Here is a 61,323-nt window from a genome sequence, read left to right as displayed (position 1 = left end):
GAATCCACCTCTGAGCTCACTCGCTGGTTGCTGGCAGGCCTTAGTCCTCAACAGCTGTGGGCCAGAGGCTTCAGTTTCCTGCCACACAGGCCTTGCTATGGGGTTGCTCACAAAATGGCAGCCTGCTTCTCCCAAACAAATGATACAAGAGAAAGGGTGTGTGTGTGTGTGTGTGTGTGGTGTTTCAGACAGAGAGAGCTCCAGCAAGAGAGGGCCCAATACAGAAGACACAGTCTTTTATAATCTAGTCTCGGAAGTGTCATCCCATCACTTCTGTCATATGCTGTTGGTCACACAGACCAACCCTGGTACACAAGGGTAGAAACACCAGAAGGCAGTGGCCACTGATGGCCAGCTTGGAGGCTCACTCCCACCAGTGCTCAAGAGTAACAAAATTTCCCATTAAACTTCCCTGTGAGGACAGGAAGGCTCTCAGATGAGACAGCTGAAAGTCTAAAAGAACTTTCCAGGAATAAATTGTAAGAGGGGCAACACTGGAAATCCCAATTGTCCAAAACAATTTTTTTAAGAAGCCAACTTAGTGCTGCTCAGAAGTAAAGCTGGAGAGCCAGTGTAACTTTAGACAAATGAATTCCTCTCTCTGAACCTGTTTTCTCACTTGTTAATGAGGGGATTGGGCCATACTCCGTGGCCTAATAACCAATACTTACATACCACTGATATTACTGACAGCGTGCTGCCCTCTACCCACTTTACTTGTATTAACGCATTTTACCTTCACAGCAAGGGGAGAAGCTACTGTGGAGAGTCCTTGGCCCCATTCCAAACGGGCTGGGCTCTCCCACACCAGCGTCACCTCAGCCTGAGCCGGAGCACTGAAGATCTGATTAATGTGTTTAGCAACTGAGTGACTGGCTCTTTTTCTGGCCTCTTGTGAAATATGCCTTCCTGTGTTGTCATCACCATGCTTTGTGAGTTGGAACAAAATAAGAGACTGAACAAGTTAGCTTCATTTCTTTTTCTTAAATATAAAAGTGTCTAGTCCTTTCCTGGATGTTTTTATTTTGACCTCAGGGAGAAGAAATAGTCTTGGTAATTTCTGAGGAAATAAACCCCCAGTGGCTGAATTTGGTCAAACTGAGAAACAAACTGTCCCCTGGCCCAACCAGGGCCTCCCTGTTGCCTAACTTCAAGCCATCCCCTCCCACATGGCAGTCTATGGGCATGAGGAAATCCCATAGGCTCTATCTTCAAAATACAGCCAGAATCCGTGCTCTATGGCACTATCTTCTTTTGCTTGGATCACCATTGGAATTTGCTAACTGAGCCCTGATTCTATCCTTGTCTCTCTACAGTCCATTTCCAAAACGATGTCAGGAATGACCCTTGTAAAATGTGGGTTAGATCACGTCACTGCTCTGCTTGAAATCCTGCAATGGTTCCACATTCCCTTCAGAGAAAAATTCAACATCCTTTAAATGCCCTTTGAGATCCTACATGAGTGCACCCCCAGCCCCCATTAACTCTGGGACATCATCCCCCAAACCCCTCCCCCGTGCTCACTCCCTAACAATGACAAACCCGTCCCCCGTGCTCACTCCCTAACAATGACACAGGTCTTGCTGCTCCTCACATACGCCTTAGAGACCTTGTTTAGCTCCTTCTGGAAGGCTCTTTCCCCAGATATCCACTGGGCTCTCGCTCTACCTCCTTCAAATCTTTGCTCAAACCTTACCTTTTCAGGAGGGTTACCCTGACCACACAATCCAGAATTGCAATCCTCCCCTCTCCCCCTATTTCTTGTTCTGCCTTCCAAAAGGAGCAACTGCTTAAAGGTGAAAAAGAAAAAAAAAATTTTTTTTAGTTGCCAGCTTCCATATGGCAGCAAGTTCCAGATGGTTTAAAATAGTGTTCATCCACTCGACAAATACTAACCGAGGGCTTGCTCTGTGCCAGGCACTGAGTTAGGCAGGAATTCAGTCTTTAATTCCACTTTGCTCAATTCAGTGAGCAATACACTGGTGCTCTCCTAGAAGCAAGCCTCGGGGTTGGGTGGTGAATTGTGCAAGAGGGAGGGTGAGAAACAGTCTTTGTTTGGCCAAATTTTAGTCAGGCTTCTGAATCTTCTGTAGGCCCATCTGTGCACTTCTCATAAAAAGTGGTTTTAGTGGGCCAGGCGTGGTGGCTCATGCCTATAATCCCAGCACTTTGGGGGGCTGAGGAGGGCAGATCATGAGGTCAGGAGATCCAGACCATCTTGGCTAACACGGTGAAAACCCATCTCTACTAAAAATACAAAAAAATTAGCCGGCCGTGGTGGCGGGCACCTGTAGTCCCAGCTACTTGGGAGGCTGAGGCAGGAGAATGGCATGAACCCAGGAGGCGGAGCTTGCAGTGAGCTGAGATCGTGCCACTGCACTCCAGCCTGGGCGATAGAGTGAGACTCCGTCTCAAAAAAAAAAAAAAAAAAAAAAAAAAAAAAAAAAAATTCAAAGTTCAGTTCAATTCAAAAGCAAAAACAATTCAAAAGATTTCCCAGAATAAAGGCAGGCCAGCAGTCTTTTGCCATGTTTACACTTGGGAAATTAGCTTTAGCCCTGCCACCACCACATTTCCTGGGCAGTAAGGGCCCCCACAGGGGCTAGCATGGATATTGATGAAACAGGGACTTCTTTTTTCTTCCTCCTCTATTTACTTACTATGACTTTTAGATTAGCCTGTAAATAGATTCAACACAGGAAACCCTGTAATTAATATAGTTTTCAAGTAGGAAAGCAAAAGTGGGGAAGGCAGCCAGGGCAGGTGGCCAGCATTGGTGAGAGCAGTTCCCCAGATTCCTAAGCTGTAGAAAACCCTAAGTCTTTGAGGTCAGAGCCCAGATTCGGTCCCCTTCACAAGACCTCATTTGACCAAAGTCTGACTAACTTCCAGTTTTTTCCATTATTATTGTGGATTTACTCTGAAGGACTCTTTATAAAAATGAAAACCACTTTGGGTTTTTCATACTTGGGATATTTAGGGAGCATTTCTTCCATGTGCTTAGTACTTCATACCTTACTAAATGCTTTCACAGCCTGGATGATTTTTTATTTTCACCAAGGCAGGGATTATTCTTCTCATTCTATGTGTCTTGAAACAAGACTCTGAGGTGTAAATGTCTTTTTCAAGATCACATAGCTAGAAAGTGCCAAAAGTATCCACTCAAATTTGATAATATGCCAGGTGGGCAAAACAGTGGGAAATGGATAGCTCCTACACTTATAGTGAGAGTGTAAATTGGCCGAGAATTTCACAAGGGCTTATTGCCAGTATTTATTAAATGTGGATATCCTTTGATCTGCCAGTTCAACTTTAGGGTCTCTGTATTAGCCTGAGTTCCCCCTAGAAAGCAGAGCTCAAAATGAGATTCTGCAGGCAGGAAGCCAGAATTGAGAAGTGAATGAGGGTGAGTCCAGGGCTGGGTAGAGTGAAAAAGCAACACAAGGCTACATTATCAAGCTGGTCACCATTGTGCATAACTAGGACTCGATCCTGCTAGAACCCTGAGCCTTTGAGGATGGAAAGTATCTCATTTATCGCTAGTTCCCTCCCCAGTACCTGGCATGCAGCAGGGACAAGATAATTGGCCACTTAATTATTTAAAATCAGTGCTCTAAAAAGTGTCTGTTTTATGTGGATTCAGCTCAAGTCTCCAGCCTTTCTGTACCTGCAGGCTCTGGGACTTCATTTTAACAGCATAGTCCAGAAAAGGGAATTTAAACTCAGTAGAGACTAGTTTATAAACCAGAAAACCAACGAATTCATTAACCTAAAGAAATAACTGCAAATGAGTTGGCTAGTAATATATTCTCTCCTAGGAGCAGATGTCACCTATGAAACTAAATTAGTGCCAGGTTATTGCTTGGTGAACAAGTAATGACTTTTAGGCTGAATTGGTAAAGCGTGACATAAATTGTGAGATTAGCACTGTATAAGCTGAAAAGGTCTATATAAATGTAAGGTATTATTAACATCACCATATTAGAAAATATGCTGGAGGGAGTATACATAGGGGTTATACCTGCAAGCACTAGAGTCAGAGAGAAAAGGGTTCTACCTCCATCTATGAAACCTTATAGAGGAGTCACTGCACTTCCCTGTGCCTCAGTTTCCTGCTCTGTAAAATAGAAATAATGATAGCCACATGCTTTTTGGAGCTGTTGTAAGAATTAAATTAGACAATGTATGTAAAGTTTTGACACAGTGTGCTGCACTTAATAAGTGCTCAATAAATGTTTGCTAATAGTATTCAGTTCCCTTTCTTCTCAATCACCAACTCTAATGTCAGACAGGTAATAATACAACACTACTACAATTATAAAAATGTAGACCTGGTGGCAGGCAACAGAGGCTCCAGTTTCTGCTAGGCAGTTCTAGGTGGTCATTTTACATACTGGGGAGTCCCAGTTAGAGAAAGGGAGTCAGGCTAGTGGAACCAAGGGATAGCAAGAAGAGCAGATGCACTCTAAGTCTGCCTTTCTTCATGGTGCAGGACACATAGCCCTCCTGTGCAAATAACTCACAATCTTCCTGCACTCAGCTATCACGAGACACATGCAAGTTAGCTCCCTGTAACCTTGGAGTTCTCGGTACTGCACAGCACTCTGCAGCCCAAGAACCACCGGATAAAATCTCCAGCAAGCCTTTGTTTCCTTGAAGTCAGCTCCTCTCTGGCTGGTCTGCCCATTGCAACCTTTCAACGTATTTTCATACCTTCTCTAATAAATCTGCATTTCTTTACCTAAAACTGTTGATAAATTATTTTCCCATCCATGTAATACCAGTCTCACGTAGTCGCTGCTCACCCAAGAGGCAGACCTGAGCCTTAGTTTACACATTAGAAAAACGTAGACGCCTACCAACACTGTTCATTCATTGATTTCATTCCCTCCTTTTCATACTTATTGAAGGTCCACAATACAGACTTAGACCTAATGCTAACTATGTACTCAAAAACCTGCGTTTCAAATGAGATAATGTATGTGAAAGTTCCCAAAGGCCATTGGCAAGACTCAGAAGACAGTGCTGGTGTGACTCCTGTCTTTCAGTCCCCACGGAGCCCTGTCCCTTTGAGACTTTCCATTTGTCTCCTGGATGCTCGCCTGTTAAGTGGGGCAGAGGAGGCCGTCGTAAATAAGACAAAAGATCAGGCTTCCATTCTGGAAGAAAAGAATAAAAGGAGCTCACTGAGTCCAGACCTAATGGCAGTAAGGGCAGTGGACGCTCACAAAAGCGCTGGGGGACGGGCCCACAGTTGGGGAGAAAACAGGGATCCCAGCTGCGCACGCGCGCTCTGGTTTTCGACGGGCGCAGAGCCGGAGGAGGTGGGAAACCTAACGTCAAAGTCTACGTAGGAAGACGTAGGGAAGGCAGCGAGGAAGACGCTGGCTCTCGGGTCACGTGATGCGCCGGGAGCGTCATCGCCTCCTCTCTCCCCAAGATGGCGTCCTTGCTGCAGTCGGACCGGGTTCTCTATCTAGTCCAGGGAGAAAAGAAGGTTCGGGCCCCGCTCTCGCAACTCTACTTCTGCCGCTATTGTAGCGAACTGCGGTCGCTGGAATGTGTGTCTCACGAGGTAACGGAGTCGCCCTATAGCGAGTATGTGGGGTGGGGTGGGGTGGGGTGGGGGGGGCGCGGCGTTCATGCTAGTCACTGCCACCGGAAGGCTGGAGCTGTTTTCCTTCCTTACTGATTGGTTATGTCTTCCGTCACTCGGGTTTGCCTGCGATTTAATTTGCTTCTAATCTGTCACTTGGAAAGGAGGAGCAGCCTCGGGTGGGACTGAGCGGATCTTCTGGTTCTAGAGCGGCCTCTGATTGGACAAACTTGACTTAGGGACCGTGTCTGTCTCCGATGGGGCTTGGTAATTGGGTGGACTACGGAGAAAGGTCTGGGGGTGCTTAGTTCAGGCCACTTAAGGGGCGAAAAACTGCCTTTCCAGGATTTATTGCGAGGATGGAGGGAGGCGCAGGCATTCTCATTTATAGTTCTCCCATCCTGAAAGTTCTGCTCCTCTTTTGTCCAGAAACTGGGCCCTCGTCAGACTGCCTTGCCCTGTTCCTGACTCAGGCCAAGGCCTGCAGCCGGGAAGAGGTTGGGGCGGCGTGAGTTATGTGAAAAGCGCTCAGAATACAGTATGTCATGTAAGAAGCTGAAAGTGTATTTATGGAGCTAGAGGACAATGCTGTCCTTCCCTGGCACAAGTGGGCGTCCGAAGTTGCATTTTTCAAAAAGAAGACCCCGGCCAGTAAAAAGTCACCAAATAACAAAACCCCAAAACTTCTGCAGCGCTTGGCACATCTTGTTTATTCAGTAAGCTTTAGGGATTAAAAGGCGAGTAAGACATAAAATGCGCTGTTTAATAAGCCATAGTCTAGTGAAGAAAAAGCTGATAGTAGTAATAGTTGCTGCTTATTCGATACTTGCTATATGTCATGTGCTTTATGTAATCTTAAAACCAATTTAAGTGGATACCTTTTTAAAAATTTTTTTTTTACAGGTAAAGAAACAGATACAGAGTGTTTGCTGTAAATCACACAGCCAGTAATTTGGGGGTGGGAGGGTGGATTTGAATCTAAACAGCCTAACTCATAGTGTTTTTTACTGAAGATCCCGGGACTGTTAAAATAAATGCATATGAAAACACATACTATAAGCCATTTTATGTGTTATTAATAACTTATTGAAGATACTTTTCATAATAGGAATAGTCAAGAAAAGCAATTAAATAATACAAGAAAAATCGTATATATTAAAAATATGGCATCGATTTTTCTTCTCATCTCCATTAGCACTTTCCTTATGTGTATCTCCTTGATGATTCCCTATTCCAGCTCCACCTCCAGAATTTATTGGATCATATTCTCCTGTGGTGAATAGAGTGCTCAGTCTCCATGATCTGTCTCTAAGACTCTCTTCAATTAGGACATCCAGTGTGTGACAGCATCTTTTACAGCCTGATGTGTACCTGTGATATGGAGGCCATTAGAGTTTAGGGAAAGATGAAGCTCTGAGGGCTGGGGCAGGCAGTGAAGTTCTAATGGAGAATCTGGGTCTGGAGCTGCACAGGAACGGACAAGCAGAATTTGGAAAGGGGGCAAAAAGGAATGACTTGTATTTTGCCTTTTTTGATGAGTCAGTGCGGAGGTTAGTTAGCAATATTGTATTTTATGTTCCTGGAGATTATTTGAGCAACAACTTTATTAATCTTTTCAAATTGACCTGTTTATAGCAGATGATGAAAAAAGCCAGTTTCTATCATAGTATTTATGTTCCAGTGATTGTCTTTTCATTTGCAGGTGACTAGAGTTCTATAATTGTCAAATAGGACCTACATTAAAGAAAATAATTATTCAGACTTTTAAAAATAAAATGAACTTAAATTTTAGACTCCAGTTTTTTAAGTACAATAAGACTGTCCCATTAATTTGTTTAAAAATCTCTAATTGGTTGGCCATAGCTGACTATGTAAATATTTATGCTTGCCTTCAGTCAACCTGTATTACTTCAATAATGAGAAATCTTTAAAAAAATTTCCTTCAAAACTTAAAGTATGGTCAAGTTTTATAGTCATATAAAGCTAGCCTAGACAGGAGGCTATTTTATCACAATGTTACAAATTGGATTATTTTATTAATCTCTTTATTAATCATAGAATTCTATGGAGTTCAACTGGAAATTGTAGATTGTTAAATAAACAACTTTTAACACATAAAACCCTGATGATGGACTAGGAAAGATCAGAAAAATAGAAGGATTTTTTAAATCCGGAAGAAGAAAAAAAAACAGGTGACTGAAGAAGAATAAACCCTAAGCAGAAAACAGTCTACCTTCTGCTACAGTATAACATATTTTAAAATTCACTATTTGACAAGACACATACACTAGTTAAACTGAGTTCTCCTCTGGTTTTTTTTTCTTTCTTGTTTCCTCCTAGGTGGACTCCCATTATTGTCCCAGTTGTTTAGAAAATATGCCATCGGCTGAAGCCAAACTAAAAAAGAATAGGTAAGACCTGGACTGATTTTTTTTTTCTTCCTGTTTTCCTTGACTGTTCTCTAAAATAGCTAGTTAAAAAGACACATGGGCCAGGCATGGTGGCTCACGCCTGTAATCCCAGCACTTTGGGAGGCGGAGGCAGGGATCACGAGGTCAAGAGGTTGATACCATCCTGGCTAACACGGTGAAACCCCATCTCTACTAAAAATACAAAAAATTAGCTAGGTGTGGTGGCACGCACCTGTAGTCCCAGCTACTTGGGAGGCTGAGGCAGGAGAATTGCTTGAACCTGGGAGGCAGACATTGTAGTGAGCCAAGATTGTGCCACTGCACTCCAGCCTGGGCAACAGAGCAAGTCTTTGTCTCAAAAAAAAAAAAAAAAAAAAAAAAGACACATGAAATTAACTTTTTCAACCAGCTCTTTTTCATTTTTAAGCATCACCATTGCCAAAGATGAAATCCCCTTTGATTTTTGAAATAGATTTTCTACTTTAGAACAGTTTTATACTTCAGAATTATGGTGAAGATAGTATGGAGAGTTCCCATTTACCTCACATCCAGTCTCCCCTATTGTTAACATTTTACATTAGTGTGGTATATTTGTTACAATTAATGAACCAATACACTACATTTTATTCAGATTTCCTTAGTTTTTCCGTGGTCTCCTTTTTTTGCAGGATTCTTTTCAGGATATCACATTATATTTATAGTTATGTCTCTAGACTCCTGTTGGGTGTGGTGTGATAGTTTCTTAAAATTTCCTTGGTTTTGATGACCTCAAAAGTATTGAGGAGTACTGGTGAGGTATTTTATAGAATGTCATTTCATTAGGATTTGCATGATTTTTTTTCTCATCAGACTAGGGGAATGTATTTTGCGGAGGAGAACCACAGAGGTAAAGTGCCATCTTTGATTACATCATATCAAGGGTAAATACTTATGACTTGTCACTGTTGGTGTTAACCTTGATTATCTGGCTTGAGCTAGTGTTTGTCAGGTTTCTCCACTGTAAAGTTACTGCTTTTCCTTCTTTTTTTGTACTCTACTTTTTGGAAGGAAAATTACTGTCACAGCCCATAAAGACTAGAGAATTATGCTCCCCTGTCCTTGAGGACTATCTGCATAAATTATTTGGATTTGGAATTCTTTTGCATGGAAGATCTGTCTCTTCTCCTCTTGTTTATTTGTTTTTTAAATCACTTACTTATAGGACAGTGGGATTATGAATATTTATTTTATATTTTGGCTTGTAATCCAATACTACTTTATTTATTTTGCTCAAATTATTTCAGCTTTGGCCATTGGGAGCTCTTTCAGTTGACTCCTAGATCCCTTTGACATACCCCCATCATTAGGAGCAGGAGAGAGTTCTCTGTTCATTACTTTGATCATTTTCTTACCAGTACTACAAGATACTCCAGACTCATCTTGTGTGTATGTTTTGTGTGTTTTTTTTTTTTGAGACAGGGTCTCACTTTGGCGCCTAGGTTGAAGTGCAGTGGTGCAATCTTGGCTCACTGCAACCTCAACCTCCCAGGCTCAAGCAGTCCTTCCACCTCAGCCTCCTGAGTAGCTGAGACTAGGCACATGCTACCACACCTGGATAATTTTTGTATTTTTTTGGAGAGATAGGCTTTTGCCATGTTGCCCAGGCTGGTCTTGAACTCCTGGCTCAAGCACTTCACCTGCCTTGGCCCAAAGTGCTGGGATTACAAGCGTGAGCTGCTGTGCCCAGCCTCATCTTGTATATTTTCTGTCTCAGTCTTACAGTTGTTTCTCCAAGGAGCCTTGGTTCACTTTATTGGAGAATAGTCTTAGAAACCAAGATATGGCTGCTAGGCTTGCTCATTGCTACTGGATGGTGTTTAGTTTTTAGCTTGAAGTGAAAGTCCTTTTGCTGTTAGTCATACCCCCATACCTTGATGGATGTGAACCACTATTATTTGTCTTTCCTGCCCTGAGAAGTAACCCCTGATAACCAGATACTGTTTTGTATACTTTCCACAAATTAATTTTTATCATTTAATCCTCAAAGCTTCCTTGTAAGGTGAGTACTATTATTATCTTCTTTTGATAGTATCCAGATGGCAGACTATAACAGATAATGCAAGTTATATTATAGAACAGAACTTCAAGCAGGTACAGGACTGCAGGTGAAATCTTGATAATCTGTGCTGGTGGGAGAGTTAAAAGCAAGAAGACATAGGGACCTCCTAAAGGAGAAATGTTGGCTGAGCACTAGGAAAAGTAGCATGTAAGGAGAGAACAGAAAGCCCTGAAAATATGCTGCTTCTGAACCATTCCAGTTTGATAGCATTGTTTGCTTTCTGTTGAAGCTCTCTGGCACAGCAGTCGGTTATTTTCCAAATCCAGTTTCACAGCTTCTTGTATTGTTGACTCTAAGTTTTCTATGGCACAATTGGTCTGTCCTCTCTAAAGGCGTAAGCTGTGACATTTCTCTTCCTCAGAAATCTTTGTGATCAATATAAGCATAAAAAGAGTCTGGAATCATAAACTCCATCTGTTAACAATGGTTCTCTCTGTGGAGTAGGATTGGGTTGGGCTCTAATTCTTACTTTGGCGATAACTGCATATTTTTTAAACTAATGAACATATAGTACTCTTGAACTGTTAAAGCAAAGTTGGTAAGAGGCCTGCAGAATGTTACTGTTTTTTCTTGAGAGACACTTGTCCTTATATTTGTTCTCTCTTGAATTCCTAACTCCTGGAACAATGTCTGGCACATAGTAGGTGCTTGATAAATATTTGTTGAATGAATGGTTGTGTTTGTCATGTCACAGATGTGCCAATTGTTTTGACTGTCCTGGCTGCATGCACACCCTCTCTACTCGGGCCACGAGCATCTCCACACAGCTTCCAGATGACCCAGCCAAGACCACCATGAAGAAAGCCTATTACCTGGCATGTGGATTTTGTCGCTGGACGTCTAGAGATGTGGGCATGGCAGACAAATCTGTAGGTGAGTGAGATGGACTTCAACATGAAATTTTGTACAATTGACGGTGCTATAATTGCCCATAGATTATTATTTCTGTAACCCGTTGGGGCGATAGGAGCTAAATTCAGAATATTTTGTCATTAACTCTTCTGTGTTCCCATATGTTCACATTTGTAGACCTTAGTGTTTTATCTGAGATGGGATAATATTTAGTTTTCTTAGACTTGATAAAATAGCTTTTATAAATCTGGTACTTTCTTGGAATCAAAATATTAATGCTCTTCATGAAAAATAAACATTCATGTTAAGACATCATGGATAAAACTAAAAGATAAGGCCGGGCACGGTGGCTCACGCCTGTAATCCCAGCACTTTGGGAGGTTGAGGCGGGCAGATCACAAGGTCAGGAGATCGAGACCATCCTGGCTAACACAGTGAAACCCCGTCTCTACTAAAAAATACAAAAATTAGCTGGGCGTGGTGGGGGCGCCTGTAGTCCCAGCTACTCGGGAGGCTGAGGCAGGAGAATGGCGTGAACCTGGGAGGCAGAGCTTGCGGTGAGCCGAGATCGGGCCTCTGCACTCCAGCCTGGGTGACAGAGCAAGACTCTGTCTCAAAAAAAAAAAATCTTTAAAGATAAAAATGACAAACTAAGAAAAATAGTTGGGTCTTATATAACAGGCTAAAGATGAATACTCAGAAATGAGGAACCCTTATAAGTCAATAAGAAAAAGACTTAGTAGAAAAACAGGCAAAGGATATGAGCAGCAATTCTCATAGTAGAAATAAAAATGGTCAATGAATATGCAAAAAGATGTATTCAACTTCCCTAGTAATCATGTAAATGCAAATTAAAGCTTCCTTCTATTTGGTACAACATGTTTAATCTGGTTGTATCAAGTGTTGGCTAGAACATAGGAGAATAGTTCTCTCATACACTATGGTAGTCTATCTTGGAGACCAATTTTAAAACATTTATTAAAATTTTAAATTGCTTATATCCTTCTGCCCAGTAATTCAATGTCCAAATATCTGTCCTGGAGCATTCAAACATGTGCTCAAAAACTTTTACATATATATATAAAATGTTTATCAGTGAAAGAGAAAAATTGGTATGTTTGGATTTAAGACCACCTAAGGCATTATATACCTCCATCATTTGAGTGTTTGAGTGTTTTAGGACAGATTACACTTAATTTTATCAGGAAACTTTATTTTTGCAAATTCTGTATTTCATGGTTAACATCATAGAGTGGAAACATTCTCTGTACAGTCAGTTCAAAATCTTGAGTTGCTTTTGATTTAAGTGATCCAAAGTTTAAAAAAAATTAATAAAATCTTGAGTTGCTATTTATGCTTTATATAAGTAGTAGCATCACTAACTCCGTATTTTTTTTCTGAGGTTTCATTGTTTAATTTTCTAAAAACATTTTAAACTTGTAAAAATTCTCATTTTGGGATTTTCATAAAAAGTACAGCTTATTGACTAATAAATGAGGAAGCTCATAACAAACTCATTATATGTCATTTGACATAACTAAAATGAAGCAGACTGGCTAAAACCTTTCTACAGATTCTTACACAATTCGGAAGTAAATATGGGTGAAGTTCTTTAGATTCAACTATGTTCTTAAAAATTTAATCCTTGATTCTATTGAATTTGCTCTTTGGTTTAGAATGCTTTGAGCTGTTGATGGTTTTTCTGACTTTGTACATTGAGTTGATAAAATACATACTCTTTTCAAAAACAGAAAGTTAAATAAGTATATCTTAGTTCCTTAAAAATGCTCATTGGTGGGTAGCTATTTACCTGAAGTGTGACTGAAAATAGAAAGATTCTGTAACATCTTTGAAAATTGCCAGTAAGTATTTATGTGTATATGTTTTAGTGTCAGTATAGGAGATAAGTTAAAGAAAGTAAGTTAAATGTTAAAAAGCAACCTCAAAGTGGCATAATGTAGGCCTCAGTGAACTAAAGTATTGTTTTTTCATGTTTGTATTTTGTGTCTTTTTATCAAGTAAAAGAAACAGCCTGGAAATCCAAGTAGATTTCTCAGTTTGTTACTCTGTTAGTGAGTGTTTTATGCTTTTTGGTTTATGAGTCATGAAGATTGGAGAATTTATATTTCAGAACTATAAACTTATGCTGGCTTCTAGAACTGTATCTCCTCTAGGGTATCTCAACAGGGATAATTGAATACCAGGAGCTCTTAAAGAGTACAGATAATTTCATTTCCTCCATGATGTCATTGGTATCTCAGAAGCCCTGAAACCACTTAAGTTAGAACTATTTGTTTATTTATAAGTACTTGTCTGTAATGTACAGAGAAAAACTTACAATGAGATTATTATGTCTCCCAAATTGCTACTTAGAATAAATTACCAGTTCAAAAGAAGCAATTAGGTAAAATATTCAGACGTTTAAAAATATTACAGCTGAAACATTTCTTTCACATAATTATTTTTCATGATTGCCTTAAGTGAGGCAACTTCTAAAATAATATTATACTAAAGTGTTATTTCTGCCATTTCTTGCAAGAGGATACAATGTCACCTTCAGCAAGGTAATTGAGTCCTTTTTGTTTTGAAAAAAGTGATTTTATATGAAATATGTATATTCATGTACTTATCACCCAATTTAAGAAATGAAACAGCCAAAACAGTTTAAGCCCTCCCCCTACTTTATCTATCTTCCTCTCTGCCCGCTAGAGATAATAATCACAATCCTGAATTCAGTGTTTATTAGCATCCATGCATGTCTTTATACTTCTCCACATATGTATGCAGCCACAAACAAATAACATTTTTCACTTTTAAGCAAATGGAAACATACTGTATATATCCTGCTACAACTTTACTCTATCAGCATTATGTTTCTGATACACAGTTGATTCCTGTATGACTCACCACAGTTTACTTATTCCATCTTCTCTTAATGAACATTTAGGTTGTTTTCATTTTCTTTGCTTTTGAAAAAACATAGCTGCTGGAAGCAATCTTGTATGTGTTTCCTAAGGCACAAGTGTAAGGACTTTTCTATATAACTAGAAGTAAAATTGCCAGTCATAAGTTGTGTACATCCTTAGCACTCCAAAATGATTTAGCAGTCTTTGCTCCTAGTAGTAATATGTAAGAGTAAACTACCTGTAGCTCCAGTTCCTTGTCAGCTCTTAGTACTTTTGGACTCTAAAATTTTTCCAGACTGATGGTTGTGAAATGGTATCTCATTATACTTTTATTTTTCCCTTTATTTGGCTAGCTTTACCAAGATATAATTTATATATAATAAAGCTTACCAATTTTAAGTGTAGAATTCTGTGATGTTTGACAAGTGTGTAATCACATAGCCACCACCATAATCATGATACACAACATTTCTGTCCCCCTAGAGAATCCTCATGCCCCATTGCAGTCAGTTTCTTCCCCCAACCTCCCGGCCCCTGACTAGACTGATATGCTTTCTATCACTAGAATTTTGCCTTTTCTAGAAGTGTATGTAATTGGAGTCTTACATTACAGTCTTTCCTGTCTGTCTTCTTTTATTTAGCATAATGCTATTGAGGTTCATCTGTGTTTCTTCTTTATATTATTTCTTCTTATTGTTGAGTAGTATTCTGTTGTATGAACATGTTTGTTTATTCATTCTCCACTTGATGAACATTTGGATTGTTTTTGGGTTTTGGCTTATGTGAATAAAGGTGCTATGAACATTTGCCTATAACTCTTTGTGTGAATATATGTTTTCATTTTTCTTAAGTGCCAAAGAGTGAAATTATTAGGTCATAGGATAAGTGTATGTTTAATTTGTCTAGAAGCTGCCAAACTATTTTTTTTTTTTTTATTTTTTAAAGTAGAGATGGGGTTTCTCCATGTTACCCAGGCTGGTCTCCAACTCCTGGACTCTAGCAGTTCCCCTGCCTCAGCCTCCCAAAGTGCTGGGATTAAAAGCATGAACCACTGCACCTGGCCAATGCCCAACTGTTTTCCAAAGTGACTGAACAATTTTGGATCCTCCCCAGCAAATTAGGAGAGTTCCAATCCCTTGACAACCCTTGCCATATTGTCAGTCTTACCCATTTTAGCCATTCTAGCACATGTACAGCAGTACTTCACTGTGGTTTTAATTTGCATTTTCTCATTGTGTTTGTTTACCAGCCATATATCTTTGGTGAACTGTCTGTACAAATATTTTCCCTACTTTTTAACTGGGTTTTTTTGTTGTTGGTTTGTTTTGATTTGGTTTTTTAAACTGAGTTATAAGAGTTCTATATTCTGGATACAAGTCCATTGTTGAATATATGTTTTGCAGATATTTACTCCCAGTCTGTGCCTTGCCTTTTCCTTTTCTCAGCAGTGTGTGTTGAAGAAGTCAAGTTTCTAATTTCAGTGAAGTCTAATTTACCAATTTTTTTATTTTATAGTTTGTGTTTTTTGTGTCCTATTAAAAAAACTTTAGCCTAACCCAGTGTCACTAAGATCTACCCATGTTTTCTTCTAGAAGTGCTGTAGTTTTAACACTTACATTTAAGTCTTGCTCTTTTCTTTTTTTCTTTTTTTTTTTTATTATTATACTTTAAGTTTTAGGGTACATGTGCACAATGTGCAGGTTAGTTACATATGTATACATGTGCCATGCTGGTGTGCTGCACCCATTAAGTCGTCATTTAGCATTAGGTATATCTCCTAATGCTATCCCTCCCCCATCCCCCCACACCACAACAGTCCCCAGAGTGTGATGTTCCCCTTCCTGTGTCCGTGTGTTCTCATTGTTCAATTCCCAACTATGAGTGAGAACATGCGGTGTTTGGTTTTTTGTCCTTGTGATAGTTTACTGAGAATGATGATTTCCAATATCATCCATGTCCCTACAAAGGACATGAACTCATCATTTTTTATGGCTGCATAGTATTCCATGGTGTATATGTGCCACATTTTCTTAATCCAGTCTATCATTGTTGGACATTTGGGTTGGTTCCAAGTCTTTGCTATTGTGAATAGTGCCGCAATAAACATATGTGTGCATGTGTCTTTATAGCAGCATGATTTATAGTTCTTTGGGTATATACCCAGTAATGGGATGGCTGGGTCAAATAGTATTTCTAGTTCTAGATCCCTGAGGAATCGCCACACTGACTTCCACAATGGTTGAACTAGTTTACAGTCCCACCAACAGTGTAAAAGTGTTCCTATTTCTCCACATCCTCTCCAGCACCTGTTGTTTCCTGACTTTTTAATGATTGCCATTCTAACTGGTGTGAGATGGTATCTCATTGTGGTTTTGATTTCCATTTTTCTGATGGCCAGTGATGATGAGCATTTTTTCATGTGTCTTTTGGCTGCATAAATGGCTTCTTTTGAGAAGTGTCTGTTGATATCCTTTGCCCACTTTTTGATGAGGTTGTTTGTTGTTTTCTTGTAAATTTGTTTGAGTTCATTGTAGATTCTGGATATTAGCCCTTTGTCAGATGAGTAGGTTGCGAAAATTTTCTCCCATTTTGTAGGTTGCCTGTTCACTCTGATGGTAGTTTCTTTTGCTGTGCAGAAGCTCTTTAGTTTAATTAGATCCCATTTGTCAATTTTGGCTTTTGTTGCCATTGCTTTTGGTGTTTTAGACATGAAATCCTTGCCCATGCCTGTGTCCTGAATGGTAATGCCTAGGTTTTCTTCTAGGGTTTTTATGGTTTTAGGTCTAACATTTAAGTCTTTAATCCATCTTGAATTAATTTTTGTATAAGGTGTAAGGAAGGGATCCAGTTTCAGCTTTCTACATATGGCTAGCCAGTTTTCCCAGCACCATTTATTAAATAGGGAATCCTTTCCCCATTGCTTGTTTTTCTCAGGTTTGTCAAAGATCAGATAGTTGTAGATATGTGGCATTATTTCTGAGGGCTCTGTTCTGTTCCATTGATCTACATCTCTGTTTTGGTACCAGTACCATGCTGTTTTGGTTACTGTAGCCTTGTAGTATAGTTTGAAGTCAGTTAGTGTGATGCCTCCAGCTTTGTTCTTTTGGCTTAGGATTGACTTGGCAATGCGGGCTCTTTTTTGGTTCCATATGAACTTTAAAGTAGTTTTTTCCAATTCTGTGAAGAAAGGCATTGGTAGCTTGATGGGGATGGCATTGAATCTATCAATTACCTTGGGCAGTATGGCCATTTTCATGATATTGATTCTTCCTACCCATGAGCATGGAATGTTCTTCCATTTGTTTGTCCTCTTTTATTTCCTTGAGCAGTGGTTTGTAGTTCTCCTTGAATAGGTCCTTCACATCCCTTGTAAGTTGGATTCCTAAGTATTTTATTCTCTTTGAAGCAGTTGTGAATGGGAGTTCACTCATGATTTGGCTCTCTGTTTGTCTGTTATTGGTGTATAAGAATGCTTGTGATTTTTTTTGTACATCGATTTTGTATCCTGAGACTTTGCTGAGGTTGCTTATCAGCTTAAGGAGATTTTGGGCTGAGACAATGGGGTTTCCTAGATATACAATCATGTCGTCTGCAAACAGGGACAATTTGACTTCCTCTTTTCCTAATTGAATACCCTTTATTTCCTTCTCCTGCCTAATTGCCCTGGCCAGAACTTCCAACACTATGTTGAATAGGAGTGGTGAGAGAGGGCATCCCTGTCTTGTGCCAGTTTTCAAAGGGAATGCTTCCAGTTTTTGCCCATTCAGTATGACATTGGCTGTGGGTTTGTGATAGATAGCTCTTATTATTTTGAGATACGTCCCATCAATACCGAATTTATTGAGAGTTTTTAGCATGAAGGGCTGTTGAATTTTGTCAAAGGCCTTTTCTGCATCTATTGAGATAATCATGTGGTTTTTGTCTTTGGTTCTGTTTATATGCTGGTTTACATTTATTGATTTGCGTATGTTGAACCAGCCTTGCATCCCAGGGATGAAGCCCACTTGATCATGGTGGATAAGCTTTTTGATGTGCTGCTGCATTCGGTTTGCCAGTATTTTATTGAGGATTTTTGCATCAATGGTCATCAAGGATATTGGTCTAAAATTCTCTTTTTTGGTTGTGTCTCTGCCCGGCTTTGGTATCAGGATGATGCTGGCCTCATAAAATGAGTTAGGGAGGATTCCCTCTTTTTCTATTGATTGGAATAGTTTCAGAAGGAATGGTACCAGTTCCTCCTTGTACGTCTGGTAGAATTTGGCTATGATTCCATCTGGCGTCCTGGACTTTTTTTGGTTGGTAAGCTATTAATTATTGCCTCAATTTCAGAGCCTGTTATTGGTCTATTCAGAGATTCAACTTCTTCCTGGTTTAGTCTTGGGAGAGTGTATATGTCGAGGAATGTATCCATTTCTTCCAGATTTTCTAGTTTATTTGCGTAGAGGTGTTTGTAGTATTCTCTGATGGTAGTTTGTATTTCTGTGGGATCGGTGGTGATATCCCCTTTATCATTTTTTATTGCATCTATTTGATTCTTCTCTCTTTTTTTCTTTATTAGTCTTGCTAGTGGTCTATCAATTTTGTTGATCCTTTCAAAAAACCAGCTCCCGGATTCATTAATTTTTTGAAGGGTTTTTTGTGTCTCTATTTCCTTCAGTTCTGCTCTGATTTTAGTTATTTCTTGCCTTCTGCTAGCTTTTGAATGTGTTTGCTCTTGCTTTTCTAGTTCTTTTAATTGTGATGTTAGGGTGTCAATTTTGGATCTTTCCTGGTTTCTCTTGTGGGCATTTAGTGCTATAAATTTCCCTCTACACACTGCTTTGAATGTGTCCCAGAGATTCTGGTATGTTGTGTCTTTGTTCTCGTTGGTTTCAAAGAACATCTTTATTTCTGCCTTCATTTTGTTATATACCCAGTAGTCATTCAGGAGCAGGTTGTTCAGTTTCCATGTAGTTGAGCAGTTTTGAGTGAGTTTCTTAATCCTGAGTTCTAGTTTGATTGCACTGTGGTCTGAGAGACACTTTGTTATAATTTCTGTTATTTTACATTTGCTGAGGAGAGCTTTACTTCCAACTATGTGGTCAGTTTTGGAATAGGTGTGGTGTGGTGCTGAAAAAAATGTATATTCTGTTGATTTGGGGTGGAGAGTTCTGTAGATGTCTATAAGGTCCGGTTGGTGCAGAGCTGAGTTCAATTCCTGGGTATCCTTGTCAACTTTCTGTCTCATTGATCTGTCTAATGTTGACAGTGGGGTGTTAAAGTCTCCCATTATTATTGTATGGGAGTCTAAGTCTCTTTGTAGGTCACTCAGGACTTGCTTTATGAATCTGGGTGCTCCTGTATTGGGTGCATATGTATTTAGGATAGTTAGCTCTTCTTGTTGAATTGATCCCTTTACCATTATGTAATGGCCTTCTTTGTCTCTTTTGATCTTTGTTGGTTTAAAGTCTGTTTTATCAGAGACTAGGATTGCAACCCCTGCCTTGTTTTGTTTTCCATTTGCTTGGTAGATCTTCCTCCACCCTTTTATTTTGAGCCTATGTGTGTCTCTGCATGTGAGATGGGTTTCCTGAATACAGCACACTGATGGGTCTTGACTCTTTATCCAATTTGCCAGTCTGTGTCTTTTAATTGGAGCATTTAGTCCATTAACATTTAAAGTTAATATTGTTGTGTGTGAATTTGATCCTGTCATTATGATGTTAGCTGGTTATTTTGCTCGTTAGTTAATGCAGTTTCTTCCTAGTCTCGATGGTCTTTACATTTTGGCATGATTTTGCAGCGGCTGGTACCGGTTGTGCCTTTCCATGTTTAGTGCTTCTTTCAGGAGCTCTTTTAGGGCAGGCCTGGTGGCGACAAAATCTCTCATCATTTGCTTGTCTGTAAAGTATTTTATTTCTCCTTCACTTATGAAGCTTAGTTTGGCTGGATATGAAATTCTGGGTTGAAAATTCTTTTCTTTAAGAATGTTGAATATTGGCCCCCACTCTCTTCTGGCTTGTAGAGTTTCTGCTGAGAGATCTGCTGTTAGTCTGATGGGCTTCCCTTTGTGGGTAACCCGACCTTTCTCTCTGGCTGCCCTTTAAGTTTTTTCTTTCATTTCAACTTTGGTGAATCTGACAATTATGTGTCTTGGAGTTACTCTTCTCGAGGAGTATCTTTGTGGCGTTCTCTGTATTTCCTGAATCTGAACGTTGGCCTGCCTTGCTAGATTGGGGAAGTTCTCCTGGAGATATCCTGCAGAGTGTTTTCCAACTTGGTTCCATTCTCCCCATCACTTTCAGGTACACCAATCAGACGCAGATTTGGTCTTTTCACATAGTCCCATATTTCTTGGAGGCTTTGTTCGTTTCTTTTTATTCTTTTTTCTCTAAACTTCCCTTCTCGCTTCATTTCATTCATTTCATCTTCCATCACTGATACCCTTTCTTCCAGTTGATCGCATCGGCTCCTGAGGCTTCTGCATTCTTCATGTAGTTCTCGAGCCTTGGCTTTCAGCTCCATCAGCTCCTTTAAGCACTTCTCTGTATTGGTTATTCTAGTTATACATTCGTCTAAATTTTTTTCGAAGTTTTCAACTTCTTTGCCTTTGGTTCGAATTTCCTCCTGTAGCTCGGAGTAGTTTGATTGTCTGAAGCCTTCTTCTCTCAACTCATCAAAGTCATTCTCCGTCCAGCTTTGTTCCGTTGCTGGTGAGGAGCTGCGTTCCTTTGGAGGAGGAGAGGTGCTCTGCTTTTTAGAGTTTCTAGTTTTTCTGCTCTGTTTTTTCCCCATCTTAGTGATTTTATCTACTTTTGGTCTTTGATGATTGTGATGTACAGATGGGTTTTTGGTGTGGATGTCCTTTCTGTTTGTTAGTTTTCCTCCTAACAGACAGGACCCTCAGCTGCAGGTCTGTTGGAGTTTGCTAGAGGTCCACTAAAGACCCTGTTTGCCTGGGTATCAGCAGTGGTGTCTGCAGAACCACAGATTTTCGTGAATCGCGAATGCTGCTGTCTGATCGTTCCTCTGGAAGTTTTGTCTCAGAGGAGTACCCGGCCGTGTGAGGTGTCAGTCTGCCCCTACTGGAGGGTGCCTCCCAGTTAGGCTGCTCGGGGGTCAGAGGTCAGGGACCCACTTGAGGAGGCAGTCTGCCCGTTCTCAGATCTCCAGCTGCATGCTGGGAGAACCACTGCTCTGCTCAAAGCTGTCAGACAGGGACATTTAAGTCTGCAGAGGTTACTGCTGTCTTTTTGTTTGTCTGTGCCCTGCCCCCAGAGGTGGAGCCTACAGAGGCAGGCAGGCCTCCTTGAGCTGTGGCTGCTTTTTTTTACCTAAGCGAGCCTGGGCAATGGCGGGTGCCCCTCCCCCAGCCTCACTGCCACCTTGCAGTTTTATCTCAGACTGCTGTGCTAGCAATCAGTGAGACTCCGTGGGCGTAGGACCCTCCGAGCCAGGTGCAGGATATAATCTCCTGGTGTGCCGTTTCCTAAGCCTGTCGGAAAAGCGCAGTATTCGGGTGGGAGTGGCCCGATTTTCCAGGTGCCGTCTGTCACCCCTTTTCTTGACCAGGAAAGGGAACTCCCTGATCCCTTGCGCTTCCCAAGTGAGGCAATGCCTTGCCCTGCTTCGGCTGGCGCACGGTGCGCTGCACCCACTGTCCTGCACCCACTGTCTGGCACTCCCTAGTGAGATGAACCCAGTACCTCAGATGGAAATGCAGAAATCACCCGTCTTCTGCGTCGGTCACGCTGGGAGCTGTAGACCAGAGCTGTTCCTATTCGGCCATCTTGGCTCCTCCTAAGTCTTGCTCTTTTCAAGGTAAATTTTGTAAATGTTGTTGAAGTAAGGGTCCTTTTGGTTTTTGGTTTTTGAGGTTTTTGTTTTGTTTTTGATGTGTGGATATTCCATTGTTGCAGCACCATTTGTTAAAAGTGTTTGTTATAGTTTTACTTTCAGTACTTTCAGTTTTCTTGAATAATCTTTTCCTTTGTGATTTATGCTGTGTGCTTCTTATGTAAGAAATTCTTCTCTAAGCCAAGGTCATAGAACTTAGAAAATGCACAGTGTTACAGATAAGAGCAAAGTCTCCGGAGTCAGACTGAGTTTGAATCCTGGCTTTACCACTTACTCTCCGTGTGACTTTGAGCAAGTTATTTAACATCTCTGAGCCTCAGTTTCCTCATATATAAAATGAGACTAATAAGACTCCTTACCTCAGAGGGTTGTTATGAGAATAAAAGGAAATGTAATACATTTCAAGTGCCTGGCACAGTGGCTGTGCATTGGTGATTGTTATCACCATCATTAGATGTTTTCTTAAAATTTTGTTCTGAACATTATAGTCTATAGTTATATAGACCAGAATGGTCTATATAACTTATGTTTTAAGTTTCTTTTTATGGCCTACAGAAGACTTGTTTTATGAAAATAAAATTATCACATTATGAAAGTCTTGTTTAATATTCTTTTATTTTGTAGCTAGTGGCGGTTGGCAGGAACCTGAAAATCCTCACACACAACGGGTAAGTAAAGGGTCATAAGAGAGAGAGGATGAAATCGGAAAATATTGAGTAAAAGACTGAAGATCTTGCATTTTATGGGTAGATATGAGCTGTGTTTATAAGTCCATAATATGTCTTTGCACATAGACAGTGCTTCTCATTGTAAGACATTGAAATACACTGTCACTTTTTTCCAGATGACTTAAGATAATGGAGAATCCTAGGTGTAGCTTTAGTTCTGTATTTGAATTGTGCATCAGGAAAAGGAACCAAGTTTTTGTTTTTTCTTCACACAACCCACCAGTGAGTTAAGGTTCCATTTGTTCTCAGATACTCTTAGAAATATCATAAACAGCCAGGTGTGGTGGCTCATGCCTGTAATCCCAATACTTTGGGAGGCTGAGGCAGGAGGATTGCTTGAGCCCAGAAGTTCAAGACCAGCCTGGGCAATACAGTGAAACCCCATCTCTACAAAAAAATTAAAAATTCAGCTGAGTGTGGTGGCGCATGCCTATAGTCCCAGCAACTCAGGAGGCTGAGGTGGTAGGATTGCTTTAGCCTAGGTTTTCGAGTCTGCATTGAGCTATGATCATACCACCACGCTCCATCCCAGGCAATAGAGCAAGGCTGTGTCTCAAAAAAAGAAAAAGAATGCGGTAGAGACAAACGCAGTGGCTCATGCCTGTAATCCCCATTACTCAGGAAGCTAAGGCAGGAGGATTGCTTGAGGCCAGGAATAAGTATTTATTTTTATACACATCAAAGCTATACATCTACACACAAGTATTTTAAAATATATGCAAAATATAATATATTTGTTTCTCTGAGTAAGAAAGATATCTAAACCAGTAATAGTTGATACCTCTAATGAGTAGAAAAGTCAACTTGGGCATAAGGGATAAAAGAGAAGTTTTGCTTTTTATTCTTTTCATGTGTATAGTGTTTGAACTTTTTTTTTTTTTTTTGAGACAGGATCTCACTCTGTCACCCAGGCTGGCATGCAGTTGCATGATCACAGCTCACTGCAGCCTCAACCTCCCAGGCTTAAGCAATCCTCCCACCTCAGCCATTTAAAAAAAAAAAAAAATAGGTTTTTGGGGAACACGTGGTGTTTGCTTACATGGATGAATTATTCAGTGGTGATTTCTGAGATTTTGGTGTACCTATCACCTGAGCAGTGTACACTGTACCTAATGTGTAGTATTTTATCCTCACCCCCTTCCCAGCTTTCCCCCTGAGTCCCCAAAGTCCATTGTATCATTCTTATGCCTTTGCATCCTCATAGCTTAGCTCCCTCTTATAAGTGAGAATGTATGATGTTTGGTTTTCCATTCCTGAGTTACTTCACTTAGAATAATGGTCTCCAACACTATCCAGGTTGCTGCAAATGCTATTATTTCACTAGTTTTTATGGCTGAGTAGTATTCCATGGTGTATACATACCACATATTCTTTATCCACTCGTTGATTGATGGGCATTTGGACCGGTTTCCTATTTTTGCAGTTGTGAATTGTGCTGCTATAAACGTGCGGGCAAGTGTCTTTTTCATGTAATGACTTCTTTTCCTCTGAGTAGATACCCAGTAGTAGGATTATTGGATCAAATGGTAGATCTACTTTTAGTTCTTTAAGGAATCTCCATACTGTTTTCCATAGTGGTGTACTAGTTTACATTCTCACCAACAGTGTAAAAGTGTCCCCTTTTCACCAGATCCATGCCAGCATCTATTACGTTTTTTTTTTAATTAAGGCCATTCTTGCAGGAGTGGTTTAGATCTTCATTTCCTTGATCATTAGTGATGTTGACCATTTTTTAAAATATGTTTGTTGGCCATTTGTGTATCTTTGAGAAATGTCTATTCATGTCCTCTGCCTACTTTTTGATGGGATTATTTGTTTTTTTCTTGCTGATTAGTTTGAGTGTCTTGTAGACTTGGGATATTAGTCCTTTGTTGGATGCATAGTTTGCAAAGATTTTCTCCCACTCTATGGGCTGTCTTTTTAGTCTGCTGATTATTTCATTTGCTGTGCAGAAGCTTTTTAGTTTAAGTTCCATTTATTTTTGTTTTTGTTGCATTTGCTTTTGGGTTCTTGGTAATGAAGTCTTTGCCTAAGCCAATGTCTAGAAGGATTTTTCTCATGTTATCTTCTAGAATTTTTATGGTTTCAGGTCTTAGATTTAAGTCTTTGATACATCTTGAGTTGATTTTTGTATAAGGTGAGAGATGAGGATCCAGTTTCATTCTTCTACATTTAGGTTGCCAGTTATCCCAGCACCATTTATTGAATAGGATGTCCTTTCCCCAGTTTATGTTTTTGTTTGCTATGTCAAAGATCAGTTGGCTATAAGTATTTGGTTTATTTCTGGGTTCTCTATTCTGTTTCATTGATCTGTGTGCCTATTTTTATACCAGTACCATGCTGCGTTGGTGACTATAGTCTTATATATAGTTTGAAGTCAAGTAATGTGATGCCTCCAGAGTTGTTCTTTTTGCTTAGTCTTGCTTTGGCTATGTAGGCTCTTTTTTGGTTCCATGTGAATTTTAGGATTGTTTTTACTAGTTCTGTGAAGAATGATGATGGTATTGTGGTGGGAATTGCATTGAATTTGCAGATTGCTTTGGCAGTATGGTCATTTTCACAGTATTTATTCTACCCAGCCATGAGCATGGGATATGTTTCCATTTGTTTGTGTTATCTGTGATTTCTTTCAACAGTGTTTTGTAGTTTTTCTTGTAGAGGTCTTTCACCTCCTTGGCTAGGTATATTCCTAAGCATTTTGTTTTTGTTTTTTGGGTGGGGTTTTTGCGGCTGTTGTAAACAGGGTTGAGTTCTTGATTTTATTCTCAGCTTGGTCACTATTGGTGTATAGCAGTGCTACTGATTTCTGTACATTGATTTCATATCCTGAAACTTTACTGAATTCAAAACTTTTTTTTTTTTTTTTGAGATGAAATCTCGCTCTGTCAGCCAGACTGGAGTGCAATGGTGCAAACTCAGCTCACTGCAACTTCTGCCTCTCAAGTTCCAGCGATTCTCTTACCTCAGCCTCCTGAGTAGCTGGGATTACAGGCGCCCGCTACCACGCATATTTTTAGTGCAGACGGGGTTTTACCATGTTGGCCAGGCTGGTCTCGAGCTCCTGACCTCAAGTGATCTGTCCACCTCGGCCTCCCAAAGTGTTCGGGTTACAGGCATGAGCCACTGCGCCCAACCTTTTATTGAATTCATTGATCAGATCTAGGAGCTTTTTGGATAAGTCTCTAGGGTTTTCTAGGCATACGATCATATCATTGGCAAACAGCAACAGTTTGACTTCCTCTTTACTGATTTGGATGCCCTTTATTTCTTTCCTTGTCTGATTGCTCTGGCTAAGACTTCCAGTACTGTGTTGAATAGAAGTGGTAAAAGTGGGCATCCTTGTCTTGTTCCAGTTCTCAGCTGGAATGTTTTCAACTTTTCCCTGTTCAGTATAATGTTGGCTCTGTGTTTGTCGTAGATGGCTTTTATTTAAGGCATGTTCCTTCTATGCTGATTTTGCTGAGGGTTTTGCTCATAAAGGATGCTGGATTTTGTCAAATGCTATTTCTCTGTCTATTGAGATGATCCTGTGATTTTTGTTTTTAATTCTGTTTATGTGGTGTATTAAATTTATTGACTTGGGTATGTTAAACCATCCCTGCATCCCTGGTATTAAACCCACTTGATCATGGTGTATTATCTTTATGATATGCTGTTGGATCCAGTTAACTAGTATTTCGTTAAGGATTTTTGCATCCATGTTCATCAGGGATATCTGTCTGTAGTTTTCTTGTTTTGTTGTGTCCCTTCCTGGTTTCGGTATAAGGGCGATGCTGGATTCATAGAATGATTTAGGGAGGATTCCCTCTTTATCTTTTGGAATAGTTTCAGTAGGATTCATAAAAATTATTCTTTGAATGTCTGATAGAATTCAGCTGTGAATCCATCTGGTCCTAGGCTTTTTTTTTTGTTGACAGTTTTTTTAAATTACCATTTCAATCTCACTGCTTGTTACTGGTCTGTTCAGAGTTCCTATTTCTTCCTGGTTTAATCTAGGAGGGTTGTATATTTCCAGGAATTTATCCATCTCCTCTAGGTTTTCCAGTTTGTGTGCATAAAGGTGTTCATGGTAGCCCTGAATGATCTTTTCTGTTTCTGTGGTATCAGTTGTAATATCTCCCATTTCATTTCTAATTGAGCTTATTTGGATCTTCTCTCATCTTTTCTTGGTTAATCTCACATTCTATCAATTTGGTTTATCTTTTCAAAGAACCAGCTTTTCGTTTCATTTATCTTTTTTATTGTCTCTTTTGTTTCAGTTTCATTTAGTTCTGCTCTCATCTTTGTTATTTCTTTTCTTCTGCTAGGTTTGGGTTTGGTTTGTTCTTGTTTCTCTGGTTCTTTAAGATATGACCCTAGATTGTCTGCTGTACTCTTTTAGACTTTTTGATGTAGGTATTTAATGCTATGAACTTTCTTCTTAGCACTGCTTTTGCTGTATCCCAGAGCTTTTGATAGGTTGTGTCTCACTATTATCATGCAGATCAGAGAGTTTTTAAATTTCCATCCTGATTTCATTGTTGACCCAGTGATCATTCAGAAGGAGATTATTTAATTTCCATGCAATTTGCATCGTTTCAAGAGTTCCTTTTGGAGGTGATTTTCCATTTTATTCCACTGCTGTCTGAGAGAGTACTTCATATAATTTCAGTTTTCTTAAATGTATTGAGACGTGTTTTGTGGCCTATCGTATGTTCTATCTTAGAGAATATTCTATGTGCTAATGAATAGAATGTATCTTCTGCAGTTGTTGGGTAGAATGATCTGTAAATATCTGTCAAGTCCATTTGTTCTAGGGTATAGTGTAAGTCCATTGTTTCTTTGTTGACCATCTATCTTGATGACCTGTCTAGTGCTGTTGGTGGAGCGTTGAAGTCCCCCACTATTATTGTGTTGCTTTGTATCTCATTTCTTAGGTGTAGTAGTAATTGTTTTATAAATTTTGGAGCTCCAGTGTTAGGTGCATATATATTTAGGATTGTGATATTTCCTGTTGGACTAGTCCTTTTATCATTATATAATGTCCCACTTTGTCTTTTTTAACTGTTGTTGCTTTAAAGTCTGTTTTGTCTGATATAAGCATAGCTACTCCTGCTCACTTTTGGTGTCCATTTGCATGGAATATCTTTTTTTACCCCTTTACCTTAAGTTTATGTGAGTCCTTAGGTGTTAGGTGAGTCTCTTGAAGACGGCAGATACTTGGTTGGTAAATTGTTATCCATTCTGTAATTCTGTATTTTTTAAGTGGAGCATTTAGGCCATTTACATTTAACATTAGTATTGAGATGTGAGGTACTATTCTATTCATTGTGCTAGTTGTTGCCTGAATACTTAGATTTTTTTTTCATTGTGTTATTGTTTTATAGGCCCTGTGAGACTTATGCTTTAAGGAGGTTATATTTTGGTGTGTTTCAAGGTTTTGTTTCAGGATTTAGAACTCCTTTTAGCACCTCTTGTAGTGCTGGCTTGGTACTGACAAATTCTCTCAGCATTTGTGTGTCTGAAAAAGACTTTATCCTTCATTCATTTACAAAGCTTAGTTTCGCTGGATACAGAATTCTTGGTTGATAATTGTTTTGTTTAAGGAGGCTAAAGATAGGACCCCAGTCCCTTCTAGCTTGTAGGGTTTCGCCAGGAAATCTGCTGTTAACCTGATAGGTTTTCCTTTGTAGGTTATCTGATGTTTTTGCCTCATAACTCTTAAGATTCTTTCCTTTGTCTTGACTTTAGATAACCTGATGACTGTGTGCCTAGGTGGTGATCTTTTTGCGATGAATTTCTCAGGTGTTCTTTGAGCTTCTTGTATTTGGATGTCTAGATCTCTAGCAAGGCCAGGGAAGTTTTCTTCTATTCTTTCCTCAAGTAAGTTTTCCAAACCTTTAGATTTCTCTTCTTCCTTGGGAACACCAATTCTTAGTTTTGGTAGCTTAATATAATCCCAGACTTCTTAGAGGCTTTATTTTTTATTATTATTGTTATTATTCTTTTTTCTTTGTATTTGTCAGATTGGGTTAATTCAAAAGCCTTGTCTAAGTGTGTCTGTCATTTCAAAAATTGTGATTGTTTATTATTTATGCTGTCTTTCTCTGGAGATTTTTTTTGTCCATAACCTGTATTTTTTTTTTTTAATTCCCTTAAGTTGGTTTTCACCTTTCTCTGGTGCCCCTTTGAGTAGCTTTTTGAGTAGCTTAATAGTTGGCCTTCTAAATTTTTTTTCTGACAATTCAGAGTTTTCTTCTTGGTTTGGATCCATTGCTGGTGAACTAGTGTAATCTTTTTGGGGTGTTAAAGAACCTTGCTTTGTCATATTACCAGAATTGTTTTTCTGGTTCCTTCTCATTTGGGTAGACTATGTCAGAGGAAAGATCTGGGGCTTGAGGGCTACTGTTCAGATTATTTTGTCCTACGACATTGTTCCTTGATGTGGTGCTCTCCCCCTGTGGCTTCCTGAGAGCTGGACTGCAATTGTTGTTATTGCTGCTCTGGGTCTAGCCACCCGGCCAGAGCTATCAGTCTCCGAGCTGGTACTGGGGAGTGTCTGCAAAGAGTCCAGTGATGCAGTCCGTCTTCAGGTCTCTCAGTTGTGGATACCAGCACCTGCTCTGGTGGAGATAGCAGGAGAGTGAAGTGGACTCTGTGAGGGTCCTTGGTTGTAGTTTGGTTTCGTATGCTAGTTTTCTTTAATGCTGGTTGTGCTAGCAGTGAATTGTCACGTGGACAGACTCAGGACCTCTGGTTAGCCAGGATGTCACAGGTGGTGGAATTAGCTGTTGTTTTCTCCTTTTGAGGGCAGGGTTGTTCTTTTATGAGTTGCTATAATGGCTTGAGTTGGTTGGCCTCCAGCCAGGAGGTGGCGCTTTCAAGAAAGCATCAGCTGCAGTAGTGTGGTGGGGATACAAGCTTGCCCTAAGGTTGCCTGGATAAGTATTTGGGTTTCTCAGGTGATCAGTGGGGCCATAAAGCTCCCAAGAGTTTACAGTCTTTTGTCTTGGGCTACCAGGGCAGGTAGAGAAAGACCATCAGGTGGGGGCATATCTGAGCTCAGAATCTCCTTGGGCAGGGTTTGCTGCAGCTGCTGTGAAGGATAGTTGTGTGGTTCTCAGGCCAATGGAGTTATGTTCCCAGGGGGATTATGGCTGCCTCTGCTGTGTCATACTGGTGGCCAGGGAAGTAGGGGAAAGCCAGCAGTGACAGGCTTCACCCAGCTCCCATGCAGCCAGCAAGGCCAGTCTCACTCCCACCATGCCCCACCAACAGCATGGGGTTTGCAGGGCCAAGATCTTGGCCCAGGCTACAAGCCTACTTGCTGAAAAAGCAAGCTAGCCTTTTGGACTCTGCCCCTTCCCGACTGCTGTGGCTTATGTGCTCATATCTGTACTTCCCCTTTACGCCTTCCCCATCTTGATTGTGCCCAGGAAAATTTGCTCTCTGTCAAAGTTATTACAAAGTTCACCTGGAAGTTTCTGTCTCCAAGTGGTCCTTCCTCAGTTCCACTGGCAGCACTCCCCAAGGACCCCTGTGAGATTAAAGTCAGAAATGACTTCCCTGGGCTTCACTGGGAACCGGGAGTGCCTACAGGGCTCTTCCTGCTGTTGCTTCTTCTATTTTTATATTTCACTCGGCTCTCTAAATTTTGTTTCAGCACTAGGTAAGGTTAAATTTTTCTCCCATGATCTGGATTTTTAGGTTCTCCAGTGAGGATGTGTGTTTGAAGGTGGATTTCCCCCCTCTCACACATGGGCACTCACAGATTTTCTGCTGTCTCATGGATTTTGCAGCAGCAAGCCACTTCTTTCAAAGGGTCTGTGAATTCTTTCAGTTTTCCTAGTATGTTCCTGCAGTAGTTCTTGGAATAAAAATTCACAATGTGAGTCTCCACATGTTGTTCTGTCTGTCTGAGGGGAAGCTGCAAGTTAGTCCTGCCTCCTATCCGCCATTTTTTTTTTTGCCACCTCATCCTCTTGAGTAGCTGGGACTATAGGCATACACCACCATGACCAGCTAATTTTTGCATTTTTTTATAGAGACAAGGTCTCACTCTGTTGTCCAGGCTGGTTTTGAACTCCTGGCCCCAAGTGATCTACCCACTTCAGCCTCCGAAACTGCTGGAATTGTAGGCGTGAGCCACTGTGCCCGTCCTGGTTTGAAATTTTTATGATTAATATGTATTGCTTTTATAATTAAAATGTATTTTAAAAATTAAAAAGTGTGATGGAGTTGGGGAATAAAATACAGTATAAAATGCCATGTTCTTAGAAATAAGTGGTCCTGTGGCCATGCAGAAAAAAAATAAGAGCAGTTGTGAGGGGAAATAAGTAATGAAGTTAGAGAGCAAAAAATTTCCAAGCCTCTTCATTGCCCATTTCTTCCCATCCTTGAACTTCAGTTTTCCATTTCACTTCGGAAAACAGATCACATAACAAAGAAAAATTCTCTTAGAAGAAAAAGGGCAAACTTGCCCATCTTAATAATTTGTCTTCTCTATTCATTATGTGTCTAGTCAGTGTAGTTGATTAATTTGATATGTTTTCTGTTAGCTTTTTTGTGTACTGAGTCTGTGATTTTCTTACAGATGAACAAATTGATTGAATATTACCAGCAGCTTGCTCAGAAAGAGAAGGTTGAGCGAGATCGCAAGAAACTGGCACGACGTAGAAACTATATGCCTCTGGCTTTTTCGGTGAGAATTTGGTACTAAAATGATTTGCAAGACCTCTAAGGCCTAAGAACAGTGATCATTTCAGAAAATGGCCATTGTCCTAGATTCCTGAATGGTGGATAGCAGAGAGAGGGATTCTTCAAATTATAGACGTTTAAGTCCAATAGTTAGGCTTTTGCTATATCATAAGTTCTGTTTGAGTTATTTGTGTTTTGAGGACATTTGTGTTTCTTTCTCCATCACTCCCCTTTATCTTCTGATTATTTCCCCAGAAAGGCTGTTAATTTTGTAGGCACTGCAGAGCTCTACGTACAGCTTTTGTGTATTACAGAAAGTCTGAGAAGAAGGAGGTGGGCAAATGGTAGATTTCAGTCATATTACCCCTGTAGCCCACCTTTGACATCCTGGCAGTAGTGGTTTCTCAGCTTTAGTTATAATTTTTTTAACATCCTCCCCTGTTTCTCCAAGATGAAAAACACTGACTTTTTACATAGTGCACTTGTGTGGTTAAATAGTAATATATGCAAGTAGAATTTTTGATAAGAATTATTTATGAGAGTCATTCTCTACCAGTTTATGTACTGCTAGTAAGAAGAAAGAAATTAGGATTTGGAATTTTTGTTATTTTACCCCGAGTTTTATTTGCTCTCATAGTACAGTTTGTTTTCTGTGTGCTTGCTTGGGGCCCAGCAAATTGACATTCAATAAATAACATTTATTGAATGGCAATGATGTGTCAAGCTCTGTGCTAAATAAACACTTTACATGTATTACTTTACTTAATCCTCACAAAAATCCTGTGGAGTATCATATCCCCATTTTACGCTTGAGGAAATGAGACCTAGTTAAGCAACTTGTCATACTGCATCCACATGAAAATTAGTTAAGTCATTGAAACCCTAAGGGTTGGTAAAGTCCATATAAAAATATCTAGATTAAGCTGGGTGCAGTGGCTCACGCCTGTAATCCCAACACTTTGGGAGGCTGAGGCGGGGGGATCACTTGAGGTCAGGATTTCAAGACCAGTCTGGCCAACATGGCGAAACCCTGTCTCTACTAAAAATACAAAAAATTAGCTGGGCATGGTGGCACATGCCTATAATCTCAGCTACTTGGGAGGCTGAAGCATGAGAATCGCTTGAACCCAGGAGGCGGAGGTTGCAGTGAGCCAAGATAGCGCCACTGCACTCCAGCCTGGGTGACGGAGTGAGACTCTGTCTCAAAAAAAATCTAGATTAGAATTTAAAAACATTAACACTTGCAAAGCACCTACATTTGCAAAAAGAAGTGAATTTTTCTGAATAGTCCAGTGGTATAGTCAGCATATGCACCAATGTATGTTATATTTAGAGGTAGAATTTGAATTAAATGAATTATTCTTCCAATTTTCCCATATAACCTGCCTGCTATATGCGTTTGCTTCTATCTTACGCTGCATTTTTTGTCTCTGTTGCAACCTGCTGCTATTTTGGGGCTCTACAGCAACATACTATTCATGTAGTGGTAAGTTCTCCTTTATGATTCTTGCTGACCCTGAAGAAGTTAGCAGATGACCACTGGTGTTCCAGGAAGACGTCTGTTGTGTATCTTAGACACTCCACATAGTTCTTGCCTGAGCCGTAGCTTAGATACTTTTAGATTACTAGCAGAAGCTCACATTTGGTTCATTTTTACTGTATTAATGTAGTTTCAATCTCCATGTTTAGTGCTGTTATTATTTTAAGAATAGAATAATGATGTGGGGCTACAAATTGCTTTCTTTAAAAGAAGCCTTTAGATTAGCTTTTTTTTTGCTTATTTCCCTGAGCTTCTCATGCTATCCTACCCAAAATTCTTTCTTTTGATAAATAGGGTGTGTAAAAGTGGACTTTCTAATAGGAATTTCTGAACTTTGTTTAGGACAAATATGGTCTTGGAACCAGGCTTCAGCGACCACGAGCTGGTGCATCCATCAGTACCCTTGCCGGACTTTCGTAAGTTTAGACATGAAATGACTTTGAGGAGAACAGCAGGTATCAAAATGAATATCAAATAAATGAGATTAAAACACACACACACACACAGTTGTCAATGGAAAAGAAGATTCTCATACTTAGAAAAGACCTACGCTATACAGATATTCTATGACAGAGGAATACTTCAATTATTGATATCATAGACTGAGGATAATCAGGTGGATCCGTGAGAAATTACTCTTTTGTTTTGTTTTGTTTTTTTAATTTTTCAGCCTTAAAGAAGGAGAGGACCAGAAAGAGATAAAGATTGAGCCAGCTCAGGCTGTGGATGAAGTAGAACCTCTACCTGAAGACTATTATACAAGACCAGTAAATTTAACAGAGGGTAATTTTCTGTGTTTTTCTACTTTGTTTCTAGTCTACATCTAATTCTGTTTTTGTTATTTATGTACCTAGTGATTTGAGATTTTTAATGGAATAGTTGTTAGTAGTAAAAACAATATATAGAAAATAAAACAGCTGTAATAGAGGTAATTGTTTGAAATCTAAAATGTCAACTTTCTATATTTTCATTTTTATGAACAACACTGTTCGTAAAGGCAGTAATGCTTCGTGTAATTACTGGTACATAAAAGTCTGATTTTGAAAGTCACTGTAAACTAAGCCTGTTTTCTGCCTTTCTTTCTAGTAACCACCCTTCAGCAGCGTCTGTTACAGCCTGACTTCCAGCCAGTCTGTGCTTCACAGCTCTATCCTCGCCACAAACATCTTCTGATCAAACGGTCCCTGCGCTGCCGTGTAAGTATTCCATTCTGTAGACTGACCATTTGTACAAGAGGAAAGCAAAAATAAATGTGGCTGGTGTCTGACTAATGTCAAAACCTTTGGAATGTATTAAATACAGATAATACTTGTAGAGAACATACTAATTGCCAGGCACTATTTTAAATGCTTTCAATATAAACAGCTCTTACAACTCTGTGAGGTAGGTACTACTGTTAAACCTGTTTTACAAATGTAGAAAATGAAGTATCTGAAGGTTAAGTACATAGGGTTAACCCCTAAAAGAATAGTGAAAGAGTGTGTAACTTTTAGGCTAGTGTTCAGGCTCAGGGAGGACCAATAAAAAATAATCAATTTAAAAGAAAGCAAGAAAAATCGGCAAAATCCAGGCTCTGGTAATCTACAGAACAAATGACAGAGTTTCTTCAATAAATAAATTGTAAAAACAAAATGGAAAAGAAACCTTTTAGAGGAGTACTATCCAACAGAACTTTCTATGGTGATGGAAGTATTCTGTGTCTGTACAGTCCCGCATGATAGCCACTAGGCACATGTGGCTCTTGAGCACATGAAATGTGATAGTGCAGCTGAGGTACTGAGTCAGTCTTTAATTTCATTTAAATAACCACATGTCGCTAGTGGCTAATGTTACTTAATCATTCTCTAGATTAGAAGAGACTTAAAAGTTTACCAAACACAATGTATAGATTTAACGTAGATTCGGATTCAAACAAAACAGAAAGAAAGGGCCCAGGGGAGGAGGGAAGAAGGGAAAGAGGAAAGAAGGAAAGAAAAATTTGTGAAATCTTTGAGAAAATTTAAACACTGGTAGCATTTTCAATGCTATTAAAAAACTATTGGGCAGGGCACAGTGACATGCACTTGTAGTCCCAGCTACTCTGGAAGCTGAGGCAGGAGAATCCCTTGAGCCTGAGGAGTTTGAGACTGTAGTGTGTGATGATGGTGCCTGTGAATAGCGACTGCACTCCAGCCTAGGCAACACAGAAAGACCCTGTCTCTTAAAAAAAAAAAAAAAAAAAAAAAGTATTTTTTTCTTTTTTAGGAATAATGATAGTACTTTGTTTGTTTGTTTTTTAATGTCTTTATCTTTTGGAGATACATACAGAAATATTTATGGAGGAAATGACTTGGTCTCTGATATTTGTTGCAAAATAATGAGGGATGAGGAATGGGTAAGAGTATAAATGAAACAAGATTGGCCATTGTTGCTAATTTTTGATAACAAGTTGCTGATTCTTTTTGTTTGTTTAACCTGAGAGCATAGATTCAAGTCCTGCATATATATTCCGAAGTTGATAATTGTTGAAGTTGGGTGATGGGTACCTAGAGATTTGTAATACCATTCTATATTTTTGTACACGTTAGAAAATTTCTATAATGAAAAACCTTTATAAAAAGAAAGAAAAAGAAGGGGCAAAGGAACATTGAATTGGTAGTTCAGATAGAAAGCCTGGGCTCATGCCTGTAATCACAACACTTTGAGAGGCCAAGGCAGGAAGATCACTTGAGCCCAGGAGTTTGAGATCAGCCTAGGCAACATAGTGAGACCCTGTCTCTACCAAAAAAAAAAAAAAAAAAAAAAAAAAAGGCCAGTGTGGTGGTTCACACACTTGTAGTCCCAGCAAGTCAGGAGGCTGAGGCAGGAGAATTGCTTGAGCCCAGGAAGTTGAGGCTGCTGTGAGCAGTAATCACACCACTGCACTCCATCCTGGGTGACGAAGCAAGACCCTGTCTGTTAAAAAAAAAAAAAAAAAGATTGCGTGTGGTAAGATAGTAGATTAAAATCCAGATGTATCAGTATTTACATTAAATACCAATGAACTAAATGCTTCCATTAAAAGACAAACATTGTCAGTCTAAATAATAAAGCAAATTGCAGTGATCCATCTATATGCTTATTACAAGAAGCACAAACATGAGAACTCAGAAAAGTTGAAAGTAGAGAGAAGTGGGAAAAATATTGGACAAACACTAATTTTTTTAAAAGAGGGATAATTTGTTTAAAAAAAAGATTCAATTTACAAAGAAGATATAACCGTCTAAAGTCATGTGCACTGAATAATAGACTCAAAATATATAAAGCGACATTTGAGAAAATTACATAAATGGACAAATCATTTTGGGAAATTTTGACATACTTCTCTCAGTAACCGAGAGAACAAATAGATGAAAATCAGTAAGAATATAGAACATTTGGACAATTTATCTAGCAAACTTGACCAAATGGGCATATATAGACCACTGTACCCAATGTCTGCAGAATATATGCATTCTTTTCAAGTACACACAGAACACTTATAAAGGTTGATTATATACTGGGTTATTATAAAGTAAGTCTGAACATTTTTCAGGAGATGAAATTCTTTTTCAGTTAAAAGAAAGTTTTTATTAACAAGAAAAGATTTAAGTCACACTTATACTTTATAATAATAAATAGGCTAAGATGCTCAATAACACAAGACTTTCTCTTTTGAACACTTTATTTCCATTTAGTACTCTTAAATACCTTTGCTTGTTGTGTGTTTATATTTTAATAGGTAAAAGTTATGAATTACCAGCTATTTTGCTACCTAACTGCACTGGAAAATGAAAATTTATAGAATTTTATCATTAGATCAGAGTTTTAAAAATCAAAGGATAAGGATTTGTTTAAAATCTTTTAACATTAGGGCATTATACCTTTTTCAGAACAAATCTAATTTACAGAAATTATACAAGGCAATTTTTTTATCAAATATCAATATTTTAAAATGCTTTATTTAGCTGAAATGTTATTTCAGTTGAAAAAACTATCTCCAATTACAAAAAAATCATCAGGAAGCTTATTGGGTTTAATCTGCTTTAGAAATGTCCTAAGAAGCCTAAAATTAAATATTTTAAGTAGAAAAAAATAATTTTAAAATAGTATGTTATACTATTACTGTGGTTTATATACATATATTAAATGGTCTCTTTTATAGGAAACATGACTGGAAGTTTATCACATTAAGCACTGTAAAATTAAAGGCAAGAGCTAATCACCTTTTAGCAAAAGTACTCTGTATGCAACAGTTGCAAATATGAAAGCTATTATTTAGCAGTTGATAATTGCCTGATACAAAATATAAACAAAGAACATTTACTGGATTGTTTTTAGTTTGCAGCTGCCCTCAAATATCCCAGATAAGGATGTCTCATAAATCAAAGCTGCGGTACAATTCACTTAGTGGTTAGTTAGGCCAATCCTCCCCGCCATTAGCCTTGTTCTTCCCCACCGCCCCTAACCCCTGCAGTGGCACCATATTATTAAAAACATTAAGTACCTGGGGTTTGTGCTTCAGGTCAAGACATCATTTGCATAATTTCAAATGACAGACAGCTTTTCATGTAAAAATGATGCTTTGTGGTCACAATTACTTCAAAAAGTAATTGTTTTCAAATAACCTGACATACCGTACCTTAGCAATTACAAAACCATGATTTTGACACATGGCATTTGTAAGATGTGAACAGCTGTTCTTCTGCTTAAGTTTAGAGTGCTGCAAAACTTGGGTAATGACTATTTTTTCAGTTAACATAACCCGCCCACGGTACAGCACACTATATCACAAAGTACAAATACAAGGAAGGTAATACCTTTGCTAAGTTGCGGAATTTTGGCAAATCAGTACAGGTCTCTTTAATATGATAAAACTGTATTTTTGTGGGAGTCATGTATAACTTTAGGAATAATTTTCACTCCAAAAATATTTAAGTGCCAGCTGATACTATTAAAAACATTATAATGGTTTTTAATGGTGATTTATAGCAAAGCAAGGATAATGGCGGGGAGGATTGGCCTAACCACTAAGTGAATTGTACTGCAGCTTTAATTTATGAGAAATTTATGAGAAGTTATTTTATACAAACTAATGTGTTTTAAACTACACAATATCTCTTCTTAAGTGAGCTCCCTTGTTCAAGCTGTTAGAGTATCCAGCAGCAGAGCAATGCATGTCTCGAGGAGGTGGCTCCGCTCAGTTGTGGGGTTGGTCCAAAGCCGGGGAGAGTTCCAGTGTGTTGAAAGCTTTAAAATTCTATTTTAAGGAGATTTACTGTCAATACCAATTTCCAAGGACTTCTTTAAAAATTGTTAAATTTTCACATAAATACTGGAACTCTCAAAATTAGACAGTTATTTCAAACAACATTCATTTCAGATGATCCCTTATATTTAGAAGCCCTGCATCTCGTTGGTTTGATCAAAAGTCATATAGCCTTATACCAGCTTATTTTTTTTTTAATTCTGCTTAAAATATAGGTTTGTTGGGAGGCTGAGGCAGGAGAATTGGTTGAACCCAGGAGGCGGAGGTTGCAGTGAGCCAAGATTGCCCCATTGTACTCCAGCCTGGGCAACAAGAGCAAAACTTGTCTCAAAAAATAAATAAATATAGGTTTGTTTTAAATAACAAAATATAATAAATAGCCAGCTTGGAGAGACCTGGGGCACCCATCCAATATTGTCTACCAACTTTCATGATCGTTTCTTTGCACATGCTGCTGCTGCCATTGGAGTCCCTATGCTTTCTCTTGCTGAGGCTGTCAGCTGGAAGATGAAATTATTAAAGTATATTATTTGATCACAACGTAGTTAAGTTAGGAATCAGTAATTTCTTTATAGCAAAACTTGCAGGATACAACTAAGGCTGTGCTTAGCTATACAGTATATATTAGAAAAGAAGAAATATTAAAAGATTAGCGATGTCAGCATCCATTTCAAGAAGTTAGAAAAAAAACAGCAAAGTCCAAAGAGAACAGGTGTTAATAAATTAAGAAACCAAAATAAAATACAATAAATTAATATAAAATACAGTAAATTAAGAAACCAAAATACAAAAGGGCAACAGAATCAGAAGTTGATTTCTTAAAAAAGATTAGTAATGGAAATAGTTATATATAAATTAAATTGATATAAATTTATATAAATATGGTTATATAATGCACCATTAATATAGTAATACCTACCAAAAGTAAAGTTACCTTTTGTCTCATCAACTTCACTTTTAGGAATCTACCTTGCACCTCCACAAATACAAACCAAAATATGCAGAGATTATAGTATATCCACACAATGAGTACTATAAATTTATTTAAAAGAATGTGTTAATATGGGATACTTTTTTTTTTTTTTTTTTGAGACGGAGTCTCACTCTGTTGCTCATGCTGGAGTGCAGTGGCGTGATCTCGGCTCACTGCAAGCTCCACCTCCCAGGTTCACGCCATTCTCCTGCCTCAGCCTCCCGTGTAGCTGGGACTACAGGCGCCCGCCACTATGCCTGGCTAATTTTTTTGTACTTTTAGTAGAGATGGGGTTTCACCGTGTTAGCCAGGATGGTCTCAATCTCCTGACCTCGTGGTCCGCCCGCCTCAGCCTCCCAAAGTGCTGGGATTACAGGCGTGAGCCACTGCGCCCAGCCTGGGATACATTTTTAAATGCAAAAAGCAAAGTGCATGGTAGGTATGCACTTTTTCTGTATAAAAAAGGAGGGAAAGTACAAATGTACATATAAACAAAAAAAAGTGTGTCTATATGTATGCAGACGTAGACCCACGCATATGAGAAAATTTGTTATATGCTAAATATGGCATTGTAGATCATTGGGGAAAGAATAGGCAATTACATTTTGCTAGGTCAAGTGATTATATGGAAGAAAATAAAATTGGGTTGCTACCTCACCTTACATAGAAGTTAATTTCAGGAACATTGGAAATCTGAAGAGCCAAACTTCTAGAAGGAAATAGAGGAGAATACCTTCATGACTTCTGGGTAGGGAAATGTTTCATAAGTAATACAAATAAGCACAAACTGTAATGTGAAGTTACATATTTTACTTCATTAAAAGTAAAACTTGTACCCTCATGCCAAAGAAAACCCATAAAGAAATGAAAAGATAAGCCACAGACTGAGAAGAGTAGTTTGCAAGGTATATTATTAACAAGAGATTAAAATCTATTGTTAATATCAGCAAATCAACAAGGAAATAAAAATAACCAGTAGATTCTAACATCCAAGTTACGGCAGAGGAAATCCCAATAGCCAATAAATATGAAAGATATTCAAATTTATACACTAATCAGGGAAATGTACATTAAAACTGCAATGAGAAAATGAAAAATTAAAAAAAAATTAACTGCAGTGGAATATCGTTTCATAATCATCAGATTAGTCAGTTATATTTCAGTATCCATTAAAATAGCAAATGCATACACCCTTTGATCTACTCTTAGGAAATTGTCTTATAGATACTTAGACACTTAGGAAATGATTCATGTACAAGAACACTCATTGCTGCATTACTTACAGTAGCAAAATAATGGAAACATCCTGAATGTCCATCAATTTCTATCTTATGTAAGTTATAGAAATTGTTACAGTGGGACACAGAGGCCTCTCTATATGTACTGAAATGGAATTAATTCCAAGATAGAATAAATGAAAAAAGCAAGAGAATAAATATAAAATGTTCCCTTTTGTGTTATTGTGAAAAAAACAAGGTGATGTATGCTTGTACTTTTGTGTGCATAGGCTATCTGGAGAAAACAAGGGGACAGACAGATAATGGGTAATCTTTACACTGGACACCTTTTTTGTTCTGTTAAAAAAATTTTTAACCAGGTATATGTAGTATGTATTTAAGAAAGTAGTAAATAATTGTTACTGTCCTAGTGCAGTGGCTCATGCCTGTAATCCCAGCACTTTGGGAGGCCAAGGCAGGAAGATTACTTGAGCCCAGGAGTTGGAGGCTGTAGTGAGCTTTGATTGTGCCACTGCACTCCAGCCTGGGTAACAGAGTGATACCCTATCTCAAAAGTAATCATTGTTACTGTACTTTAAAGCATAGGATCTGGAATTTTACTACCTAGATTTAAATCCCAGTGTCCATTTTTATTGGCTCTGTGAAGTTGGACAGGTTACTTACCCTTCCTGTATACCATTTTGATCATCTATAATATGGCAACCTTAATGTAATACCTATACCTAGCTCATAAAGTTGATGTGATATTTAAATCCAGTTAAACCAGTGAGCACGTTGTTTAGCAAATACAGTACGTACTCAGTATGTGTTATTTTAGTAGTTTTTAAGTACCACAGAGGTATAATAATATTGGATAGTGGGGTTGCACATATCAGGAAGTGCGAACATCTTTTATAAACTTTGGCTGCTATACACTATTCAAAAACATATGGTCTTATAGCAGAACAAAACAAAACAAAATTCTCATAAATGCTGTCCTTCTGAATTTAGCAGCTCTATGGATCAACAAAGTGTGTTGTTGTCTTCTGATACGTGTTATATTTGTTTTCTTTTTAGAAATGTGAACATAATTTGAGCAAGCCAGAATTTAACCCAACGTCAATCAAATTCAAAATCCAGCTGGTCGCTGTGTAAGTATTTTGGGATTGGTGTTTTCAGTTACTGTTTTGAGTTATTTTGGTTTATTCTTCTTCCCCAGTATGAAGTGTGTTTACTCTTGGCCTAAAAAAAAAAAAATTACATCAAAATAATCTTGACATTCTGTTCCTGTTTAGGTTTTTAATTTAGTTACATGCCATGAAGTTTAAGATAAATAGATTCAGGGGTATTGGGATCAGGGACACAGTGTCCCAGTATGATCTGGAGCAACAAGGTATGTTGATTATTTGGTGGAAAGTCACTAGTCATCATTACAAATTATAAAGTATCTGAGTTTGGGAATAATCCTTCAAAAAAAATTAAAAAATAATGAAGTATAGCTGATTGAAGAGTATCCCTGTAACAGTGTTCATTTTACTTACCTGTGTTATAACACTTCGTTGACTGGAATGAAAGTGATTAAGTTAGTGTTAACTCTCTGGGACTTGTGAGTAGAAGAGAATTTCGTGTATAAAAACTACCTATCAGGCTATCTGAATGGTCCTAATTAGAGACAAATACTGCCACTTAAAACTTACCCAGTGTTCATCTAATTAAATGTAAACTTTTCATATCTCATCATACTTTTCTAATACATAAATTTTTTAAATTACCTGGCAAACAAAAATATTTTCACAAATTAGGAAAGTATTGTCTAGCTTTGGAGTAAGAGAGCCCTTCTTTAGCAAGACAGGAAACCCAGAAGCCATTAAAAGAAAAGAAACACCTTTGACCTTAGCAAAAAGAAATAGTGGTTATAAAAGATGAAATTAAAGCCAGGTGCAGTGGCTCACACTTGTGATCCCAGCACTTCGGAAGCCTGAGTCAGGAGGATCACTTGAGCCCATGAGTTAAAGACCAGCCTGGACAACATAGTAAGACCCCATCTCTACAAAAAATTTTTAAAATCAGCCAGGTGTAGTGGCATGCACCTGTAGTCCTAGCTACTTGGGAGGCTGAGGTGAGAGGACCCCTTGAGCCCAGGAAGTCAAGGCTGCAGTAAGCTATGATTGTCCCACAGCGCTCCAGCCTAGACAGTGGAGCAGGACTCTCTCTCTAAGGAAAAAAAAAATTTTTTAAGACAAAATTAGCAACAAAGTCCTGAGACAAATAGTAAAGCAAGAAAGAATATTCAGCAGTCGTGACAAACAAAAGTTTAATATCCCAGGCATAGAGAATTCCCAGAAATTGAAAAGATAAAAATAGAGGGAGGCAGTAAAGTGGAATGTGGAACAAGGGATTTGAACAGGTAGCTTATGGAAAAGGAATTTCAAATGGCCAGAAGATACACTGTATATGGAAAGAAACTAAGATTTGATAGGAAAAGTTTTAAAAGGTAATTAGCATCTAGTGCTCATGAGAATGTGGGTAAACACATACTTGCACACATTGTTGGTGGGATCTTGAATTGCTAGTCTTTTTGGAGAGTGGTCTGGAAATATCAAAACAAATTACATAGACCTTTTAACCCAACAGTACTGTTTCAGGGATATATTCTGTAGAAACAAAGTCACCAATATATAAAGATGCATTTCCAAAGGTGTGTTTTAGAATATGTTAATGGCGAAAAGCTGCAAACAGTTTAACCAAAAGTTAATCAGTGTCAAACTGATTAACCATTAACAAGGAAATAGTTGGTTAAATTGAGATAACTTGTACTGTAGAATATTATGCAGCAATTAAAAATAAGTATTAGGAAACAAAAAGGTTGGGAAGTGCATGTCTAGTGAGTTAGGAGGAGCTAGGAGGGCCAGGAAGAGGGTGTGTCACTTACTGTTTTTGTCTAAACATATTTCCCTCGTCTCTGAAATGGGAATAATGTCTTCCTCTTGGGATTCTTGAAAAGAATCAAATGAGTAATTATGTTTGCAAATGCCTTGTAACTCACCATAAAATATGTTCATTTTCCTAACTACTCTTAATACATGATTGGTTAGAGACCTACAGAAATGGCACTTGTGAAGTCTGGGATGAACTCCTTTCTTAAGAATTATACTCATTACAGAAACCCTGAATGGCAGCCTGTACTTAGCATCAATTTCTTAAGCTTGCTTTGAGAAAAAGTGATTTTTTTCTGACATCATTTTAGAATTGCCTGGCTATCTTAATACAGATGCTCTGAGGCCAGGTGTTTGGCTCATGCCTGTAATCTCAACATTTGGGGAAGCCAAGGCAGGAGGATCGCTTGAGCCTTAGGAGTTCAAGCCCAGCCTGGGCAACACAGTGAGTCCTCATCTGTACAAAAAATCAAAAATTAGCTGAGCATGGTGGCACACACCTGTACTCCAAGCTACTTGGGAGGCTGAGGTGGGAATGTCACTTGAGCCTGGGGGGTCGAGGCTTCAGTGAGTCATGATTGTGCCGTTACACTCCAGCCTGGGTGACAGCAAGACCCTGTCTCAAAAAAAAAAAAAAATACAGAGCTCTGGTATCAAACCTCAGACCTACTGAATTCAAATTCTTAGAAGTGGGGTCTTTAAATTTCTTTTTATTGTTGTTGCTTTTGTGTGTGTGTGTGTGTTTTGAGATTCAGGAAGACAAAAGTTTCTTAAATTCCTGTTAAGTTACTTAGGTAATCCTGCTGGTCACCATGAAAAATAGCTCGTTTAAAGTTTAAATATCTGATTCTAAGATGTACTTTTCCCCCCACTTTTAGTGTTTCTGCAATAGATTTCGTATTACGTTAATGTATGCACAATAATGAACATTTATGTGAGCTTTGTTCCAAGCACTTTTCAAAAGCATTCTTGCATGTATTCTTCACAATAACCTCAAGTGAAAGATACCATTGTTTTCCTCATTTTAGAATTGGGAAAACCAAGGCACAAGGAGATAAATATCTTGCCTTAGTCATTACAAAGCAATATCTTGATATGTAAATGCTAATCTGGGGCCTGGGCAGTTTCAACTAGAAATATACGTAAGATTTCAGAAAGAACTCATACCAGTTTGGTCTTATGTCTTTTCTTAAGTTCTTACTGTGATGATATGGTTCATTAAAATTATTTTTTTCTGATATATTCTAATTAACATGAAATCCTTTATGTACTGCACTAGCTTTAAAAAATAATAATAATTTTAAGAGACTCCAATGAACATTAATGCATTTTTTATTTATGCACAGCAATTATATTCCAGAAGTGAGAATCATGTCAATTCCCAACCTTCGCTACATGAAGGTTAGTACCTTGCTCATTAACAGGAAGAAAAAGGATTGATCAGTGATGTGTGTATATGTGTATGTGGGTGGCTGTGTGTGTATTTGGCACAGGATCCAGTGAGCAAGGGATAGAAAAGAAGACAGTTTGGGATAATAAAGACTAAATTTGTTGACACTGAGATTCTTGACAACAGCATCTTTGATGAAAAGTAGGGAGAAGGAGCAGGGTGCACATTATGTTAAGGTGAAATTATAGGTGGGGAAAAGAAAGGAGAGAATGTTGGATCCCACAGGCATCTTTTCTTCTTCTCCAGCCTAGAGATTCTCTTCGATCTCCTGTTTGTTATGTTTCAGGTACTAGGATTCAGTTAGATTTATATACCACAGCCCTTCTCTTCCTTGGAGTCCTCATCTACTCCCCTTCCTTCCACACACACACCCAGTGAATTGTAGAATATTCTGCAGCAAACTCTTTAACTCTTTTCTTTCATGCTGCTCCTGAAAACACAAATATTTATTACATGGGCCTTCATTTGAAAGATTTGTTTTGCTTATCTAGAGAGGGTACCAAACAAGGACAAATTATCACAGTTCAAGAAGTCTTAAGTTTTTATAAGGTCGGGCACGGTGGCTCATACCTGTAATCCCAGCACTTTGGGAGGCCAAGATAAGTAGATTGCTTGGGTCCAGGAGGTCAAGACCAGCCTGGGCAACATGGGGAAACCCCATCTCTACAAAAAATACAAAAAATTTGCCAGGTGTGGTGGCGCACACCTGTGGTCCCAGCTACTCAGGAGGCTGAGATGGGAGGATCACCTGAGCCCAGGAGGTTGAGGCTGCAGTGAGCCATGATCATGCCACTGCACTCCAGCCTGGGCAACAGAGTGAGACCTTGTCTCGAAAATAAATAAATAATAAAAATTTAAAAAAGTTTTTGTAGTCTTGGTGTGCCATTTTTGCTCTGTTCATGCATCTGACTGGCCTGTGGCTCCCATATTTTATTTATGAGGGCCTCCTTTTCAGTCCTTAAGTGGCAGCCTGTGGGTGAGACAAGAGTTTTAACTTCACTTAGATAATGAACATTCCTCAATTTCTGGATCTAGTAACTGGCCCTTTCAGTGGAATCTGTCCCATTTCCTCAGTGAAATAGCAACTCCAGAGAGTATTTGGTCTAACATATAGATAATAGAACAGGGATCAGTAAGCACGTAGAGAATACAGTGATGTAGAGGTATAAGTAGGGCGTCATTGCCCAGGAGTAATGGCGGGGATGGTAATTTTGCGAAATATTCGGTATAGCAGCTAAGAAAGTGGCGAATGTCTGAGAGATGTGTTTCCTATTCCCCAGGAGAGCCAGGTCCTCCTGACTCTTACGAATCCAGTTGAGAACCTCACCCATGTGACTCTCTTGGAGTGTGAGGAGGGGGACCCTGATGATATCAACAGCACTGCTAAGGTAGGAGCATTTTGCCTCAGCCTGACTGACCCACACTTTCCCTGGAGTGTCCTCATTTGACCTGGCTTAAAAGACTCCACACTCTCTCCTTTCCACATCTAGTCAGCAAGTTCTTTTGATTCCACCTCCTAAATTTTTTTACTTTATCCTGAAACACACTGCCCTATTTGAAGGTCTCATCGTTTCTTACCTGGACAGTGACAATAACTTCCTAAATGACCTTGCTATTTTTATACCACCACCTCTGTTTCAACCCATTTCTTCTCTCTTGCCACCAGGGCAATACTTCTAAAATCTAACTCTGTGCATGCTGGTCATTTAGCATTGCTCTTGACTGAGATGAAGTCCAGATTTTTGGCATAGCATAAGAGCTCCTTAATGACATTACTTCTCTGTTCTTCCAGTGTGGTCTTCCTTCAGATCCTCAAATTTAGCATTCCCTGAATCGTACATATTAGTGGTTGTGATCCAGACAGATCCAATGGGTTATAAACTTTGACACCGAAGAATTGTGTATGCTATTCATTTTACTTAGCATGCCTCCTTCCTATCCTGACTCCCCTAACATACATGCCCCTTCAGTCTCTCATACATTCATTCTTCAACACTTGTGAAATATCATTTCCTTTTAGAAATGATACGTTTAAAATCATTTAGAAGCTGGTATGCCTCCTCTAGATTCCTCTACCTTACAAAGAGTATACATAACATAGCACTAACTAGTCTGGGCTTGGTGGCTCACGCCTGTAATCCTAGCACTTTGGGAGGCCGAGGTGAGTGGATCATCTAAGGTCAGGAGTTCAAGACCAGCCTGGCCAACATGGTGAAACCCGTCTCTACTAAAATACAAAAATTAGCCGGGCATGATGGCAGGTACCTATAATCTCAACTACTGGGGAGGCTGAGATGGGAGAATCGCTTGAACCCAGGAGACGGTGATTGCAGTGAGCTGAGATCGTGCCACTGCACTCCAGCCTGGGCGGCTGAGGTGAGACTCCATCTCAAAAAACAAAATAACTAAATGTTAAAGTGGGTGATTTTGACTCAGTGTGAGTTGAATGGATGTAATATGGCCTCTCTTTATATTTTGCTACTTCTAGTACTTGAAATTTTAGAACAAGAGCCTTTCTCTATAGATCATCTATTACTAATTTATAATTCAGCATGATATTTATAATAGAAATGGTTTAAAAAGATGCCTATATCTTTAGTTCTTATTCAAATAATATTAGAGAATTTCTGTCCTCTTTTTTTTTTTTTCTTCTGCTTTTTAATGATTTCACTTACTAGCATCACCTCCAAAGAGAGATAACACTTATTTCACTTATTTGGTCCTTGTTGCTTTTTTTTTTTTGAGACGGAATCTCACTCGGTCGCCAGGCTGGAGTGCAGTGGCGCAGTCTCAGCTCACTGCACTCTCCGCCTCCCAGTTTCAAGCAATTCCCCTACCTCAGCCTCCCAAGTAGCTGGGATTACAGGCGCCTGCCACCACGCCCGGCTAATTTTTGTATTTTAGTAGAGACGGGGTTTCACCCTGTTGGCCAGGATGGTCTCAATCGCTTGACCTTGTGATCCACCTTCCTCGGCCTCCCAAAGTGCTGAGATTACAGATCTGAGCCACTGTGCCCTGACGTTCCTTTTTTTATTAACACTAATAAGCAGCTCCAGTTAAGACAGACAGAAATAAGTACCTGATGCATAAGCACAGCATATCTTTATAAAGCTCTCTTTATACCTCCCCTCCCACATTTGTATCTATAATTAGAAATTTGATCAACACTGTTAACTGTTAACCTCTGATAGAGCAAAGTTGAGGCCTAATTACAACATAAGTCTGAAGAATGCTAATTGTTTTCCATGACCATAATCACCCAGTATCTCATGTAAGTTTATGTATCAGGTACCAGGAATCAGCTGGTACCATGTCAAAAAACATTGTGTTGGAACCAGTGTTTCTCCTTTGTGTTGTTCTTAATGATGGACTGTTTCAGATTTATCAAAAAAAATGAAGAATAATATGGCAAGTACCCATTTCTCCCCATCCCCTTAAGAAATTAAACATTAGGGCTAGGCGCGGTGGCTCACGCCTGTAATCCCAACAGTTTGGGAGGCCGAGGCAAGTGGATCATGAGGGCAGGAGTTCGAAACCAGCTTGGCCAATATGGTGAAACCCCATCTCTACTAAAACTGCAAAAAATTATTCAGGCATGGTGGTGGGCACCTGTAGTCCTAGCTACTCATGAGGCTGAGGCAGGAGAATCGCTTGAACCCAGGAGGCAGAGGTTGCAGTGAGCCGAGATCATGCCATTTGCACTCTAGCCTGGGCGACAGAGTGAGACTCCATCTCAAAAAAATAAATAATAAAATAAAACATTAAAGACACAATTGAAGCCCCCATGTTCTCCCCAGTTCCTCATTGCAGACCCCATGAAGTAAGTACTAACTTAGCTTTCTCTTAAAACCTTTGTTCTTATAAACTCCATAGAAGTAGTATATGTTTCCTGAAACTTGCTGTGTGCTTCCATTTGTCTAAATCAATGTCGTACTTTGCTATATTCTGTCACACTGGTCCCTTCTCAGGCAGGCCTCTCTGTGTTGCTCTCCAGGTGGTGGTGCCTCCCAAAGAGCTCGTTTTAGCTGGCAAGGATGCAGCAGCAGAGTACGATGAGTTGGCAGAACCTCAAGACTTTCAGGACGATCCTGAGTGAGTGATCTTTTTGTGATCCCCATACAACAAATGGCTGATAATAGAATGCCCACTTATATCCAGTTTTCTTGTCTGGATTTTTTAAAATAACTTTTTTCTTCCTGTTTCTAAAAATAATTATTGTAGAAAATTGGGGAAATATATATAAGACCATGAAGAAGAAAATAAAATTATCCCACCACCAGAGATAAACACCATTAGCATTTTGGCATTTGTCCTTCCAAATATTTCTCACCTCATTGGGATCATTCTATAAATACAGTTTTTTAGCCTTTTTCACTTGAATATATTTTCCCATGTTAATAAAAAATTTTTAATTATATGATTTTAATGGTTGTGGACAGGATACAATATTCTGTCCCTATAGATTGATCATTGGGTTTGTTCCCCACCCCCACCCCCTTGGAGTAATTAATAGATTTTACTCTCTCATATCTAATAACTGAAAAGAACCAAACCTTCCAGTAACTGGGGACTGTGACCATCAGAGAATTCAGTCTGTAGACTGAATGATTTCAATGATTCGAACAGAGGATTTAATATAAATAATTGTTCACTTGTGTAACTTAAAAAGTGAAAAAGAACACTGAAGTAGCAATTTTATGCTACTTCATGGGCATAAAATTTCAAAGATAGCTATTCGATGAGCCAGCTACCACCCCTTAGGTGGAGGGAACAAAGGGAAATAGAATTATTAAAATTTAGAACTTAAACAAAGAGCTCCATGTAGCTGAAACTCAGGCCTCCAGTGAGCTGAAGGGGAACACTGCTTCTGTGGTCCTGGCATCTCGTGATGGCAAAGGAGGGGTGGCATGATTATACAAGAATTGGAAAACTTCAACTGCTTATTGCCACTTCCTCCTGGGTAAAGAAGCATTGCTGGGCCGGGCATGGTGGCTTACCCCTGTATTCTCAACACTTTGGGAGGCTGAGGCAGGAGGATTGCTTCACAGGAGTTTGAAACCAGCCTAGGAATAGAGTAAGACTCCGTCTCTACAAAAAAATTTTAAAAATAGCCAGGTGTAGCAGCGCATGCTTGTAGTCCCAGCTACTCAGGATACCAGGGTGGGAGAATCAGTTGAGCCCGGGAGGCTGAGGCTGCAGTCAGCCGTGATTGTGACTGTACTCCAGCCTGGGCAACAGAGTGATACCCTGTCTCAAAAAAAAAAAGACATTTTTGGAGTGATGGCCACAGGGAACAGGGACCACAAGCAAACAGGAATCTCTAAAGGAAGAGCAAGACCCTTCCTCCTCCAGACTTCTAGTCTCCCTTTAGAGCCCGCTACTGACAGAACCTGACAAAGAGCCATCCGATCCAGCAGATACAGTCCAAGCAGAATCCTGTGTCACAAAGCAAAATTGAGAGAGGTGCGCTTGGAGCTGAAAAATAATAGCTTAGTAAACTGGCACAGGGAACATTCACAGTCTTTGTTTTGTTTTTAGAGAAGGAGTCTCTGTCGCCCAGGCTGGAGTGCAATGGCGTGATCTCCTGCTCACTGCAACCTCCACCTCCCGAGTTCAAGCAGTTCTCCTGCCTCAGCCTCTTGAGGAGCTTGTATTACAGGCAAGCGCCACCACGCCTGGCCAATTTTTGTATTTTTAGTAGAGATGGGGTTTTGCCATGTTGCCCAGGCTGGTCTTGAACTCCTGACCTAAAGTGATCCACCCGACTTGGTCTCCCAAACTGCTGGGATTACAGGTGTGAGCCACCATGCCTGGCCCATTTACGGTTTTTTGACAGAATGATCAAAAGCTTTCTCAACAAGATATTAGAGAGAAGAGATAACAAGGTGGGTTAGAAAAATAAAGTGAAGCCAGGTGTGGTGGCTCATGCCTGTAATCCCAGCACTTTGGGAGGCTGAGGCAGGCAGATCACTTGAGGTCAGGAGTTCGAGACCAGCCTGGCCAACATGGCGAAATCCTGTCTGTACTAAAAATACAAAAATTAGCCAGGCGTGGTGGCACGTGCCTGTAATCCCAGCTTCTTGGGAGGCTGAGATGGGAGAATCACTTGAACCCTAGGGGCGGGGGTTGCAGTGAACTCAGATCACGCCACTACACTCCAGCCTGGGCAACAGAGCCAGACTCCGTCTCAAAAAAAAAAAAAAAAAGAAAAGAAAAGAAAAATAAAGTGAAGGCAAAGGTGAGATTAGTTTAGTGATTACCAAACGTGGGTTAACTTCAGAAAGCACCAGGTCAAGTGTTGTTTTGTTTTGTTGTTCGATAGCATTCCAGACCCTAACCCCAGAGGATTTTTTTTAGCAGGTCTAGCTAGGGACCAGAAATCCAAATTTGTTTTGGAAAAGCTTCCCAGGTATCAGTGGTTGCCTGGGAAATTAAGGATAAAAAGAAAGACTGATGTTTTTCTTTTTACCATTTTAAACTGTTTGAATTATTTTTTACATGACTCATACAAATCAAAGGTCTGGTTAGTTACTGTAATACAAAATGTGCTGAGTTGTACAGTACAAAATGTGTTCTCTCAAATCCTTGCTTTATGTGGGTCCTCAAATTAATTAGGTACAGAAATTTGTTAAGCCAAGATATACTTCTGGAATGATTGTCTGAGATATCAGATTTCAGCCTGATTACATTATAGAGTAATTAAAAACTGAATTAATTATATTTTACATTATTAGATTTAATAGAACTTTCAGATTTCTGGAAACTAACACTGTATAAATATGTAAATATGTAATCCCAGTAACCTTTCTTAGAGTATCTGAATGTCATTTGGGTAGTAGACAAATTCTGTTTATTTCATTGCCCTTTTACTTTCAGAAACTAAGTTATTAAAGCATAAACTGTATGCACAAATGAGGGGAAATTGAAATGAAAACCTCAATGAAGAGACATTTTTGTGCTAAAATTCCTAATTGCATAAGTTATTTACAAAAACATTCTTGATTTATGGTGTTCCAAAATTTTCCTTAAAGCACTGAGTTATTAAAACTTCCCACAGTATGGCCAGGCATGGTGGCTCATGCCTATAATCCCAGCACTTTGGGAGGCCAAGGCAGAAGGATCGTTTGAGCTTAGGAGGTCAAGGCTACCATGAACTATGATCGTGCCACTGCTCTCCAGCCTGGGTAACAGAGCAAAACCTTGGCTCTAAAAAATAAAAATAAGGCCGGGTGCATTGGCTTATGCTTGTGATCCCAGCACTTTGGGAGGCCGAGGCGGGTGGATCACCTGAGATCAGGAGTTCGAGACCAGCCTGACCAATGTGGTGAAACCCCATCTCTACTAAAATTATAAAAATTAGCTGGGCATGATGGTGTGCACCTGTAATCCCAGCTACTCAGGAGGCCGAGGCAGGAGAATCGCTGGAACCCAGGAGGCGGAGGTTGCGGTGAGCCAAGATTGCACCACTGCACTCCAGCCTGGGTGACAGAGCGAGACTCCATCTCAAAAAAATAAATAAATAAATAACTTTCCACGGTATGAGTCTATGTTCTATAGAAATATTACATTTGCACAGAGGTAAATGTAAAGGGATGTTTGCAGCACCATTGTTTATAATAGAGAAAAGTTGTCAGCAACCTCAGTATATGCCAATTATGGTAAACACATAATTGAATACTGTGCAACCATTACATAGATTGTAGATGATCTGTATATACCAGCGTCAAAAGGTGTTTGTGATAAACAGAGTTAAAAAAAAGCAAGTTATGGAATAGTGTGTACCATCTGTGTTGGTTCGAAAAGCAGAAAAGTATAAGCTCATAGAAAAATATATGGCCAACGTGTTGGCTTATGCCCGTAATCCCAGCACTTTTGGAGGCCAAGGCAAGCAGATCACCTGAGCCATGGTGTTCGAGACCAGCCTGGGCAACGTGGCGAAACCCCATCTCCACCAAAAAATATACGTATTAATATATAAAGCTAGCCAGGTGTGGTGGTGCATGCCTGTAGTCCCAGCTACTCGGGAGGCTGAGATGGGAGAGTTACTTGAGCCCGTGAAACAGAGGTTGCAGTGACCCAAGGTGGAGCCATTGCACTCCAGCCTGGGCGACAGAGCGAGACTGTGTCTCAAAACAAAACAAAACAATACTTGGTAGGTTAAGAACAAAGTGTTTATAGGTTTTCTGTGTGTGCTGAAGGAAAGCATAAGGTGAAAGACTTTTACTGTAAGTCTTAGTGGTTTGGCTGATTTTTTTATCTACCTAATACTTGCTTTTTTTTCTTTCCATAGCATTATAGCCTTCAGAAAGGCCAACAAAGTGGGTATTTTCATCAAAGTTACACCACAGCGTGAGGAGGGTGAAGTGACCGTGTGCTTCAAGATGAAGCATGATTTTAAAAACCTGGCAGCCCCCATTCGCCCCATTGAAGAAAGTGACCAGGGAACAGAAGTCATCTGGCTCACCCAGCATGTGGAACTTAGCTTGGGCCCACTTCTTCCTTAAAAGGTTCCACTGGAGGGCAGATCCCAAAGGACAGTATCACCGTAAACCTGCGTTAAAATGTGGAAGCTGCTGCTTCATTAGGCCTTGTTTATAACGATGTACCCATGCACTACGGAATTCTATTGCTAAGAAAGTGGGAGCATAGGCAAGGCATTGGGAACACAGGGTAGCTGCTGTTGCTCTTGCTCTCACCCCTGTTGACACCAGTAAGTCTGTGTCTCCCTCACTGAACCCTGCACATTGAGTAACAGCAGCATAATTCCATCCTAGGAAAGGGGATGGGTGTTCCTTGGAATGGCATTGTATTTACCACCTGAGAAACTCTGTACTGTCTCTTGATCTGATCTCACTAAGGATCACAATGTCACAGATGAAACTTAAATGGTAACCCAAAGGTAGACCTGCTGTTAACGATCCAGCATTGGTCACAATGTACCAACTGCTTTCTGCATTCCGTTAAATATCATCTAACAGTCTAAAACATATCCCTTCATTGCCATAATGGCTGCCATTTTGCCATAGATTTCCATATAACTGAAAAATTGAATTGTCACTTTATCTTTAGTATTGTGATGATTGGAAAAACCTGTGAAGTTGTTAAGGCACTCTCATTTGCCCTCTTTTTCTAAGTGAATACAGGACACGTATTAGTTGTTCTTAATTTTTTTCCCAGTAAAATATGGATCTTTTAAGAAGAATTTGAGAAGCAAACAATTACATGTCATGTCAAGGGGGTAGCAGATTCCATTCGTTTTCAATATTGCCACAATACCCAGGGATTAATGCTGCCACAGGGGGGCAATCTTTATTTGTCTTACTTCCTACCCCTTCCCTGTTCTGCCTCTTTAACTCAGTTAAGTTGTTCTGTTTGGGACCTGGAAAAGAACCCAAAGAAAACCTGAGTGGACAGGTTCATTTCTGGAATGCAGAAAACATTTTAAAGGTTAGATTTTTAGAATATTCTCAACTAGCATTCTTTCCATTGATTTGAAGGGGAAATTAACTATTATAATCTCTTGAATCCAAAACTGGATATTAAGAACTTTCCCCCTTACTAAGTTTAAGACTTTTGTCATGTGGTGAGTCAAATAAGACCATTTTGATTGTAAACCATAAAATAGTTCAGCAAGTAGCCCACAGTTCTGGCCTAACAGCAGACTTGCTGTTTTCACTTGGTATCCTGGAGTTGGGTTGCTAACCTTAATTTCTATGATGTTTTCTAAAATGAAACTTGATAAAGTAGACCACCAGCTGCACCGTGTTTTCTGTAAAAGTATTGTTAGTAAGCGGCCAAGAGACTTGAGGAAAATACAGATTTTTTGTTTACCTTGGTCTTGTTTTAAGTCTTAAAAAATTAAAGATAACATTATAATGTAGAATACAGATGGGACATAGTCCTTGTAAGCTTCCCTTGAAAATGTTTTAAATATTTAGGAAGCTTTTAAAAGACACTAAATTGTACTCTAAAAGACACTAAATTGTACTAATTGTACAAAGGTCAAGCCAATTTTATGAAACAGTCCTACAGAGTAATATATGTGATGCAGTGTAAGAAGGAAAATACTCATCTCTAACATTATGGTAATAATAAGATTTAGCCTCTTAGGAGTTGGAGCAGGGGGATGGGTAATTACAGATTTGCAGACTATAGAAAGAGTTTCATTTTTTTGTGACCCCACAGAGTCTCAAATTTTTATTTCACTACCTGCTAGAGCCTACTGTGAAATCACTGCTCCATATTTGCCAGTGGAGGAAATGGGCATAGAGTAGAGAATAGCTTCATATGTTTACACGTTTGCATAGACTACACACATGTCATGCGTTTATGGCAGGTAGCTGGTATTTATTCCCCAAAGTAATAATGTTGAAGTATGGGTCTCATCATTCCCATATACAGAAACACAAAACACTTTGGTCGTAAACTTTTTTCTTCAGAAGCCAAATTAACTTGCAGAATAATAGAGCCATTGGTTTAATGTTTCCTCAAGATAGGTTTTAGTGCAAGCTAGTATTCTGTGTGTTCGTAGAAATGATTCAATACCTGCAGCTGGTGAATTAGGAATTGTATTTGTTGCCTTTTTTATATTAGATGAGGTGCAAAAATTTTAATACTAGTCAGTATGCACCACCACAGGAAAGTTAGATCCCATTAGCACTTGAAACTACAGTTTTGGAAACTTAGGCTAAGTTAATTTGGATTTGTTACTTGATTCACCTACTGACCTTTTCTTTTGTTTGAAGTGCTTATCAGCATAATGAGCTAAGTGTCATGCATATTTGTGAAGAAACACCCTTTTTCGTCCCTTTTGGGACAGAGAGGTACTCCTTGATCTTTATGAATGACAGGTTACTGTTTTGCCTTATTGCTTAACTTAATGTAGTGAAATAAAGCAGACAAAGCTTGAGCGTGTCTTTTGTTTGCTCTCATGTAGATACTAAGTAGCATGGCTCAGAGCCAAAAGACAAGCGTGAAGTTAAGAGAGTTGGCTAAGAGAGTTGGTGGGGCATGCTCCCTTCCATTCCTTAAATGAAGTAATCTAAAATCTCTTAGCAGGTTAGTTCACCATAATATATAAGTAGATGTTGCTTTGAGCTTCTTATATACATATTCACAGAACCATTATATAAATGTCGTTAGACCTCTACCAGTTTTTATCCTGGGTCATTGCTTCTAAAGATATCCTTTACAATATACACAGTGGTCTGACTCCACCAGTGGCCACTCATCCACCTTCATCTGTACCTTCATAACTCTTCCTTCCCTCCTCTTACTTAGATGAATTATTCATACTCTTCCTGTTGGAACCCAGCCCCACCTCTTAACACTCAAGCTCATCCTCTTACCTATTCACAGATAGCATCGGCAGCTCCCTCCTTCCCTTTTCCATCAGCATGTGATTTCTCTCATCTTAAAAAAGAAGTTGGCCTCACTCTCCTCTTCAGCTGCCACTCCATTTCTCCACTCCCTGTACAGCAAAACTCCTCTAACTCTGACTGGGCATGATCGCTCACACCTGTAATCCCAGCGCTTTAGGAGGCCGAGGTGAGAGGATCATTTGAGGCCAGGAGTTTGAGACAAGACTGGAAAACCTAACAAGACCTTGTCTCTGTTTAAGTAAAAGTTTTTTAAAAAACAAAAATGGCCAGGTGCAGTGTCTCACACCTATAGATCACGAGGTCAGGAGATCGAGACCATCCTGGCTAACACAGTGAAATCCCATCTCTACTAAAAATAATAAAAAAATTAGCCGGGCCTGGTGGCAGGCGCCTGTAGTCCCAGCTACTCTCGAGGCTGAGGCAGGAGAATGGCGTGAACCTGGGAGGCGGAGCTTGCAGTGAGCCAAGATCACGCCACGGCACTCCAGCCTGGGCAGCAGAGCGAGACTCCGTCTCAAGGGAAAAAAAAAAAAAAACCCTAATTCAACCTTCCAGTTCTTCCATTCTCACCTGAACCCATTCCAGTTAGACTCTCACCGCCACCACTTGGTCGAAACTGCTCTTGTCAAGGTCACCAGCAATCACCACACTTAAATACAGGGTCAGTTCTCAGTCCTTAACTATGCAATTTTTCAGTAGATCTGACAGTTTATCTCTCCCTTCTTGAAAGGCTTTGCTTGGTTTCCAGAACACAACACTCCTGGTTTTGAGGCAGAGCAGGGACCCCCTTTTAGGAGGCTTGTGGGCCCCTCCACGCATGGAAATAAAGGGAAATCTTGAGTTCCTTCAAGGGAATTCTAGGCACCTAGCTAGCCCAAAGAAGTTAATGAGCAACCTGATAAGCAAGAAGTAGCTGAACACAATAGCCAAGGAAGTCAGAGTGAGATGTTTTGTTCCCTGTAGAAACTAAGGGTAACATATATGTCCCCAACTTTTCAGAAACCTGGACTCTCACCAGCTTTAAACCTCAGATAAGGGGAAACTGAGAACTGAACTCTGACCACTGTTCATTGTTCTAAGTTGCTTCCTGAGGGGCCTGGAGGAAGTCATGTCCACCGGCCAGAGCTAACATTCTTTTCTTGTGGATCCCAAGTTTAGACAGCTTCACAGCCTTAATCATAAATCAAAAAATCTTTGAAACCACCTATGACCTTTGAGTCCACCCCCATCCCAGCTTTGAGATGTCCCACCTTTTTAGGTCAAACCAATGTATAGCCTCTATGTATTGATTTATGACTTTGCCTGTAACCTCTCTTTCCCTGCCTTTAAAAACCCGTAGCTTTAAGCCATCTGGGAGTTCGGGTCTTAAGCATGATCTGTGCAATTCTCCTTGCATGGTGCCCTGCAATAAAATGCCTCACTTTCTCTTGCTACTAGCCTGATGTCAATGGCTTTGTGGCACTGGGTGAGCAGACCCCAGTTTAATTCAGTAACAATTTTCTGTCTACCCTGCTAGAAAGTTTCCTTCCGTATTCTTTGCTAGTTCTTTCCCATCTTCCCAACCTTGCAGTATACCAAATCTCATTTCTCACACTTCTTTCCTCTTTACACTCATTTAATGAACTTGCCCAGTTTTGGGGGACAAGAATGCTGAGAAAAGATCTATTCCTAAGGCCCACACAGGGCCTGCTGAGGACTGAGGCTGAATTGAATTAGAACAACAGAGAACCCCTTTACTTCTACCCCGCTACCAGCCTACCAAGCAGCTAGTAACAAGCATCCAATTTCTAGGGGATGGGCAAAGGCCTAGAAAGTTAGTCACCACTGTGCAGGTAGGCAGGACAGCTGTAAGCTGAGGATGAAGCATGAACACTTGAGTTCTTCAGCCCCAACCTACAGTATAGAATAATGCTAGAGTAGGTGAAATCTGTGGTACATTGAAAGCAACCATAGCAATAAAACCCAAGCCCAGGTCAGGTGCGGTGGCTCAAGCCTGTAATCTCAGCACTTTGGGAGGCTGAGGCAGGTGGATCACCTGAGGTCAGGAGTTTGAGACCAGCCTGACCAACATGGAGAAACCCCATGTCTACTAAAAATATAAAATTAGTCGGGTGTGCTGTTGCATGCCTGTAATCCCAGCTACTCAGGAGGCTGAAGCTGGAGAATCGCTTGAACCCAGGAGCTGGAGGTTGTGGTGAGCCAAGATCGCACCATTGCACTCCAGTGTAGGCAACAAAAGCGAAACTCCATCTCAAAAACAAAAACAAAAAACAAAAAAACCCCAAGCCCAGCTTGATTCCTAACCAGATTGACCAAACCCCATGCAGACGGTCTAACAGAACATACTTGCCCATTTCCGAGCATTAATATGATTTACCTCATTCTCTTCTGTTATATAAGCAATGACTTGGCCAGGCACGGTGGCTCACGCCTGTAATCCCAGCACGTTGGGAGGCCAAAGCAGGCAGATCACTTGAAGCCAAGAGTTCAAGACCAGCCTGGCCAACATGATGAAACCCCATCTCTACTTAAAGTACAAAAATTAGCCAGGTGTAGTGGTGCAGGCCTGTCGTCCCAGCTACTCAAACCCAGATGTTTGAACTAATGGACAGAGACTTTAACATGTTGTTGGGGCTCAGAAAATGATACCCCAAATTAAGGCTCTGAAGCAGCCTCAGAAGCAAAAGTTTCTCTCTGACCTTCTGCCTTCCTGTCTCTGGCCCTTCATTCTTCCCCAAGCCTAGCCACAGACAATGAATCCCTTTTCCTCAAGGTGGGTCATAGAGAGAACCCCTTTTCCCCAAAGCCAGCCATAAAATGTAAAATACTACTCTAGGCCGGGCGTGGTGGCTCACGCCTGTAATCCCAGCACTTTGGGAGGCAGAGGCAGGTGGATCACAAAGTCAGGAGTTCGAGACCAGCCTGACCAACATGATGAAACCCTGTCTCTACTAAAAATACAAAAATTAGCCAGGCATGGTGGTGCGTGCCTGTAATCCTCGCTACTCAGGAGGCTGAGGCAGGAGAATTGCTTGAACTTGGGAGGCGGAGGTTGCAGTGAGCCGAGATGGCACCATTGCACTCCAGCCTGGGCGACAGAGCAAGACTCTGTCTCAAAAAAAAAAAAAAAAAAAACTACTCTAACTTCCGCCTTGCTTTTGTGTAAAAACTGGCTCTGAATAAATTATCTGAGCTACTTTGTTTTAGATTGTAGGTCATAAGACCCCCATTCCAAAGAGGGTCCTGTCCATACCCAGAAGGAAGGAATGCTGCCGAGAGAGGCCAAGAATCTAGACAGACAGGCCTCGCTGGGTTTCCCCACTCAGTCTATTAGCGCTAAATCAGTACGCTTTTTGTCCAATCCTATTTCTACATAGCTGTCCATACTTTGTTGAACCTAAGCATATAAATGGACAATTTCCCATCTGTGTCTTCATTCTGAAGGCTCCTGTGTCAGGTAAAACTATGATCAAATAAATTTGTATGTCTTTTATCCTATTAATCTGCCTTGTGCTAGTTAATTTTCAGTGAATCTTAAGAGGGCAAAGGGGAACTTTTCTGTTGGCCCCTACAATGTTAAAAAATCTGGTGGAAAATATGGAGCCAGGTGCCATGGCTCACACTTGTAATCCCAGCACTTTGGGAGGCCAAGGCTGGAGAATCACTTGAGCCCAGGAGTTCCGAGACCAGCTTGGGCAACATGGTGAGACCCTGTCTCTACAAAAAAGTTAAAAATTAGCTGGGCACCGTGGCCTGCTTCTATAGTCACAGCTACTTGGGAGGCTAAGGCTGGAGGATCCCTTGAACCCAAGAATTCCAGGTAACAGTGAGCTATGATCATGCCTGGGTGACAAAGTGAGACCCCCATCTCGAAAAAAAGAGAAGGAAAATATGGATTATATATATTGTGAAAGGAAATTAAATCTTGGGACCCCAAACTCATTAAGCCAAAGGGAAAAGTCGAGCTGGGAACTGGGTCACACAAACCTGCCTCCTGCTTTTGGTTCCTAAATAAGATGGCTATAAGATGAAAAACTCCTCTCCCCTCTCCCCTCTCCCCACGGTCTCCCTCTCCCTCTCTTTCCACGGTCTCCCTCTGATGCCGAGCCGAAGCTGGACAGTACTGCTGCCATCTCGGCTCAACCTCCCTGCCTGATTCTCCTGCCTCAGCCTGCCGCCTGACTGGTTTTCGTATTTTTTTGGTGGAGACGGGGTTTCGCTGTGTTGGCCGGGCTGGTCTCCAGCTCCTAACCGCGAGTGATCCGCCAGCCTCGGCCTCCGGAGGTGCTGGGATTGCAGAGGGAGTCTCGTTCACTCAGTGCTGAATGGTGCCCAGGCTGGAGTGCAGTGGCGTGATCTCGGCTCGCTACAACCACCTCCCAGCAGCCTGCCTTGGCCTCCCAAAGTGCCGAGATTGCAGCCTCTGCCCGGCCGCCACCCCGTCTGGGAAGTGAGGAGCGTCTCTGCCCGGCCGCCCATCGTCTGAGATGTGGGGAGCACCTCTGCCCTGCCGCCCCGTCCGGGATGTGAGGAGCGTCTCTGCCCGGCCGCCCCGTCTGAGAAGTGAGGAGACTCTCTGCCTGGCAACCGCCCCGTCCGAGAAGTGAGGAGCCCCTCCGCCTGGCAGCGGCCCCGTCTGAGAAGTGAGGAGCCCCTCCGCCAAGCAGCCACCCCGTCTGGGAAGTGAGGAGCGTCTCCGCCCGGCAGCCACCTCGTCCGGGAGGGAGGTGGGGGGGTCAGCCCCCCGCCTGGCCAGCCACCCCGTCCGGGAGGTGAGGGGCGCCTCTGCCCGGCCACCCCTACTGGGAAGTGAGAAGCCCCTCTGCCCGGCCAGCCGCCCCGTCCGGGAGGGAGGTTGGGGGGTCAGCCCCCCGCCCCGTCCGGGAGGGAGGTGGGGGGGGGTTAGCCCCCCGCCCGGCCAGCCGCCCCGTCCGGGAGGTGAGGGGCGCCTCTGCCCGGCCGCCCCTACTGGGAAGTGAGGAGCCCCTCTGCCCGGCCACCACCCCGTCTGCGAGGTGTACCCAACAGCTCATTGAGAACGGGCCATGATGACAATGGCAGTTTTGTGGAATAGAAAGGGGGGAAAGGTGGGGAAAAGATTGAGAAATCGGATGGTTGCCGTGTCTGTGTAGAAAGAGGTAGACATGGGAGACTTTTCATTTTGTTCTGTACTAAGAAAAGTTCTTCTGCCTTGGGATCCTGTTGATCGGTGACCTTACCCCCAACCCTGTGCTCTCTGAAACATGTGCTGTATCCACTCAGGGTTGAATGGATTAAGGGCGGTGCAAGATGTGCTTTGTTAAACAGCCGCTTGAAGGCAGCATGCTCGTTGAGAGTCATCACCACTCCCTAATCTCAAGTAACCAGGGACACAAACACTGCGGAAGGCCGCAGGGTCCTCTGCCTAGGAAAACCAGAGACCTTTGTTCACTTGTTCATCTGCTGACCTTCCCTCCA

At 40.3% G+C, this 61,323-nt stretch overlaps 1 protein-coding gene across 3 annotated transcripts; it reads left to right on the top strand.

Moving 5' to 3' along the window:
- Nucleotides 1-1,894: 1,894 nt before the first annotated feature.
- Nucleotides 1,895-55,394, top strand: DCTN4 (dynactin subunit 4). 3 transcript variants are annotated; one of them, XM_003829010.5, is made up of 14 exons: nucleotides 1,895-5,575; nucleotides 7,937-8,007; nucleotides 10,800-10,978; nucleotides 22,324-22,367; nucleotides 31,000-31,107; nucleotides 32,569-32,589; nucleotides 32,986-33,059; nucleotides 33,314-33,426; nucleotides 33,730-33,839; nucleotides 41,177-41,250; nucleotides 44,382-44,436; nucleotides 45,766-45,873; nucleotides 48,480-48,577; nucleotides 52,776-55,394. In XM_003829010.5, exons 1-14 carry the CDS (start codon nucleotides 5,441-5,443, stop codon nucleotides 52,987-52,989), a joined length of 1,404 nt encoding a protein of 467 aa, XP_003829058.1. In that variant the 5' UTR covers nucleotides 1,895-5,440; the 3' UTR covers nucleotides 52,990-55,394. The 3 variants fall into 3 exon arrangements, with proteins under 3 accessions (XP_003829058.1, XP_003829057.1, XP_034816698.1); XM_034960807.3 differs by having other exon boundaries at nucleotides 5,471-5,598; XM_003829009.6 differs by lacking the exon at nucleotides 32,569-32,589.
- Nucleotides 55,395-61,323: the final 5,929 nt, after the last annotated feature.

This window comes from Pan paniscus, chromosome 4 (assembly GCF_029289425.2).
Source record: "Pan paniscus chromosome 4, NHGRI_mPanPan1-v2.0_pri, whole genome shotgun sequence".
NCBI classification, from domain to species: Eukaryota; Metazoa; Chordata; class Mammalia; order Primates; family Hominidae; genus Pan; species Pan paniscus.
The sequence above is the reverse complement of the archived record's forward strand: the minus strand, read 5'-3'. Positions and strand labels throughout refer to the sequence as shown.

What these genes read in the sequence shown, in the direction of transcription:
- DCTN4 (XM_003829010.5), top strand. Translation starts at nt 5,441, where the DNA reads ATGGCGTCCTTGCTGCAGTCGGACCGGGTTCTCTATCTAGTCCAGGGA. An exon ending in ATATGCCTCTGGCTTTTTCG is followed by an intron (nt 31,108 to 32,568) that starts GTGAGAATTTGG and finishes GGGGCTCTACAG; the next exon opens with CAACATACTATTCATGTAGT. An exon ending in ACCAGTAAATTTAACAGAGG is followed by an intron (nt 33,427 to 33,729) that starts GTAATTTTCTGT and finishes CTTTCTTTCTAG; the next exon opens with TAACCACCCTTCAGCAGCGT.